The sequence below is a fragment of the Lytechinus variegatus genome, chromosome 6 (assembly GCF_018143015.1).
Source record: "Lytechinus variegatus isolate NC3 chromosome 6, Lvar_3.0, whole genome shotgun sequence".
Lineage (NCBI taxonomy): Eukaryota > Metazoa > Echinodermata > Echinoidea > Temnopleuroida > Toxopneustidae > Lytechinus > Lytechinus variegatus.
Window position 1 is genome coordinate 37,873,574 of NC_054745.1, and position 72,089 is coordinate 37,945,662.

The 72,089-nt window shown below is 36.2% G+C and overlaps 3 protein-coding genes and 1 non-coding gene across 7 annotated transcripts; 2 read left to right on the forward strand and 2 right to left on the reverse strand.

Moving 5' to 3' along the window:
- Positions 1 to 297: 297 nt before the first annotated feature.
- On the forward strand, positions 298 to 14,185 carry LOC121417433 (retinol dehydrogenase 12-like). Of its 3 annotated transcripts, none has more exons than XM_041611147.1 (9): positions 298 to 614; positions 1,219 to 1,342; positions 2,105 to 2,190; positions 2,965 to 3,036; positions 3,664 to 3,805; positions 5,428 to 5,651; positions 8,034 to 8,184; positions 12,111 to 12,237; positions 12,742 to 14,185. In XM_041611147.1, exons 2-9 carry the CDS (start codon positions 1,270 to 1,272, stop codon positions 12,836 to 12,838), a joined length of 972 nt encoding a protein of 323 aa, XP_041467081.1. In that variant the 5' UTR covers positions 298 to 614; positions 1,219 to 1,269; the 3' UTR covers positions 12,839 to 14,185. The 3 variants fall into 3 exon arrangements, with proteins under 3 accessions (XP_041467081.1, XP_041467079.1, XP_041467080.1); XM_041611145.1 differs by having other exon boundaries at positions 1,251 to 1,342; XM_041611146.1 differs by having other exon boundaries at positions 1,264 to 1,342.
- Positions 14,186 to 15,661: 1,476 nt separating this feature from the next.
- On the reverse strand, positions 15,662 to 36,131 carry LOC121417434 (cleavage and polyadenylation specificity factor subunit 3-like). Its single transcript, XM_041611148.1, has 17 exons — positions 35,977 to 36,131; positions 33,485 to 33,548; positions 31,587 to 31,684; positions 30,740 to 30,868; positions 29,871 to 30,048; positions 28,861 to 28,950; positions 26,949 to 27,099; positions 25,691 to 25,818; positions 22,894 to 23,100; positions 22,341 to 22,487; positions 21,673 to 21,825; positions 20,754 to 20,862; positions 20,000 to 20,199; positions 19,440 to 19,527; positions 18,722 to 18,885; positions 17,072 to 17,209; positions 15,662 to 16,832 (listed from the first exon to the last, which is right to left on the reverse strand). Exons 1-16 carry the CDS (start codon positions 36,045 to 36,047, stop codon positions 17,114 to 17,116), a joined length of 2,073 nt encoding a protein of 690 aa, XP_041467082.1. The 5' UTR covers positions 36,048 to 36,131; the 3' UTR covers positions 15,662 to 16,832; positions 17,072 to 17,113.
- On the reverse strand, positions 29,140 to 29,213 carry TRNAM-CAU. Its single transcript has one exon. It is a non-coding gene; the product is annotated as a tRNA-Met (tRNA).
- Positions 36,132 to 38,580: 2,449 nt separating the features above from the next.
- On the forward strand, positions 38,581 to 56,776 carry LOC121417435. 2 transcript variants are annotated; one of them, XM_041611149.1, is made up of 4 exons: positions 38,581 to 38,910; positions 50,943 to 51,086; positions 53,251 to 54,255; positions 56,218 to 56,776. In XM_041611149.1, the coding sequence occupies exons 1-4, from the start codon at positions 38,706 to 38,708 to the stop codon at positions 56,334 to 56,336; spliced, it is 1,473 nt and encodes a 490-aa protein (XP_041467083.1). In that variant the 5' UTR covers positions 38,581 to 38,705; the 3' UTR covers positions 56,337 to 56,776. The 2 variants fall into 2 exon arrangements, with proteins under 2 accessions (XP_041467083.1, XP_041467084.1); XM_041611150.1 differs by lacking the exon at positions 38,581 to 38,910 and having other exon boundaries at positions 50,999 to 51,086; positions 53,333 to 54,255.
- The last annotated feature ends 15,313 nt before the right edge of the window (positions 56,777 to 72,089 follow it).

The window sequence follows — 72,089 nt, forward strand, 5'->3', positions numbered from 1 at the left end:
CCGTCCGATGAAATATCCCCTCGCCGGGGCATAAATTCCGATTTCCGAGGATATATGTAAACGATAACGAAGGAGCAGCCATAAGTAGATAAAACCTTAAATTTAAATAAGGATAAACCAGTAAAGCGAATATAATGGACATTCAATAGATGAATAAGCAGTTTACCGAAGGTGAATTGTACCGATGGGGGGGGGGAAGGTTTATATTTTGCCTCAAATTAATAGCCCTGCAAAGATCGATTCGTTTCGCTCGCACGCACATACTCAATCAGTCAATAATACCAAATATGTACCACCGCGGTGCGCTGGCATATATTACAGGGAAGTGGGAGTTGGATCAGATTTCAGTGCGATTTGCTCTGTCTTTTGTGGGTTGAGTGGTTATTTCTGCTCTGGCGAATTATGCATGTTTATGTATATATATAGAGAGAGAGAGATTTCATCCATTTATGTGCTATGCCTTCAACGTAGTATCTACCCCCGTATCTACCATATATCGGCACAAGTAGGTCAGACATCACTTAAAAACGTGTAGATGGGACTAGAAGCTGCAAGGTGATAATAGAGATCGTCTGTACTCTTAACATATATATCTCGCTGCGTGTTATTCGACGGTACGTATATCCATTTACTAAGTTGTCATGCGTGTAAGAACATAATGTTCGTCTATAACGTGCCTGGATGTATAATAATTTGCTCCTTTCAAATTTGCTATATCTATTATTTAGATCTGTTTATTTTGCTTAACATTAAGGCATTCTTTAAATACGATCGCAATATGTATATATATATATATATTAATGAGGCATAGTGATAATGCATTGTAATTAGTTCCATATTTTGAAGTCCAAATTTTCGACGTTAAATACACGTCTTATTCAGGGATACAAAAGCTCACAGTATCTGAACAATGCATTACCACTTTGCCTAATTAATATCATCTATATCTAACACGCAGAATATAATATATATATATATATATATATACCGGATAAAACATTTGGTGTTGTTTATACCGCTGTCGACTCGACATGATATACACATGAATTATATTTTTTGGCATACAGGCCTACGACTTTATCAAACTGACTTTTGAAAATGTTTAACGTTTTCAGTGTCTGCATTTGTTTTTGCTTTAATGCCTATTTGGTCTGACAATGCTGCTATCATTTTGTCTCCATATTTAGTGTAAAATTATATGTTTTCATTTTCAACTAGGTCTATATATCTCCGAATTTCTGTTTTCCCAGTTTGGGTATTCAGGTCACGATGGGGTCACAATCTAGTCTTCCTGAGGTCGACCTGTCTGATAAAACGATCGTCGTAACAGGAGCTAATACAGGTAATATAATATTTATAATAATACACACACACCCACCCATACACACCCACGCACACACACCCACACACACACACATATATATATTTGCGATCAAGAGTATTATTATTAATGATTCATTTGTTTAATCATTGTTCTTGTTTTTTTATTTATTTCATTTTTCATTTTCATTATGATCATTATTGATATTATTATTATTATATATAACATCATATATATATATATATATATTTATATATATATATATATATATATATATATATATATATATATATATATATATATGGTATTTTGTACTATTCGTTTGTGGATTATATATATAATATGCTTCTTGGGTGGGGGCCATTTGAAAAACAAATATTTGGCTTGAACATTTAATGCCCTTTTATGTACTTATGTTAATTTGTGAAAATTCAAATATCTGAATATTTCCTTATAGTCAAATCTGACAAAGAAATAAATGAAGAATAATATAATTTAAACAACAATCAATAAATAAATATTGAGTGGAAGACATCACTGACACTGGTTACTGACTCGCTCATTTGCGAATAATTGTTTTGTGTACAACTGTTCTATGAAAAAATAAGTGAATATTTGAGTTGTCATAACTTCCCTATATTTTCTTCCCACTACGATATAATTCACAGTGTTTTGCTTGTTTGATTGTTTTCATTTATTGGACGTGTCCTTCAATTTTGTAGCAGATACATGCATTTATATCATATCAGCAGGTTATTTATCCCTTTAATTGTGTTTTATCAGGAATCGGATATGAAACAGCAAAGTCGCTTGCACAGGTGGGTGCTAAGGTCATTCTAGCATGCCGATCTGAACCTAAGGCACAGGAGGTGAGGAGGAATAAATGGTTTCCTGAGAAGTACTATATTTCATATTTCGAATGAAACTGAGAATTGATTTGAAATTTTAAACATGCTAAGAATAAAACTTGGCAACGCTTTCAGCAGCTGTGTCATATATCTCTTTTCTACATAAGTGCATGTATGAGGAAAGATTGTAAATGTTTTCCTTCAACGCCCTTACCTACCCCAACAAAGAAAAAAAATCAATTAATTAATTAATTAAGTAAATAAGATATTTGAATATGTATAGCCCTTTGCATCGCAATTACAAAATTATATTCTGCAAAACCTAAATTTGAAATCAGTCTGCACAGGTTTTGTTTTTATCAACTCATTTCTTGTGTGTGTTTTATTGGTGAATAAAGTCAATCTCAAATTAATCACAATATTTACAGTTGATCCATTCTTTTAAACAATCATAATTATAAAAGTACCAACAATATAATCAATTAATTTAAACATGGTAAGATGACAGAATGCTAAGAAAAGCCCTTAAAAAATAAATTTTGTCAATATTGACGTTGTAACATTATTCCTGCCGTGTATCAATCTTAAAATTGGGGAATAGCTGAAAATACATAGTCTCAGTTCTTATACCTTCCATGTTAAAACAATCTGAGTAATAAATCATCTTTATCATGTTTCATAAATTTCATAATTTTTTGAACGATTACCAGATATTTTGGTCTTTTTGATCTTATATAAAAAGAATTATACTATTCATATTTAAAGGCATAATTTTTCGAAAATGTCTATTTTCAGGCTATCGAACGAATGAAAAAAGAACATACTGAGGAGAAAGCAGATCCTAACAAGCAGAAAATAAAAATAAAGGTAAGATATCTGTAAATTTGAAAAAGGTCTCTTTGTATCTTTACTTATTTTTGGTGAAAATAATGAAACATATATCAACACATATACTTTACTTTAAGTAATATGGGTTATAGTTGTTGGGTAAAATGTGCTTTATGTCATCTAAGAATGAACGTGCTCTTTGTTACCCTCAAAACATCCGTGTGCACTTTTAACCAAAAATAGGACAAAATATTGCCTAAGATTTGAATATGGCCTACTATCATGTAAGTTTTCCTTGAAGTCGGAGTATATGATTTATTTATTTATTCATTTTATCATTTATTTATTTATTTATTTTATTATTTATTTATTCTTTCCATTGGCATATGCATCAAATGATCTCATACAGCGACAAATGTCACCCGTGATATCATTCTACCAATCTAAAATTGACAATACATTAGGTAACTGATAATACGCAACATATAATACAATTTTCTGAAACAATTTATAATTACACATTTTCTTTTTTTCCCTGTAGATATTATTTTTAATGGTCTAAGCAGTATGGAAAACAATAGATCAAATCATTTTTTTTTATTCGACTTTCTGTCCTTCTTTAACTCAATTATTTTTTTTTACAATTTGAATTTCTCAAAATTCTAGGTCGATGATCTCAGCGTAGAGTTCATGGCTCTTGACCTTGGGTCACTGCAAAACACAATGGCATTCATAGAAGCCTACAAGAATACAGGGCGCCCTCTCCATGTTCTTATTTGCAACGCAGGTATTATGTGGGGACCAGAAGGTAAGTAAACGAATATATGTTTATATATATATATATATATATATATATATATATATATATATATATATATACATCAGGAATGCAAAACAAATTCACGAGTGATGCACTTTTTACAATGCCAACAATTAAGTTCTTTTATTCACTCTCCAAATTTTCGGTAGACCTCTACCTTCTTCAGGGAAGATTCGTGAAAATTTGGAGAGTGAATAAAAGAACTTAATTGTTGGCATTGCAAAACTGCATTACTCGTGAATTTGTTTCGCATTCCTGATATATATACATGTATATATACTCGTTATCCTTGTGCACACTCAAATGAAATGTTTGCAATGCATTTGCCAAGCTTGCAACATTATCTCGCGTAATCACGTCGTGGCGCGCTTGGAGAATTTTCGTAAAATGAGTCCTCTACTATTAATTTAGGATTTTTAGGGTCTACAATTTGTCATTTTGCACGGCCTGCACAAAGATCGCAATGTATGTATGCAATAAATCCTGCAAGTCCACACTCTAAAAAAGGATTGGTCAAAATGACTAATCTGTTTGTTAATATGTGTCCGACTGATAAAATTGGTCAAAAGCAATCAAATTATTGGTTCAAATCGACCAAAATTTTGGTTGATATTGACCAATTTTATCGGTCGGACACATATTAACCAACAGATTGGTCATTTTGACCAATACTTTTTAAGAGTGCAAGAGTCTTCATTCATTTTAATTACACTATTGGTATAATATTAAGCAGTAACCTTCCATTTTGGTTCGGCAAATGTCTGCATTTTTAAAAATCAGTGTTCTATTGACCTTTTGTGGTTTTCAGATTCGATTCACAGAAGTGCCTCTGCTCGGCGCTCGGCCGTATAAATACCGTACAATTTTGGATGTTAATCTGTTCTCAATGACAATTTACATTTATTTTGTTAACGTTCTGTGATGATTCTTATTTTGTTTGTAGCAGTTCACCGAATTGTTGTGTCACATAATCCACACGTAATTCGTAGCTAGATTTGAAGGTTTTTTCATGAACTTATACAAAATGCTTACGTGATAGCGCGCCATATAACGTGATCACGTGGGTAAACGTTGCGAGGCAATTCGCCAAGATCCAGGGGGCAAAAAGGTAGGAAAGGGAAAAGAAAATGTAATATAACATACAACATTTTGAAAATTTCGTCAAAATTTATCACAAAAATCGTGTTCAAAAAGTCAAAATTGTTGCTCGCTCCGCTTGTTCGCAGCATTTTAGATGATTCACACAATGAGCTGTGTCTAGCACCCTTCTTATTATTCTTTTGGAAGGAGACTCATGGCGCTGTCACGAATTATGAAATAAGTTAATCAATTAGACCAACATATACTGTAAAAACTGTGGTGTTCAAACTGACACCAATAGGTGTTAATAGAGGACCACACCCTGAGGTATTACAATTACACCCTAAAGATTGAACGTAACACCAAATAGTGTGAATGTAACAACCAAAGGTGTTGTAATAACACCTATAGGTGTAAAACTAACACCACCAATTTAACACCAGTGTAAAATAAGTGGTGTGGTCCTCTACGTACACCGGTTAACACCACAATTTTTGCTGTGTACCCTTCTTGTATGCCCCTTCATTCAGAGCTGACGTCAGACGGGTACGAGCCTCATTTTCAGATCAACTACCTGTCTCACTTTCTTCTCATCTTACACCTGTTACCCATCTTGAAGAGCTCTGGCCCATGTGCTCGAGTCGTCTCGGTGTCGTCTCTGATGTATCGCTTTGCTAGCTGGAACGCCGCCGATCTCCAATGTCTGAAGAATAGTGACAGGGGCAAACGATACGCTAACTCCAAGTTATACCAGGTACATGTACATTGTAAGAAGTATAGAATTTATGACGCGCCGATAGACCAGTTCGTAGTGACTTCATATAGTCAAATGACCTTTCATTTCTTTCATTATGATAGGCAGATTTCAAAGCAAGATATTACTTAAAGTGATTGGTTAACATTGGTTTGACTTTTAGAAAATCTGAGTTAGAAGGTCACACTTGTCACCTGTGCCTGTGATATGTTACAAAAATGAAGCCCTGAAAAAATTGCGTTCGAAAATAATTATTTAGTGCTTCAAAAATTGAAATATAAAGTGACCGGAAACACCATCTTAATTTTATCCCATACACTTATGTGTATTATTTAGGCGTCTATAAGACGCCTATTTACAAAATCGGGGTTTGCCCTGTAGTTTTAGCTTTTCATTCTCAATAATGGTTGTTTTCAGGGTTTATTAGTTCTAATACATGCACTTGTACACATGTTTCATCTTGGTTTGAGAATTTTTTAAATCGGCTGCTCACAAAGTTAAACAATACCTGTAAGCATGCCTTACATATAGCAGGATAAATAAATTGAATGCAGGTAACTAGAATAGCAAACAAATGAACGCTCAATAATGGTATTTTGTTGCGTGTCTAATTTCAATGCATATTATAGCATGCTGTACAATGTACCTGGCAAACTGAAGTACCAGTCGTTCGTGGACGCATTGTTTTTTTTTGTTATGTAAATGAAAACCACAATTCAAAAGAATATATGAATAATCAAGACATCAAAGTTGGTGCTTATCTCATTAAATGTTAAACTACCATGTCACTGTAGTACCAATGACCTTCCGCTGATCATGCGCAGAATCTATTGATCATGCGCAGAGTGGAACTGCGAACTGGCTTATTATAGTTGCCTGTTCAATGGCGCACTTATACCCCGGCTTTAGCTCCAGCTGCTAAAGGCGCTTGATGAATTCAAAGAATTAATCCTGCCGGGTACTCATTCACTTCACCTGGGTTGAGCGCAGCACAATGTTGGTAAATTTCTTGCTGAAGGAAAACACGCCATAGTTGGGGTTCGAACTGACGTCCCTCTGATTGAAAGATGAAAGTCATAACCACTACAACATGCAAGATCTCACCACTTTCTAATGATAAATTTTATAAAATATCCATCAATAATTAAAGCGGAAATCAACCCAAATAAAAACTTGTTTTTATAAGGAAAAGAAAAATCGCACAAGTTGATAGGTGAAGTTTTGAACAATATTGGACAAACAACAAGAAAGTTATGAATTTTTTAAAAGTGGTAAATATTGGTGATCACTTTACCAATGGAGACTTCAAATTGGCCGCATATGTGATGTCATAGTGATGTAAGGCAAGGACTACTCTTCCATGGACTTCAATACATATTATGGGTAAAATGTCCTTTTTCCCCAATTTTTTTTTTCAAATTATATTTTTCTTTCATGAGGATATAAAACAATATACTACCTGGGTTGTATTTAGATTACTGCCCCGGGGGAATGGGTACTTAGGAGAAAATCACAAATCCCTGATAATAAAGTACATGGCCTATGGGAAAGTTGTCCTTGCCCCTTGTCATAATTTACTAACCCAGTTGCCAATTTGAAATCTACATAGTATTATTGATTTCAGTTTTAAAGCAGTTAAAACTTTTTTACTGCTTGGCCGATTTCTTTCAAACTTTCACCATTCTGTTTAATTTATTTTTCTCCTTCCCAACACAACTGTTTAAGGCCAAGGCTGGATTCCCCTTTAATTTCATAAATATAACAATCGTAGTGCTATAAATTATCCTTTATTCCCAAAATAATTAAAGAGAAAATCAATATATTTTAAAGGTCCCATACTTTCGAATAATATCTCAATACACCTAAACCGTTTTTAAAAGCGAGTGAAGTCCCATTTGTTGAAACGTTTGATGCTTTTTTTTTCTCTCTCTCTTTTATCTTTGTTAAAATATATTTTCTTCTTCTTTTTCATTACCCGTTTGTTATTCATTTGTTGATACGTTTAGTTTGTAAAAGGAAAGTACTATCTATTTGCTTTAAGTTTGTACATAAGGGTCAAACGTGTTTTACAAGGGTTCTGGCTATTTTTGTCTTTCCCATTCCCTAAAAATGTTCTTATCTTCTTATGTTTATCTGTGTAAGCCCTATGATACATTTACAATATCATGTACATGTTGTTTTATTGTGAATGGAAAAAAAATGTGTCTGTCACATCGGGGCCGGATCCTTCCCCCGGATCCGCCTAATATTTCATACCAAATTAATCATTCATGAAATCACTTCAAACTTAAATTTGTTCAAAACCCATTTGCTTACATCTTTGCGGATGTGCTTTCAAATTATCATAAAAAGGCCTGTATTTTTTAATATGATATAATACAGGTGATGCACATGTTCTCATTGGCTCAAAGGTTAGAAGGCTCAGGGGTCGATGTATTTTCGCTGCATCCCGGTGTCGTCAAAACAGAACTCACAACCCGTGAGGGACAGAGTGTTCCGGGGCTAACGAAATTTTTCGTTCGCAACGGAGGAAGTAAGTCGATTACATTTTTGGGAAAGCGTGTATGCGTGTTTGCATGGATCGGATGCGTGTGCCCTTTAAAGCAACAATGGCAATAATGAAAATTAATATACGAGGCGAAATGAGGAAGCAGGCTCGACGTCAAAATATTTTGAGAAGAGGAAAGATGATCTGACTTTGACGTCTTTAAAAAAAATTAAAATCATGACTAAGGGGTGTAGATATACCAGGCAGACCTCTCTTTTATACTTATCTTCGAATCCTTTCTTCGTTTTTCTCCACTTTTTTCTTTTGCCAATACTAGAAAAATCATAGGGGTCATTTGTACCCCCTTCCCATGTAGAGTCGCCCTGATAAGGTCATCTGTTGTCTGCAGAATGTTTCCAATCTTACGGGGAGTTTTTGGTAATTTTTTTAGACTTCATTGCACAGTGATATTTTGTTCCCATGGTTGAATGAAATATGAACCTTAACTGGTCATATAGGTTGATGACTACCTTTTTAAGCCTTAGCTTAATTCGCAGTGGTATGAAATGTTAGCGTTTGTAATTTAAAAATCAAATATAGAACGTTGGTCATGTTGGCTGACTAGTTTCCAACTAATACGAGCGTCCACGGTTATATGAACAGTTGTAAATGGTGATAGACTTGTTTCCAAAAAATACGAAAGTCAGGGATTATTTGAAATACGAACATGTAGGCTTACTTGTCATTAGAAGCTATGAAAAACCTTCCTTTAAGTCCTTAATGAATGAAGTGTCCACGGTGATAATGTATATGAACATTGATCAAGTTGCTTGACTTGTTTCCCGTTTCAGTCTACGAATGTCTTCAGTTGTTACCTAGAACACCTTTATAATAGAAGATTACGTGGGGGGATATGATCTATGACACACTGTATAAAGCAATAAAATCAATATAAAATGTTATGTTTTTATTTCAGGAGACCATAGTCTAGTTTATTTTGCAACTTTTTTTTTTATTTTTTTTTATTTAAGTTTTTATTGAAATAAATCATAACAATCACAATATATACAAATGATTAGCATGATAAATAAGCATAAGATCATGAAACATTACAATAAGAAAAAGGCAGATATAAGATTATAATTATCTAAAAGTTTTCAAGAGGGAAGCGCCGAGATAGAAAAAAAGACCGCCCTGAAGAAAAGGAGAACAGAAGCCAAAAAAGGGGAATCGGACTAGAATGAGGACAGGCAGCTGAAGGATCCCCGCCCCAATTCTCTCTCTCTCTCTCTCTCTCTCTCTGCCCCCTTTCACTCTTCCTTCACTCGTACACACACACACACATTAGAACATTATCCCCGTACAAACACAAATATCTTTGCCCTCCATCCTGCATACGACACACACACAAACACACCCTTGTTCACATAAAGAAAAAGGGGAGGAAACCCTCAGCCACGTGGCTCCATCCAATCCAAGATCCTGCCAAATATGGACCATCAACGTCATAAATTTGGAAACACTTTGCAAGTTCGAGAAAAAGGTCAGGAGGTCAAACATTCTCCAGAATACGCCAATAAAATTTGTGCCAAAATTAAATTGTTTCAAAGTTTGAAATAGAAAATTATGAAAAACACTATCAAATGCTTTCTCGATATCAAGTAACAAAATAGTTCCAGGGATATCATTAAAATCAGTATATTCAATAATGTCCAAAATAAAACGAATATTACGCCCAATATTTCTTCCCTTCATAAAACCAGATTGGGCATTGTGTATAAGGGAGTGTAAAGAACGCTTCAAACGAGTTGCTATACATTTGGCTAAAATTTTGTAATCTGTGGTTAATAATGTGATAGGTCGATAATTCTTTATGAACAAAGGATCTTTATCTTTTTTAGGGAGAAGGGTTATAACTCCATTTCGTTGAGAAGACGACATAACACCATTCTTTAATGAGAATTGGAAGGAATCAATTAACATATCGCATATATCATTCCAAAATACAATGTAGAATTCAACTGGCAGGCCATCTAACCCTGGGGTTTTGTTCATTTTCATTGCTTTAACTGCATTATACAATTCACTTTTGGTAAGAGGTGTTTCCATCAACTTCTTATCTTCCTCAGAGAGTTTTGGAACTGAAATATTAGCAAAAATTGCCTCATTAAAATCATCATCATCTACACCTGAATTATTATCTGGTAATGAATATAAGTTGGCATAAAAATCATGTATACATTCTAAGATCTTTGTGGAATTAGTAATCAAGTTTTCCTCATTATCATTAAGCCTATTTATATTTTTCCTCTGCCAGGATCTGTTTTCCAAATTACAAAAATATTTGCTACTTTTCTCACCTTCTTCTAACCATCTAACTTTAGATCTGATAATCAAACCTTTAGTTTCAAACTCATATACCTTATCCAATTTATCTTCAAGTTCCTCCAATTGTGAAAACAAGGGGTCACCAGCTACATATACATTATTTAATAATTGTATCTTAATTTTATCAATATCAGCCAATAATTTATTTTTTTCCGAATTTCTTTGTTTTTTCATACGTGTTGAGTATTCTATACAGACTCCTGTAATGAAACATTTAAAGGTATCCCAGATAATGTTGTTGTTACATTGAGTGTCTTGATGAATAATTTTAAATTCCTTAATTTTATCCTTAACTAAATTAATAAATTCAGTATCAAAGTGTAAATAATGGGTATTGAGTTTCCAATAACCTTTACCTTTCACTGGTTGATTATCATTAAAATCAACAGAAACAATTGAGTGATCTGACTGGATCCCTGGTAAAATCTGCGATTTCTTGCAATTATCCAAAAAGTTATTTGACACTAAAATGAAATCTAATCTGGATAATACTCTAGGGGACTTTTGATGTCTAGTGTATTTTTTCAAGCCTGGATGGAAAGATCTCCACACATCACATAAGCCATATTCCTCTATTAATACAGAAAGCATTTCACTAGTTTTAATATTTGAATGGTGATCTCTAGAACCCTGATAATCAATGTCATCAATAACTGTGTTAAAATCACCGCCTACTATTATGAATTCATTATCGAATTTTTCAAGTTCTGCAAACACTTTTAATAAAAAGTCTGGGTCATCATTATTTGATCCATAAACATTTACTAATGTGATAGGGAGTTCATTTATTATGGCATTTATAATCAAAAACCTCCCCTGAGGATCCTTAAAAATAGATTTAATATTTGTATTTAATGAGTTTCTTATAAGAATGGCCACACCTCTACTATTCGATGCAAAACTAGCAAAAAAAGCTATTTCACCCCACTGGGTTTTCCACAAGTATTCATCATTAAAATCACAATGGGTTTCCTGGAGAAATACAATATCAGCTTTAAGAGAACGCAAGAAATGAAAAACTTTTTTCCTTTTAACATAATCTTGTAGCCCCCTACAATTAAAAGAACTGAGCTTAATAAACATTATTTTTTAAGATACACCCTATTCCAAAACCATAGCCACCATAAGGAATACAAAATAGCACAAAAAAGAAAAGGTACATGAATGTTATGCAATCTGCCATTACCAAGGACGTTAAAAAATAAAAATAAAAAATAAATATATACATATCATTAAACATGAAAAAAATAAAGCAAGGCAAGCACAAGATCAAACAAAGGGCTTCAAATAAAAAACACAGCCCTGTGTATGAGTGCTAAATAACCTATACCAACTGAGATCAAAACAGTAGTACACGTACATATAACACTCCCTGCCCCCAGCCACTAGTATCCGACACTCACCGGTGCCAATGGAAGGTGTCGTGTACTACTGCGACAAGGAGAGGTGATACACCGTTTATTTTGCAACTTGAAATTTTTAGTTTTATGTCGATAATGTTATTATCATTATTATCATCATCATCATCATTATTGTTATTATCACCAACACCACAATTGTTATTGTTGGTTTTTTTTATTTAGAAATGATACGGACGCCGTTCGAAGGTGCTCTGACGTCACTCCACGCAGCCGCGGACCCGGCGTATGACAACAAGACCGCGCTTTATTTCGAGAGCTCAAAACCACACAGTGTCAACTCGACAGCAAGGTATGTTACATAGTTATATTAGTTACTTTGCTATTTAGTTAGTTTTATGTAAACATGATTTATCAGGCCGGTAATAGGTTGCACCGCAGGAATTGGCACCCCCTGCTTGCATCATGGCCATTGGATGAGAATGGGATATATCTAGCTAAAATCATTTGCGTAGTATGTTCTTTACTGAGCTAAAGCAGGGATTATCATAAAACATTAAACATTGAATTTCTGCTCCATTACGGTATATAGAAATCAATAGCATCGTTTCTAGTATTGGTGTTCCTCAAGGTTATGATTTGGGACTCGAATTGTACTTACCACTATACGCGTCAGGTCCGTTGATTTCTCCAGTACATAATGTACTCCCATACAAAATATCGAGGTTTGACCTTAGAATTCAGGTCTTAGAGTATACAGTAATAATAGCATCAATAAAAATAATAGGGCCTTTACATAATCTAACGTTCTTGATAAGATTAAAAAACGTTTTTTTTTATTTCATTTTTCCCACAGAAACAAGGACAAACAAGAGATTCTCTGGAAGTATTCCCTAGAATGCCTCAGCGACCATATCACAGACGAAGCAATGAAAGTATTCACATCAACGTGATGCGCTTTCATTCTATTTTGTCTAATAAAGAAATAAATTTCGAAAGACAGTTTAATACCCACCAAAAAGGGACTATTGCCTCGTCTTGCACAGAGTTGTGATTGATTCTATTAACCATGATGTATATTCATACATTCAACGTTTTTCTCGAAAATTCACGGTGCTTTTCTTTGATTACAAAGGACATTCATTGGTTACAAAGGCATTGTGCAAATTTCCTGTATAAAAAAAATGATGGATTTCCATAATTATAGTTAAGGTTGTTTCGGATTAATCTTAATTCTTTGTACAACGGGATGCAACTGTTTCGAAACCAACAATAAGTCCACAAAATGAATGATACTTTTTTATAAAGTTATAATCAGCACATCGTGAGCTTTAAGATGATATGCTTTGTTTAAATTGAAGACAAACTTTAAGAAGAATAAGAACTACTCTTTGCGTCGGGCCAATTTTTATTTTAATTTTTTTTAACACCAAATAATAATTTTGGCTGTTTATGGAGAGCTTTCCGTTGCGACTTACTGTGGGTGTTGGTAAATTGCCAATCCATGTATTGTCAACTCAATTCATCTCATGGTCTACCTTCATTTAGTCTAATGCCATTCCGTCCACCAACATTTCTTCTAACAACCATTCGGTCCAATCATCACTTCGTCTAATAACCAGTTGGTCTAATACCCATGTTCTTTTCATGCATTTCGCCCAATTATCATCCAATAAAAACCAAGTGATGTATGGACTAAATAGCTATTGGACCAACTGGTTATTAGACGAAATGGCAATTGGACCATGTGGATAGTGGACGAACTGATGATAGACCAAATGATGATAGAAGACGAGTTTGTTATTAGACGGATTGGCGTTAGGATTGGAAATAAACCTGGGTTTTGTGTGGCGGGTCACAAATGTTGTTTCGCGATAAGTGTTGGCCTTGAAAGAGAAATGTCAGAGATGTCACAAAGATGACAACCAGATCCCGCCTTATAGCACGAGTTGCATTGAGTAATGCATTATCAACAATATCAAAATGAATATGACTTATATTTGATATTTGTAAAGAGGCACCTGCCTACAAGATTTCAATCTTTTAGGTTGCCTCTTACCATAATTATGTTGATTTATAACATGAATGTAGAAATTGTAATTATTTGGTGTATTTACATTATCATGTATGCATTCTTATTTTGCATTGTATCTAAATATTTTTATATGGAGAATAAATAAAATTTAATTGAAATGTATGTAAATCAAATGTAATCGTAATATATACATATTCCAATGCTGCTGAGTGTGATGTATTATCCGCTGGTACTCGCCGGAAGGTGTAATAAACTATGTTGCGGTATGTCTTGTCAGTTATTTGATAGATTATATGGGAACTCTGGGCTGAAAGAATATTTATAAACAAATGGAGTACAAGTCACGAAACAAAATGCTAAAAAGCTCATCAAAATATGATAAAACTAACAAAGTTATTGAATTTTAAAGTTTTGGGAGAACAGTCATATGCATGTCCTCACGAATATTCATGACATTAGCGATATGAGTGGGCTGATGACAGAAAAGTTAGCAATCGCTCCCAACTTTGTTACTTTAACAAACCCTACTAAAAAAGAACACTGTTACAAAGTGCATTCAAAGTGTGTTCACAGTGGGTAAGGGTGTAGTCACAGAGTGTAACTGGGTGTTCACACTGTCACAAAGTACATTCGGTGTGTTCTCAGTGGGTAAGGGTGTGGTCACAGAGTGTACCTGGGTGTTCAAAGTGTTACAAAATACATTCAGTGTATTCACAGTGGGTTTGGTCGCAGAGTGTAACTGGGTGTTCACAGTAAGGGTGTGGTCACAGAGTGTACCTGGGTGTTCAAAGTGTTACAAAATACATTCAGTGTATTCACAGTGGGTTTGGTCGCAGAGTGTAACTGGGTGTTCACAGTAAGGGTGTGGTCACAGAGTGTAACTGGGTGTTCACAGTGTGTTATTGGGTGTTAACTATGTGTAACTGGGTGTTAACAGTGTTCATAGTGCATTCACAGTATGTTCAGTGGATAAAGGTGTGTTCAGTGTACCTGGGTGTTTACAGTGTGTAAGGGTTTGGTCACAGAGTGTAACTGGGTGTTTATAGTGTTACAAAGTATATTCAGTGTGTTCACAGTGGGTTAGGATGTGGTCACAGAGTGTGACTGGGTGTTCACAGTGTTAGCAAGCATATTCACAGTGTGTGACTGAGTGTTCACAGTGTGTAACTGGGTGTTCACTGTGTGTAAATGGGTGTTAAGTGTGTTCATAGTGCGCTCACAGTATGCTCAGTGTGTTCACAGTGGGTAAAGGAGTGTTCAGTGTAACTGGGTGCTAACAGTGTTCATAATGCATTCACAGTATGTTCAGTGGATAAAGTGTGCTCAGTGTGTAACTGGGTGTTTACAGTGTGTGACTGGGTGTCCAGTGTGTAACTGGGTGTTACAGTGTGTGACTGAGTGTTCACAAAGCGTTTATAGTGCGTTCACATCAAGCTCAGTGCGTTCACATTGTTACACTATGTTCATTTTGTTCACAGTGTGTTCACATTTTGTTGACACATTTGTCTCCTTTGTGCATGTATCAGGAATGGTTGCAAGAATTAAAGGTTTCTTCATTATACTTCTCCTTGGGACGGCTGTTGGGGGTATTGTTAGTTTTAACATTGATTCATTCAATAATTATGATGCATTATAATACAGGTTAATATGCAGATAATGGACATTGTTTTAAGAACAATGCAGGTAAATGAGGGTATGAATGAAAAAAAAATACTGAGACGATGAAGCAATAAAAACTTGCTTTTCATACTCATTTAATAATAAGAACAAAAATATATTTACATCTGTTTAGAGTACTTGTACAATACAGAGGTTTTTACAACAGTCATTATCTGAAAATTTATGAATTTGCAGAATTTCATGAACAATGTGACCATTTTGAAGTATTTCTTACGTGTGACACATCACAAGTCAACTTTCCTTAAAGTTACTTCTCTCCTACGACGGTGTGGGGGTTCCAGGTTGCAAAACTTTACCCTTCAAATTCTAATTTTGTAAAATAATGCCTTTATGACTTCCCATTAGAACAAAAACCTTGTAAAAGAACAGGAAATTCTCTTTCAGGACATAGTGGTAATTTTTATTAAATATGCTTCAGTTCAGGGAGGCATTTCATAAAGATTTGGTTGCTTGTTTGCACTGATTTGCTCTCAGTCAATCAGATACAAGGATTTTCAGTAGCTCATAACAAGACAATGGACATTACTGACAGTAGGTGAGTTTTCATGCCTTTTTCAGACCTCCCAAACTCATTTCCAAAGGAATGTGTGGTAACATCTAAAAAAATAATATAATTTTGAAACAACAGCTCAAAATGGTCAAATATTCATACTCTTTCCTCCAAACTCAGAAAGGGTAAGAGCAGCAGAAGTGGTCTTTGAAGCAGTTCAACCTCGATGACCTTCCAGGTGCTGATAGCATCAAAGTTAAATGTTTCATATAACCTCCTCATTTCATATCGGCCAATAGCATGAAGCTTGAAATCAGTTCTTTGACCTTATGGTGTACCATCCGGTGACACAACCTTTTCTCCTGCGACAATTGCTCAGAGTTTTATTTTGTTCAGATGAAGGGTTAGGGTTGCAATAGGATTTTATGACAGGTTTAGGATCAGGTTTAGAATAAGGTCTAGTTTTCAATCCAGGCTTGAAGTTGGTCATTCCAATAACGTATGGAATTTGCAGCAGAGCAATCGTCACTGGAGCAAATATGGAACCGCAACATCAAGCTTTTTGATATTGATGCTTATTACAGCCTTCCTTGTCAGAAATCTTGACGATTTGTGCTGATAAGAATTGATATCAGCATGGTCGATAGGTCCCTGAATTCTCTTCTGAGCAATCATCACCATGATTCTTGGTCCACAGTGTTCTAAATTATCACTTCCCTCCATGGGAGGTAATATGAAGATTATGAGCTGCTGCTAGTAATACCCACCACTGATGGGAGTCGAGGCTGGTACCTCCAAGTCATGAAGGAGTAGGAGAACTTCTCCCATAGACTGCACATATGATTCATCCCAAGACCAGCCAAATGTAGCCTTCAAGCCGACCGAGTACATCCCTGATGTCCAGTGATCAGTCGTCCATTTAATGCTCCGAGTGTTTGACCACTAGTTATTAACACTCTGCAGTAAAAAAAACCCATCAATTTTGGTCCCTAGATCTATAACAGCTTTTGTAGTTGCCATCTTCTAGCTGACGATAGCAACAGGGTCAATCGCTTCATGCAATCTTTTCATAGCAGTTGTGACCATGGACTTCAGTTGCTTATCCTCAGACTTCACCTCCTGGAAGAAAGAATAAGGGATATAGAACAGTGAACTGCCATCTGGGGCCGATCTTTACAAAGGGTGGCAATCGATCCAATCAACCTCAAATATATGTAAAGCCATCATCAGAGCTGCAAACCTAAAGAAGAACATTTCAGTATTTTTAAAGCTGAAAATTAGTATTTTGGCAAGGAAATCAGTATTTTCAAAGAAATACCATAGGATAACACATAAAACTGAAACTTGAGAAATCAGTATTTTGCATGAAACCAATAGTATTCTTCTCATTTTTTCAGTACTAAATACTGAAATTACGTACTACTTGGCAGCTCTGCATCATTGTCATAATTTTCCCTACGGAAAGTTTGTACAATGTCCTTTTCTACACAAAGAGGAAGCACGTCGAATTGTCAAGATAATGATGAATGTATGAATATACATCATATCTAGAAAATATTTGAAAAAATTTGCATTTTAGATGTTGATGGTGCTGGCTTTCCATAGTTGTGGTTGATCGGATCAATCGTAACACTTCGTCAAAGAGTTGCGATCGCTGGGGCCCCATCTTACAAAGATTTGCGATTTATCCGATCAAACGCAACTATTGAAAGCCAACAAATAAAATGCTTTTTTTATATTTCCTAGCTTTGATGGATACGCATGCATTCATTATTTTCTGTAGAAAAAATTATGGCACTGATGGATTTCTATAGAGTTACGATTGATTGGATCAATCACAACTCTTTGTTAGACGGGGCCCAGGTCTATGACCACTTTGCACACTTTCTGTTTGGTCTCATTCCATAAGCTCTTATCCTTATTAGTCTAAAACCAGTTGATCTACTATCCACTTAATCTAATTACCATATAGCCCAAATACTATTTTGGCTAATTTCCTTCTCCTTGACCAAACACCACTTGGTCTATAACTGGTTTAGGAACCAGACAGTACAAGGTCAGTAATAAACTACTGAATTATGAGATTCCCACGACCTTCATAAATGGTCCACAAATTTCCATAAAAGATGATTTGGAGCCCAGTGATGTCTAGGAAACAGTGAATGCTCAATTTCTTTCATAACATTGTGCATGTAAAGGTAATGGAAAGTAGCTTACAACAAGCAAATATTTCATGACAAAGTCTATAAAATCAAGATTAAATGCCACACAATATAATGACAGATCTACATCTGGTACATTGAGATATACTTGTCTTTGTGAAATCATGAAATCTTAGCAGAAAACCAATAATTCTGATGATCACTAACACAAAAAGGCATATGTGGGACAGTGTATTATTATTGGAAAAATACCCAACATTTTTTGGAATCCCATGCTTATTTTGCTCATTTCTCTGCAATTACACTTTTTTTTTCCAAGAGCCATTCGGCACATATTTTTCATTTATACATACAAACACTTTGGTGGTTATTTCATTGGACTCTGTTTGAACTCATTTTAAAACTGTAACAAGAACTGGTATTTATCATTAATTGACAAATGTATAAATTTCAAGGATGATATTCTCACCAGTGATTCGATGTTGACTTGTGCTTCTTTGCCGTCCATACAGACCAGCAGATCATCACTGTCAGGGAAGTTTGTAACAGTACTCTGGCCGAACATATCCCTCAGTAGGACCATGAGACGTTCGCTGAATACCTGGCTATCGTTTTTGGCTGGTAACTGCTTGACTGCAAGAAGAACGTTACAAGTTTAAAGGAGTGTGGATTTGCAAATTAATACTTGACAGAATGGGACAAGATTCCAGTTGGTACTAGTTACAAAGGATGAAGAATGGCTTCTGAAATTTGAAAGCTTGTATGGATGAATCAATATTGCTTTGGCACATAACTTTTCTATAGGCTAACCTCTTAGTCTTAACCCGACAAAGTTCATTAAAAAAAAAAAAAAAAATTGCATACTGATTATGTATAAATTAGCATAATCATATATAACAATTTGCATGAAATAAATCACTATACAATTTTGTAGATTGTGTCCTAGACAATCTCGTGCCAATTTTCTGCGTGATCGTGCAATCAACAGCCAAAATCTCAAGGGGGGGGTAGCCTCCCAGGCTTCATTCGGTGAAAGATGAAATGAGTGATTCCTTCAACTCGGCTATGCCTTACTGAACGAATCATTTCATCTTTCATATTATGTATTCCATCCATCGCACTCATAAATATTCATTATTTGTATAACTATTAAACCATTGAATGAATAAATATAAGGAGATACTTACATTTTTGAGCGTCTGGATCGGAAGCAACCCTCACTACGACCGTCATGACAGCATCAGCGTACATGTCATTCTCAGCATTGGCTACCCACTGGAACACAAACAATCCATACAGCATTAATGATCTCATTCCGCAATTAGGTAACCCCCATTCAACATTCAGATATAATTTCATTATTCCTTAAAATGGAAATCTACTCAACAAGTAACCCATAGCATTTTTTGTGCGATTGTATGTATTATCTGTGTTGTAATCATTCCTTTTCTCTTTAATGATGACAGATCAGCCATTTGGTCCAATCACTATTTTGTATATGGCCATTTCGTCTCATAACCAGTTGGTCTAATATCCATTTCATTATTATCAATTTTGCACAATTAACAATAGTCCAATTAGACCAAATAGTATATGGACTAAATGGTTATTAGACGAAATGGTGGTTGGACGGAATGACAAGAAGACCATGTGGATAGTGGACAAACTGATGGTAGACCAAATGATAGCAGATGAGTTGGCAACTGGACGAATTGGAAATAAACAGGAAAAGGGAGGAATGACTCACCTCTAATGTTATAATCCTGGCAGCTGGGTCATGGACAATGTTGATTTCACCGAAGATACGGAGAGCGGGCTTGTCGTTGAGCTCCGTATATTCCAGGTCGGTCGACAACTGGGTGAGGTAGTGCGTGAGAAGAGAGAGCGGGGCATGGTAGGCGATGCTCTGGCGTTGGGTAACATTGCTAACAGCTAGATCCGTGTATTCTGAAAATAAGAATTACAGAAAGAAGGGCTTAGTAAGAGAGACAAAGTGGATATTAAATCGACTCGGCATTGTACAAAATTAGACTGTTTGCAGTGCAGACCAAATGGGTTTAGCCCCTATAGCAGACAAAGTAATAATAATAACAGGCATAATATATAGCGCCATCTATTTAGAAATATTCTATTCCGAGGCTCGTCGTTATTATTATTACCCCGGCTTTAGCTCCAGCTGCTTTTCAGTGCTCATGCATTCAAGGAATTAATCCTGCCGGGTACCCATTCACCTCACCTGGGTTGAGTGCAGCACAATGTGGAAACATTTCTTGCTGAAGGAAACTACACCATGGCTGGGATTTGAACCCAGGACCCTCTGTTTCAAAGTCAGAAGACTAACCCACTGGGCCACAACGCTCCATAACGAAACTGAACTACTTACCTGATAAGTCGGACGGTGCCATAATGGCAATTAGAGTTTATATAGACCAAATGGGTTTATACCATACAGAAAGACTATCTGGGAAGCAGACCAAATAAGTATGAACTGGACTAATTACCTGATAAGTCTGATGGGGCCATGATGTGATAGTTAAAGTTTCTCTTGACAAGGATCCCCGATATCTTGCTATTGTGCCTTGGGCGCTGAGCTGCGAGGCTACCCATCACCTGAAAGAGGATCATATTCAAAGAAATATGTACTGATGAAATATATTTCTTCACTTTTATTTTTATGCATATCTGAAGTTCTTAGCAAACCTTGCTTAAAAAGAAGAATCCATCTTGTCAGCCTAAATATATTGTAATTTTCATCTAAGGCACTTTTACACACCTAATCGCTATTTGCAATTGTCCTTGTAAATATCATCATCATCATCAAAATCAAAACCATCATCATCACCATCATCGTCACCATCATTATCAAGATCATGATCCTCATCTTCATCACTTTCATCATCATCATTGTCGTCATCATCACCTTCATCTTCATTATCATCATCATCATCATCATCACCATCATCATCATCATCATCATCTTCATCATCATCATCATCATCATCATCTTCATCATCATCATCATCATCATCTTCATCATCACCATCATCCTAACGACCATCATCATCATCATCATCATCATCTTCATCATCATCATCTTCATCTTCATCATCATCATCATCTTCATCATCACCATCATCCTAACAACCATCATCATCATCATCATCATCTTCATCATCATCATCTTCATCTTCATCATCATCATCATCATCATCATCATCTTCATCTTCATCATCATCATCTTCATCATCATCATCATCATCATCATCATCATCATCATCATCATCATCATCATCATCTTCATCATCATCATCATCATCTTCATCATCACCATCATCCTAACGACCATCATCAGTATCATTACCATCATCCTCATCAACATTCCCATCATCACCACCATCAACCACTCTTTATCATCGATACCTTTGCCATTTTCTCTCCCCTGAAGTAGAGCTCAACAGCTTGGGTAGTGCGAGGGTTATGAACCTGGATGTTATACTCGTCGTCGTCCTCGTATTCCCTCAGAATCGCAGCTTTCAATCTACTCATTTCATTCGCTTCACCATGGACCAAAACCTACAAATGTTGAGAGAGAAGGGAAAGTCACAAGATTGTAGACCACAGTGAAGAAAATAATTACATAATATTGACTGGCCTTGAGGGGAACATCAAATATGTCGCCCGCAACAGAATCATTTTGGGCCGAGTCTTTTAGACGAGGGCAATTTGGTTCATTTAAGGGCAATATATTTGATGTTTCCTGATAGAAGAGCCAGTCAATATTACTATTACCTACATCTGACTAATCTGTAATTCAAGCTATTATTTAGAACAATCCCTATGCCTGTTTGCTGATCACTACTTCTGATATCAGAATATTCACAAACTTTGTGGACCAATCCTTGCTAAGCTTCTTCCTCCTTCCTTCCTCCTCCCCCTCCCTCCTCCTTCTTTATCTTCTTCCACCTCATCCCCCTCTTCTCTCTTCCTCCTCCTTTAATCCTCCTCCTTCTTCTCCAACATCTTCTCCTTATCTCCACCCCTCATTTATACACATACTATCACCACAATTATTGCCAATTATTACTTACAATCTGAGGAGGTTTAAGAGCTCTGATGAACTCTGATGTCTGTTCATAATCAGCGTGAGCAGAGAATGAGATGTAGTCAACGGACATCTTCAGTGGAACCTTCTGACCGCTAAGAGTCTGGATCTCCTCGGGCGATGACATCACATGCTATATATAGAACAAGAGAAAATTACATCCACTTTGCAATATGAATCATATGCTACATGAATAAATGGTAAAACAAGAGAATATTGCACTTAATTTTAAAAAGGATATGATGCGATAATCATTAACATCATCACAATCATCACCTACACCACCATCGTCATCGCCACCATCATCGTCATCATCATCATCATCGTCATCATCTTCATCATCATCATCATCGTCATCATCATCATCATCGTCATCTTCATCGTCATCTTCATCATCATCTTCGTCATCTTCATCGTCATCATCGTCATCATCATCATCATCGTCATCATCATCATCATCGTCATCATCATCTTCATCATCATCTTCATCATCATCATCATCGTCATCATCATCGTCACCATCATCTAGTTCATAGTACCTTTGCCATAGTGCCTTCCACACTGTAACCAGCGATAATGAGACCGTTACGCCGGTCCGTGCACCAGTTCTCGAACAGCTCCCTCGACAGGCCAGACTGCATCATACCAGGGCTCGCCATGACAACAGACGGCCCGACGTCATCAAAGTGGTCCATCCCACGTAGGTTTGAAATGTGCTTGAATACAAATGGATTGCTAACATTGATCTGAAATGGAAAAGACAATAAAAAATAGACACAAGAAACAGCTTAAGCCCTGCGTACACCACACAATCTGATATGATTAAATTTTCACAAAAAAAATTGTATGAACGATTGATATGAACATTCCGACCTATGAAATTAAAACATCAATTATCCAAATAGTGGTTAAAATACTTAAACTGAAATTCTGGTCTATTTTCAGCCTCCCTGAAGGAACAAAATATAATTGAATTCCAAATTGTAATGACATGATCGGCTGTGACATGAAGCTGATTTCAACTGAAGTCTTACCACAAGGCTTGCAGCAAAGGAGCATTCCTAGCATTACATTGAATTCCTCTTAAAATGATTGTACTTCTTTAAACTTCCATATTAAATGGAATATGTGAATTGCTAAAAAATTGCATCATGGTTGAATAATGCAGTCTTGTGATGGGCTTTACGGTTCACCACATAGCTAGTCCTGAGAAAGACTGCTGGATAGTGGAACAAACAGAAGTTAATGAGAGATGAAACAAAAATGAAAATAAAAAAAAATTATAAAGGCCGGATAGAGGGAGATGAGAAATGTGAGGATTTTTTTTGTATGTGAGATAAGGAAAAGTCCTTAATAGGAGAGTAAATCAAATGAAATTTATCTACTCGGAGCAAGGGCGTAGGAAGGTTGAGACAAACGATAGGTAGATTAGACTTGGGTTCACACGTGAACCATAACTCTTCTCTCTGTTATCTGTACCGCCATGCATGTGAAGGATAAAGTTTAAGCATCCCGGTGGGTGTTTCAGAAATGATGCACAACTTTACCCCAGACTGGAACATGTTCTTAGGACCTAAATCAATTACAGTCGAGGCCAAAAGTTTACATACACCCATGGAATTCAGTGAGAGTATTAAGCTCTTTAACATGATAGGGATGCTGTTGGGATTAAAGTACATTTCAGGTGGAATTTTCTTTGAAGAAAAAAAGTAATGTTCATGCCAAATGAATTTTATTGTTTGTTATAATACATGTATTTTCAAACATTGTTTCATAGAAAGTTATAAATGCCAAATCTTTTATTCATATTACATTTTCTATCATGATATGTCACCACTGAACAAAAAAGTGTAATACGAAAAGTTTTGTCAAGTCTTTTTTTTATTTGTATAAAATATGAAGATTTTTGGGGAAAAATTGACACCTAAATATATTACAGCTCCTGGTGACAAAGCAATTGATGAAGGGGCATGACATACCCATTTGTTTGATATGGAATTTGTCATAATAGCACAATTATTTTATAAGATACAGTACAATGTTTGGCAAGTGTCAACTTTTCTTTGAATTTCCTGGGTGGATGTCAACTTCTGGCCTCAACTGTGTATATGGACATCATTGACCACAAGAAAGGATCACCAGTTGTGGGTAAAGTCATTAGTAACTTTATAATCTTGTTTTAACAAAATATATAACACATCTTTTTTGTTAATATTTACAATATCTATACTATGCGACTATTATTATTTTGTTATAATCATGTATTACCTTTGTCAATATTGTATATATGTATTCTGTAATTCTGATACTGATGTGAATGCAGAAATAAATAAAATAAAATAAAATCAAAATATTCATTAGTGGGCTGATAATGTCACATCCCCACTTTCTTTTTTCATACCTTATTGCATGAAATCATAAATGTTTAATTTGTTCATACAGGTGTAAATGATGTTTCTCCATTATGATGAAATAAGTTGCAGCAATAAATAAGTAATGCACCTAATCAGTTGTCAATTCAAATGTTTTATTTCATAAAGCTGTAAGTTTGATTTGATTTGATTTTGTTATAATCATGTATTACATGCACCTTTGTAAATATTGCATGTATTCTGTAATTCTGATACTGATGCAAATGCAGAAATAAATAAAATAAAATAAAACTTACAAACAGCTTTACGAAAAACCCACCGAGACTTTTTTGGGCGGGACAAACATGACGAAGAACTACCATTTGAGAACACTATACCCCAGTTCCCCTTCTCATCAATTCTCTTCTCCAGCCGTAACTGCCTCAAGAAAGCAATTTAAGTATCAAAACACCTGTTTCTTGACATTGGTCCAAAGATGAAACAACAGCCCACCATATACAGTCACAGCAGAGGGCCACACACAATGGGATGCATGTGCAGCGCTGAGTGCGGTCCCTGTAAGCAGGCCGTCATTTTTATTCGCTTACTTTCCTTATTCCGAGGTCGATTTTCTTCGTTCGAAATTGAAAATGGACTAACATTGGGTTACTGAATACAATATGCCTTTGAAAACGTGATTAAATATGGAATACAATAATTTCATTCCGAAGGTCCTACTACAGGCAGAGAAGTCTTACGTAATAGCGCAGCTGTTGTTTATCTTTTCGTCCTTTGCTCAATGCTCATATACTGGCCTGTGGTGGTGAAATTGAGACAGCGGGGATTACCCCTGGATTACTTGGCCAAGCGCGGTTGATAAGGGCTTGGAAATAAGTTTTAGGAGATCCAAATGGGGTACAACACCGCAGTTCGCAATCTGAACTGCGGTATTGTTTCAAAGGGAAGTTTGACGTAATGACCTTACCTGTCTTCGTATCTTCTCATTCATAGCATCTATATATGTTTGGTAGACGGCCATGCACTTCTTAGCCAGAGATGAGGCATAGTAGATTGGTATATCATGCAGCTCAGGGTGATTTGACCAATACTCATCTACACAACAAAACACAGAGAACAGGTCACCACTCAAACAGGAATAAAATAACAGACTGGTATATCATGAAGTTCACAGTGGTTGGGTCAATACTCATCTACACAACAAAACACAGAGAACAGGTCACCACTCAAACAGGAATAAAATAACAGACTGGTATATCATGAAGTTCACAGTGGTTGGACCAATACTCATCTACACAACAAAACACAGAGAACAGATCACCACTCAAACAGGAATAAAATAACAGACTGGTATCATGAAGTTCACAGTGGTTGCATCAATACTCATCTACAATATAGTTTTGAGATAGAATGGGTTATTGCTTTATGTAGTATGATAAAATGGTTTATTGCTTTATGTAGTATGACTGATGAGCGGCTTTGCAGAGATAATTTGGCTCAAAAAGAAAACACTTATACAGAAAATTTTGCTAGGACAGTGCGCAAAACACAATGTAGCAAAATAGCAAAATCAATACAAAATAAAAGCTCTGGGCCTCCTTACAAAAACGGATTACCCTCAAAATAGTTCCTGATAACCATCTTTGGACGATATAGGTGAAAAATCATTTACAACTTTTTTCATTTTCAAATGATCTGACGGATTTTTTGTTTTTATCCAAAGGGGTATACTTTAAGTCCTAAATGAAATAACAGTAACTCCAAGACTGTGTCCTATAGAAAAACTGTTCTTCTATAGATTTAATCTATAGATTAATGCGTAAGTATGACGATACACCAACCCGGTGGACTGTACTTTCACGGATGAGGATGAATGGTCAGATTTGTGTTCAAATACAATTCTGCCAAAAAATAGTCCTGAAAAAAGAAACGCAATTTGATTAACCAATCAAGAGCAAGGCTTTATTTCTTGAAATTTCTTAAAACATGAATCTCCAAAAAGCAAGTCATTAAAAAAGAAACTTGATTATCAACCAAATTTAATTGTTCTATTTCCCAGAGTTATGTTCAAATGCAACTCTTTAAAAGCAACAGTGATTTCAAAAGACCCAAAACCTGATCAACCAATCAAAAGAGTTTTTTTCATTTCTCAAGAGTTGTGTTTAGGCCTTGATCAACCAATCAGAAGAGTCGTTTAATTTCTCACAGCAGTGTTCAGACCTTACCAAGAATCAGAAGAAGCTCCTGTGCTCGCCCCAGGGCAAAGACGGGTATTAAACAGCGCCCTCCTCTGTTGACTATGTCGTGAACCGTGCTTGTGAATCGGGCCTCTCGGTCTTCCCGTTTCTCATGTATGTGAGTGCCGTAGGTGGATTCCTGAAAAGAAGGAAAGTAAAAATCCTCATTGACGAAAAAATCATGGCGTACTTGTGTTATGGGGATGATAGTGAAGAAAATGATGATGATGATGAAGATGATGAAGATGGTGATGTTGATGATGATGGTGAGAATGGTGATGATGATGATGGTAATGATGGTGATGATGGTGGTGATGATGGTGATGATAATGGTGATGATGACGATGACCTTGGTGATGATGGTGATGACGATAATGGTGATGAAGATGGTGAAAATGATGACGATGGTCTTGATGATAAAGATGGTGATGATAATGACGGTGATGATGAAGATGTTGATGATGATGACGATGATGAGAAAGACACTGATGACGATAAATGATGACGATGATGATGACGATGATGATGTTGATGATGACGATAATGATGATGATGAAAAATGATCATGATCATGATCATGATGGTGGTGATGATGATCATGATGCTAATATAATACTTACATAACGGTAATGAGTTGATGATGAGGATGACAATGGTGATAGTTATGAGGGTGATAATGATGATCATTTGTTGATCACAATCACAACTGCAATGTCAAGAATAATGAGGATTATAGAGATACTTTTAATGATGATGGTGAAGATGATGGAGAAGATGATGGTGATGATGGTGGTGGTGATGATGATGGTCCTGATGATGATGGTGGTCGTGATGATGATGATGATGGTGATGACGATGATCTTGATGATAATGATGATCATAATGGTGATGATGATGGTGACGATGATGACGATGATCTTGATGATAATGATGGTGATGATGACGGTGATGATGATGATAGAGATGAAGATATTAATGATGACGATGATGAGAAAGATACTGATGACGATAATGATGAAGATGATAATGTTGATGATGACGATAATAATGATGATGATGAAAAATGATCATGATGATGATGGTGGTGATGATGATCATGATGATAATATTAATACTTACATAACGGTAATGATTTGATGAGGATGACAATGGTGATAGTTATGAGGGTGATAATGATGATCATTTGTTGATCACAATCACAACCGCAATGTCAAGAATGAGGATTATAGAGATGCTTTTAATGATGATGGTGAAGATGATGGAGAAGGTGATGGTGATGATGATGATGGTGATGATGATGATGGTGGTGGTGATGATGATGGTTTTGATGATGATGATGGTGACGATGATCTTGACGATAATGATGGTGATGACGGTGATGATGATAGAGATGAAGATATTAATGATGACGATGATGAGAAAGACACTGATGACGATAATGATGAAGATGATAATGTTGATGATGATGATGACGATAATAATGATGATGAAAAATGATCATGATGATGATGGTGGTGATGATGATCATGATGCTATTAATACTTATATAACGGTAATGATTTGATGATGAGGATGACAATGGTGATAGTTATGAGGGTGATAATGATGATCATTTGTTGATCACAATCACAACTGCAATGTCAAGAATAATGAGGATTATAGAGATGCTTTTAATGATGATGGTGAAGATGATGGAGAAGATGATGGTGATGGTGATAATGATGGTGATGATGACGATGATGGTGATGATGGTGATGATGATGATGATGATGATGATGGTGGTGATGATGATGGTTTTGATGATGGTGATGATTATGGTGATGATGATGGGGATTATAGTGCTGATACTGACAATAATTCTGAAAAGGATGATAACAATGAAAGGAATAATAGCACTCACTGTAATGAGAATATCTGGTTTGATATTGGGCAACTCGGCCTGCATCAGATGCCGGTCCTCTTGGCGTGAGAAATCACCTGTATACAGTATCTGGGAGAAGAATACAATTAATAATAATAATGAATAATAATGTTTTATTAACCCAGGGTAGCCACTTCCATTAGTAAACTACTCTACCAGCGGGCCCTGCATATAAACATGTTATTATTACCCCTCTCCAAACTAAGCTGCTGAGCAACTAGCAAGAAGGCAGAAAGTCCCATTTTCATAAGTCTTTGATGTGCATTGGTCGGGAATTGAACCCATGACCTCCCGTTCATGAGGCGGGCGCTCTACCACTGAGCCACCATCACCATAAATCAAATCACATAAATCACATTACCATAAAATTCATGCAAAGTACATTTAAAGAGAAACAAAGGAAAAAAGAAATGTACGCCTACCCGGACCAATTAAATGCCTCAATATCTTTCATAATTAAGGGAAAGGATTTTCATCATTTCAAAATCAAGGAATTCTCTAAATTTGATGAAAATATTTTTTTAAATGTCAAAATCACTCTTTTTACATGACAAATTGAAAATTATACCTGTAAAGATACTGGCTATCATTCAAGAAGAAAATGCAGCAATTAAAGAACAATTTTAATGCTGCTGTTATGGAAAATAATAGCAGTTGATCAAATAACAGTGCAAATGTTAACATTGCCAATTTAAACAAAAAAGCCTGATCAAATAAAACTAAAAAAAAAATCAATGATACCGATGATTTTTCAAAGAATAAAATTAGACCAAACTAACACTGCAAATAAATAAATGTTGCCAATTTGAAAAAAAAGCTGATCATATCACACTACAAAAGAATTTAATGTTGCCAACTTGAAAGAAAGCTGATCAAATAAAATGACGAACAAATATGTTGCCAACTTGAAAAAAAAACCAGGTGGTCAAATAACACTAGAACAAATATCAATGCTTTCCTATTTGAAAAAAAATAATAGCTGATGATACCTTGACACCAGCAATCTCTATCAGGAACATACAGGCCCCCAGGACATGACCGGCATGGAAACATGAGAAACGTATCCCATTTAGATCGACTTCCTGGTGGAAATTAACTGTTTCGATCCGGTCCATGCTCGTCTGGAGGTCTGCGTCGGTGTACAGCATACGCTCTGCTGACAGGTTACTGTATAAATAGACATGGTACAATCAAAGGTAAATACCGGTTGTGGTAATTATCTCAAAATGAGTTCGAACATAATCCAATGAAATTACCACCAAAGTGTTGGAATGTTTAAATACAAAATATATGCCGAATAGCTCTGGAAGAAAATGCATAATTACTGAGAAATTAGCAAAATAAACGTGGGATTCCATCAAATGTCAGGTATTTTTCCGAAGCAATATCAATACACTGTTCCACAAGTTTTTTTTGTGTTATTGATTATCAGAATATCCGGTTTTCAGCTAAGATTTGATTATTGCACAAAGATAAGTGAAAAGTCTATTTCAATGTACCAGAATTAGATGTTAATATGGTGGTATTTAGCCTTGATTTTAAAAACTTTCTCAGGAAATAAAAAACGCCAGTGTCGAAAAGACAGAGCAAACACCATTGCTGTGCCTGCCCCACTGCCGCCTTTTGGTTGCCTACACTGCAGCATACTTCTTTAGGTGAAGATTGGTTTATTCAGACATCTTTAAACCCACAGAAACTTTTGAAGTTGTGGTCATCTTCACAAGCGAAGGATGAACATCATCATCATCATTAAACACGTCAGAAAAAGGAGTAGTAGTAGAAGTGTTACAACATGGTAGACATCTCAAAAGAGCGCCATGAATTGTTCCCCAAACATCAATACAATTTTAGTACTTGCCTGACTTTGACATAATCCGAGAGATTCCATCTGTAAATAGCTTTGCTTGCATGGGTCATAAAAACTCGTCCACGAAACTGAGTGTTCTTTAGAAAATACGGCAGACCTCCACAGTGATCTAAGTGAAAGCTGGATAAAAATAAATATGAAATTGATTAACTAAGATATTTCAATATAGATTATAATACAGAAAATTGCTAGAGTTCCTATTGAACTCTTGAGATACGGGTATGCGCATGCAAGGAGAACTGTGCAGACTTGGAGGACCTCACCTTACATATACATGTTCAACCGTAATTCTTCTCACATATAATGTATACATGTGGTTCATTACTTACTGGCTAATAAGAAGGTCTATCTCTTCAGGGTCGATAAGATCAAAGTACATGTAAGGTAGAGTTAAAAGGTAATTATACCTAAATTTCTCAATTTTTATAGCCTTTTTTCAGCCAAATGTAGGTCTTATCGTCCTGGAGTTCTTGGATATTAGATGGTACAAGGTCAACAAAAGCAAGCAGCTTCATAGAGCTATATTGCATTTATTCCTCTACTATGGATTTTACGGATATTTGTGAAATATATCTTATTAAATAAAAAGATGTTAATTATCCATAAGGGCTATACAGTATACAATGTACCGTTACTGTACATACTACACTGGGTATATCCATGCATTGACCACCATGACATATGACAAGGCCTGTATATAAACTATATATATTGCATTATTGAATTGTTTATTGGGGGGGCTTTTTATAAACATATATATGTTCACATTATTGTGAATAAATGTGAATACCTACCTCTAGTAAGAATAAGAGGATAATTTAAGGAAAAAAATACTTACTGGCTAACAAGAAGTAGGTCTATCTCTTCAGGGTCAATGAGATCAAAGTAAGGTAGAGAGTCCATGCCATCACGACCGGGGTGGATTCCACAGTCAAGCTACAAAACAAACATGATGATTCAATTGCACTTTAACTCTGTGAAAACAGGGTATGCATGCCTAGAAATGTTCTCGCCTATATAAGTCAAATCTAGCTGTTAAAACTGAAACACTGTTGCTACATTAAATAACACAAACGTTTTGCTCTTAAATATCGTTTGTAACCAGCCACCTCAAAATCAACAATAAGAGACCCAAATGAATTTTTCAGATTTTTACTGAGTTTAAACAAGCACATACTAAGCTTTAAAATTATATATGATTTTTTCAAAATTTATCAACAATACCTCACTCAAATACTTGATTTGAACGCAGAGAAAGTATAGTGAGAGCTCAGACAATAAGGAGCTAACAACATTTGAAGTTTGTGTTCACTCCAGCACCAGATGTGCACAATGTGAAATTTCAATGAAACTCCCAAGCAATCCGCAAAAATTTGTGACAAAGTAACACTTAATTGAATCTTGCTTCCTATTCAACTTTACGACTACAAATGTTCAGTATGAAGATGAAGAAAAACTCCTACAGACAAGCTAAGTTTCGAATTTTGACTTTTTCGAAAAACCAATTTAATATATAGATAAGTATTAAAATGAGAACCTTCCCTTGCAACTTACATGTAGGTCACATTGTACTTTAACATTGTGAAAATAGGGCATGCATGCATGCATATAAATATTTCTGCCTTTATTCATAAAGCAAAATCACCCAAACACGTAATATGTTTACCATGATTTCACATCGAACTTTGGAAAGTTCATCAGGGACAGACCGCAATCGGTTTATAATTGATGATGTGCATAATTTGTGTGTCTGAGTGTGCTTAAAGGGATTTTAAAAAGCCTACTCTTCTTTTTTATCATTACCTGTATATAAAATCAATCAGTGGAAATTTCTCTGGCTTTAAAGCTTAAAGGGGAAGTTCACCCTGACAAAAACTTTATTGTAAAAATAGCAGAAAAAAATAATAAAAAATATTGCCGAAGGTTTGAGAAAAAATCATCAAATAATTAAAAAGTTATTAGAATTTCAATTATTTGATTTGTGACGTCATGTGCGAGCAGCATTCCTACATAGCAAATGGTAAAAAATCAATGAAATGTCATTTTCTCAGAAAATTTATAATGGTTTTCGCTGTACCTTTCATCAATAGACAAATCATTTCACACCCGATCATGAATAGAAAAGAAAATTAAGTCATCAGGAACCATGCAAAATTTGAAATTCATGCATTTTATATTACATAACACATGGGGCAGCTGCTCGTTAATGACGTCACAAATGCAAAACTTTGAACTCTAATAACTTTCTTACTCTATAACGGATTTTCCTCAAACCTTCATTAATATTTTTTTACTATTTTTTCTGCTATTTTTGCAACAAAGTTTTCTTCAGGGTGAATTTCTCCTTTAATATTTATGAAATATAATATCACTTTATGGTTGATAACATTCTTTCAAACCTCTTACAATATATAGGATTTTTTTTTTCTTTTCCTTTCTAGAACCAACTTTAAATACACTAGGGGAGACCGGGGTTAGTTGGAACATGGGGTAAGTTGAAACATTGTAATTTTCTTTAAAGCCTGTAAAATAATTTTATGCAATACTGCCCTAAATTTATTGCTATTAATAATACAAGTGTTGAATTATTAATGCAATAAATTGAGGGCAGTATTGCATAAAATTATTTCACAGGAATTAAAGAAAAATTACAATGTTTCAACTTACCCCATGTTCCAACTAACCCCGGTCTCCCTACATCTTGGAAAAATTTCCCCATAATTTCTATGAACTTACCATAATTTTCTTTCCCTTGAATTCGAGCATTATGCATGACCTCCCGACCTCTTGTCCAGCACCCCTGTTCGAAGGAAAACAATTATTTCTCATTCACATCATGTTTCTATTCAAGTTATAAAGAAAATATAGTTGGTGAATTTAGACTACCGTGAATCATATTCATCATTTATAATATTCAACAAGTCAGATGTGCTGTCCTGTATTAACTTAATCAGCAGTGGATTCATGATTTATAATGGAAGTCTTTAATTAGGTAAGTAGCAAAAGCGCCCTCTAGGAGCATTCTGAATAAGGCATTGAGTGTGCTGGCTAGAATTGCAGGGCAACTGTTGGGGCATTGCTTTCTATAGTTTTTGCATGTGCAAGGAAAGGTTATTCCCCATGGCATCATTGTGTTTACGTAGTTGAATGTTTATGGCAGCTGTCTGGACTTGAAAAAAAATCTTACTCAGTGATCTTGTGACTCTGTGTGCTGCTGGAACTTTGGCCTTGCTTTCAACCTCTTGCTATTCACATTTACAAGTATCATCCCACTCAAGGTATTCATTCCGATAGAGCAACATTTAAACTATATTGTGAAATTTGAATGAAATCTACTGACGCTAAGTGTGTTTTTTATGTCCCTGTTTCGGCGGCGTCTGGTATTTTTGGGAGTGTTGTTGGGCATTTCCATATGCAAATGCATGCGCATTGCTGTTTTCTATTAGTGCACCTTGGTCCCAATTAAGATCACAACTTTTGGCTTAAAAAACAAAGAAATAGACCCTACATAAGAATTGAATAGGCGATTTATACAACCTTAAAACTGCAATAACTTTCTTATTTCTGGGGCAATTGAGATTTAAATGAGGTTTTAATTAAAGGTCTTGATGAGCTCTAAATGAGGCCAAGAAGAAAACACCTTATTTCTGAGATTATTTTTTGCAACATACCTACTTTAATAGATGTCTTATTAGAATTTAGATGGCTGATTTCAGAAACAGTTTAATTTTATAAGACCTGATCTGCAGCACTTGTTCACTGCTACCACCTTGCCTGTGGGGAATCTACAGGTAGGACTATGGTATGCCAATGTTGTCCAGAGCACACACTTTAAAAAGTCATTAAAATATCACTTTTGTGACCAAAATTACTAATTTCCGTACAGTTGCAATTTATTTTTCAATAGTAACTTGGGAATAATTTTTGTATTCACCAGAGCGCTCAAAAACTTGAATTTTGGGCATATTTTTGTGTACGCCCTCTATTGGTGGAAAGTAATATGGCAAGAAAATTTTCATTTTTTGATCTCTATTTTTAATTAAGAAAAAAATGATTTAAAGTATCAAATTTAAATAAGAGCCAATTTGTATGAATAATAGGTGTAATGGAAACTGTCAGTGTAAAAACATCAAGCATTTGCCCCCCAAAAAAAGAGAAAATTAGCCAAACATTGCCACTCTTATTTTGCCACACATGGAGAAATAACTGAGAACAAGGTTATATTATAACCTTGTTCATTGAATGAGTGATCTGCAGTAAAGCCTTACAATGGGAGAGAATTTTCCATATTTAGGCTAGACTTGCTTTTCAAGAGACCAAAAGAAACATCAACTTGAATAAATTGAAACTTTATTATAAATAATAATCATAATAATCATTTGTAATCATGTAATCATATCAAATTTCATTATTTGTTAAATTTTAATTTTTTATCTATAATTATAAAATTATGAAACGCTACTTGACTGCAGACACAACTGTATTTTTCCAGTAGATGCGGTATTATAGGAATAACGCATTCCGCGGAGTTGTTTAGCGAATATGCAGTGCACGAGAGGTTTCTTCTGAGCATGCGCACTCCACACGAGCCGGAGGCGAGTGTGGAGTGTGCATGCGAAGAAGAAACCTCGAGTGCACTGCATATCGCTGAAAAACGACGGGTAAAATGCGCCCTTTTATAAGATGGCTAAGTAATTTCGATCGCAATTTTAAGCACCTTATATGAGAAAGAAATAATGAAATAGATCTAAATCAAATATCAAAAATTTTGAAATTGCACTTACCGTGGGTTAGACAATTTGGGTGCGCGAAAGTCGCACGGGCGTGCAGGGATAGACACTTTTCGCGAATGATCACGTGGTACGCTTTGACCAATCAGCAAGCTGCAAATTATTTAGCCATCTTATAAAAAGGTGTAAGATATAAATTGTCCTTCAAAACGGCATTTTTCACTTCAGCCTGGATCTGGAATGCCCCTTTAAATTAAGCCTTTGGTACGCTGGTTGCTTTTAACAGGCATCTACATGTATGCTTTCTTTGCAATCAGGTAAAAGCTTGCCTTTTGAAACACCACCCCCAGCACCACGAACCACAACACAATACTGAATGAATTGCGTTTTAATAGCAAGCAGGTTTTAGCTAACGCCAAAGTGAATAGGTGGGACATATAAAATAGAGGGGAAAAATATAGCCAAAGAGGAAAATCAATAAATAAAATAAATACTTACAATGGTCGGACAATCAAACGGTCACTTTCCTCCTCTGGGATCTGCGCATCTGGCTTTCTTTTGGCAGCCATTGCTTCAAATTATAAGCGATTTCCATAAAATTTCAACGACCCCGGCAGCTACTCCACACGCGCGATCATTAAGAAAATATCGCCCTCTGTAATCAGCGAGCTGCGCAGTGTTTCCACAGCTCCAAAATAAATTTCCCGAAATTGGATTCCAAATTTCCTGAAATTCATAAATATTTCCTGGAATTTTCAAGTTTGATTTTTAACGAAAATCGGGCAATGATACAACGAGTGTAAATTTGTTCCAGGTGGCAAAAATCAGGGAACTTAGCTTTTTTTGTCCGCCCTCTTTAAAAATAGGAACAACATTAAGAAATGCGAGCGCGGAGCGCGAGCGAAAATTTTTGAGCAACGTACAGTATGGAGGTTAAAATCATGTAAATATAACATGAATATTCATAGTTGCTATAGAGATCTATTTAATTGTTGTTTCATTGTAATTTTCGGATTTCCCGGAATTTCCTGGAATTTTTTCATTTCCCGGAAATTACCTGGAAAACGTATTTGGATTTCCCGGCCGGAATTCGGGTTATTTCCTTTTTAAGTGGAAACACTAGAGCTGCGAGCAGGCCAGCAGCAATAATAAGAAAGGGAAAAAAGGGGAAAAAGAGAGAGAAAAGGGAAAAAATAGAAAATAAAAAAAAAAGAAAAGAAAAATTATAAAAAGCTATTGAAAATAAACAAAAGCTGTGGCAAAAATAGTCAGTCTTGATTGGTTGCCAACCAATCAAAGAAGAAGAAGAAGAAGCAGCAGCAGCAGCAGGGAGAGGTTGTCGAAAATGTTGTTGTATATCTTTCACAGGAAATTATGTAACTAAACCCAATTCCATTAACACTTCCCCCACTTCTACATTGTCCTATGCTCTTTATAAACTGAAATTATGAACACGTAAAAGGATTTTTTTTTTCAAGATAGGGCACGTTACGCACTAAGGGTGTCAAAAACACAAAAAATAATGAAAAAGGGTGTATATTTCGCTAGGAAAGCTACGTGCTTAGGGTCAAATTTGTAGGGATGATAAAACAAAATTCAAATAATTTATAAAGGATGTCCCTTTTGCCCCAACACTAAGAGGCCGACTTGCGCGAGTTGTGGAAGGTGGGGTCGTGCTAAACTAAATGATGAGTAAAGGTAAAACCAACGACCGAAGGACCCGTGACCTTAGTATGGCTGTACATGTTTAGGGGTTCATTTCAGGGAATACTTGCCAAGAGTATCGTTTTGTTTCCAATACTTGTTAAGGGTAGGGTTTTGCACACCAATACTTGTTAAGGGGTACATTTTCGGTATATGGAATATACGTGTTTAGGGTGCTTTTCGAGACCTCACGGTTGGGTATGGTATCGACTCCTCAATGGAAGTGCCCCCCCCCTCCCGGGATATTTTGAGAACTCAATGGAATACAAAGACAATAGGAAATCGGTAAGTCAAATAATGCGACCGCACAGCATGAGCTGATAATATATTAAACCATAAAATTGACACTTTACAGAGCACTTTCAAGAAAAGTAAAAAATATCAATTTGTAAATAAAAAAGAAAACATGAAATATAACATGGCTAATTTCATGAGTTTTGCCCTAACTTTGAAAAGTTGTGAGTTGTCTTAATTGTTTGTTTCAAGGCAACCTCCCCCAATGCCTTTCCTTTATCCTGAAACGTGATACGTGAATTAATAGATCGCAACTCTAAAAATCATGCGCAACTTGAACCAATCAACAGCGCGCATTTGGGACTTGCGTTTGATTTTTTGACTTGCGTTTAAACGCAACTCTTTCTGCAACAGGCCCAAGATCTCTTCCCTTTCTCATATTTCTGCTATATTAGCGTAATTTTCTCTCCTTCGGTAAAATTTGCCTTATACTTTTCTCTCAGCCTCCATCTGATCTTGAGTTTTGCTTTAACACATAAAACGCGCAGACTTAATTCGCGACAAAGTGACGATGCAATTTTCTCATTGAGACTTTGGCTCAGTCATGTCGTCTGACTTGAAACAAATGTCTTAAAGTTTACAGAATATCGTTAGGGAAGATTTCTTAGACAAGCAAAATGCTAAAGACAAACTGCTCAAACGGAAACAAAAGGCTGATCTCGTTTATGGAATACTGGCCCTGGTTTGCAATAAGTATAGGCCTCAGGTGTATGTAGCTATATAATTAAACTAGAGTAGTAGTCCATAAGTACACCCATATTAAAAAGATTATGACTACTTCATATACCAAAACCCTATATAGCCTAAAGCGTTCAAATTTAAACCGCTGTCTTTTAGTAAGCAAGGTAAATCCAAAAGGTCGTTTTCTCTTTTAAACACAAAGCAAATAATACCCAGCTATCCGGGCCAGCCATGCTTCCTGAAGTTGAAAAAAAAAGATCGACCCTTCTTTTTCGGGTGGCTAGGGATAGTCAATAGAGGTCACTTTAAAAAGCGCAGCGTGGGACTTCAGTGGCTTGAATGGATGATAATCCCTTTCATCCATGTATAATTGAAGCAAAACGGCCCTGTGTACTGAAAATTTTCTACAACATTTTGATGTGCCGCATAGTATTATCCGGTTTTATCTTAACAATAGGCCTACGAGCGTGTCTATAGGCTGCGCCAGTATGTTAAATGCAAGCTATTCAGTTATTTCCATATAGATACATTGCAAACTGTATGTGTTAATGTGTAAGATGGCGGGTTGCTGTGCCGTGCTGGGGTCTCAGAATTTCTCAGTGGCACTTCTAATTTTCTTAACGACTTTCGTTGGGATTGGTAGCCGGAAAGCCCTTCTGATTTACTTCCAAGGAATTAATGGACAAACGGCGGTTTCTTCAAATGATTTGCAACTTGCGACAATCCTCTTCAATGTATTTGCATATTTACCAGGTAAAGTATAGGCATATTTGTGTGTTATCAATGATCATGAAGATTAATGTTAAAGGTCAAGTCCACTTCAGAAAAATGTTGATTTGAATCAATAGAGGAAGATGAAAGAAGCATAACGCTGAAGATTTCACCAAAATCGGATGTAAAATACGAAAGTTATGACATTTTAAAGTTTCGCTTATTTTTCACGAAACAGTTGTATGCACAACTCAGTGACATGCAAATGAGAGAGTTGATGATGTCCACTCACTATATTGGTTTTGTATTTTGTTGTTTGAATTATAAAATGTCTCAAATACCAATTTGACATTATAGGATCAACTTAACTGAACCATAAAATGTAATAAACAATCGTAGATGGTATTATCAATATTAATTAAAGACCCTTCACAAAACAATGCGATTTTTTAAAATAGTTTTTATTTTATTGTAATAAGAAAAAAAATGTATGTATATTGTATATAGTGGGTGATGTGATTAAAGACCAGGGGGTGTTTCACAAAGATTTAAGTATGACTTAGGTCGCACTTAAATGTCGACGCGTACATGATATGCAACGCGCGATCTTATTGATCAATACGCAGTAGTGCGCGTCCTCTTGGCATGATCTGACCAATGCTGTCATGCCTTTTATACTGCGCGCAACTAAGTGCGACTCTAAGTCATACTTAAATCTTTGTGAAACACCCCCCAGGATGTGAATATTTAAATGTTTTTGCGAAATCAAGCGAAATTCAAGAATGCCATAACTTTCTTCTTTTACATCCGATTTTTTTTCAATGTTATGCTTGTTTCATATTTCTCTTTTAATTCAAATGAACCTTTTTATTGATGTGCACTAATGGGCGTTTTCATGGTTGCCACGTTTTTTTTTTCTTCTGAACCCCCGGCGCCCTCTATTTAAAAATCAATCTCAGGGCCCTAGAAGTTTCGCTTTTTTGTGATAAAAAAAGATGCATACTTTTGCCACTCACGAAACAGTGGCGGATCCATAAAGGAGCACGTCCGACACAGCCCGTACTCGAGATGGAAGCGGGGGGGGGGGGGGGACAGGGAGTACAGGCCCCCCTCAATTTTAGGAGGGGACGGTCCCCCTAAAAGAAAGAGCAGGAAAGGAAGGAAGAAAAGAAGGAGGAAGACAGAAATAAAGAAAGAAAGAGAAAGAACAGAGAGTAAAAAAAAGCAGTTTATTGATGAAATATATTGAAACAACTTATTCATATAGCACACTTCTCTTTAATAAAGATAGGAGGTTCAATTAAGTTAAAGGACAAGTCAACCCCAACAAAAAGATGATTTAAATAAAAATAGAACAATCCAACAAGCATAACTTTGAAAATTTCATCAAAATTGGATGTAGAATAAGAAAGTTATGAAATTTTTAAATTTCGCTTAATTTCACAAAAAATATTCACATCCTGCATAGCTGGTATGCAAATGAGGTCATCCACTTACTATTTCTTTTGTATTTCATTATATGAAATATAAAATATTCTAATTTTTCTCATTGTCAAGTGATACAACGATTAATTCCTCCTTGAACAAGTAGAATAAGCATTGTTTAATATTATATGGTTCAGGCAAGTTGGTCCTTATTGTCAAATCTATAAAAATGAAATATTGTATAATTCAAACAATAAAAAATTATATAAAAAAGTGAGTGATGGACATCATCGACTGACTTAGTTGTGCATATCACTGTTTTGTGAAAAATAAGCGAAACTCTAAAATGTCATAACTTTCTTATTTTACATCCGATTTTGATGAAATTTTCAGCACTATGCTAGTTTGATTTTTTCTATATATTCAAGTCAGCATTTTCCTGGGGTGGACTTGACCTTTAAGCGTCTTGGGTTGAACTGGAGGAAGAACTTGAATAATCATTACAGAGTGAACTCCAAATCTGAACTATAAAATGGAAGAAAAAACTATTAGAACACGGTGTATTCAGTAAGCAGTCAGTCAATTCTGATATAGAAAAGTTAGCATTACATGTATTGGGTCAGATATGAATGTAAAAGTACATTGCACAGGTACCTAAATTTACATTAGACTGCGGTATTGTACTTAAAATTACAGGTTGCCCAATCATATACGGCGGGATATCGAAAAGAAGTGAGAGTGATAGAAGGGGGAGTAGAGGTGGTGATAAAATGAGTGACTGAGACATTGGCGGCGGAAGCCCAAACAATTAGAGGGGGCCTACCTGAAATTTTATGATGGACACACGTAAACAAATTTGACAAGCAAAAAAAAAAAGAAAAAAAGGTCATCAACCTAAGTTTTAGGGGGGGGGGACGCAGGAAACAAATTTGAAAAGCAAAAAAAAAGGTTATCAACTAAAAATTTAGGGGGATCGTCCCCCCACCTCAAATTTTTTTTGGGGGGACCTGCCCTCCCCCCCCCCCGCTTTCGCCACCTATGGACTGAGACAGAAACAGTAGTTTGAAAAATGAGTCAGACAGACTGAGGAAAATGAGAGACAGGCAATGGGGAAAATTGAGAGACAGAGGGGAAAATTAAAGAGACCCAACGGGGAAAATGAATAAGAGAGAGAGAGAGTGGGAAAATGAGAGAGACAGACAGTTGGGGAAAATGAAAGAGAGAGAGAGAGAAAAAAAGGTTTGAGATGTTAATTGTGACAAAAAAATAAGATTTGTATGGCTTCCATGGGCTTTTTTTGGTGGATCAAATAGTTATGCATTATGCGGATGAGGAGCCGTGGTGTAGCGGTTCTCACTCTCGCCTTGTACTCAGAGGGTCTTGTGTTCGAATCGCACCATGGTCTAACGTCCTTTGGCAAGGCGTCAATCCACACTTTGCCACTCTCCAGGTGCTAGTTGGGTACCGGTAGGAAACAACCGTTATTGTGGTTGGTGCACCTAACAGCTAGGCTGCTTGAAATGCTATGAATCCAGTGACCGGGTAATTGTGAAGCGCTTTGAATAGTCGTAGATTGATAAAGCGCTTTACAAATGCCAATTGTTTTTATTATTATTATTGAAATACTGATTGATAAAAATCTTGGAGAATAGACTATGTTACTATGTATATCTTTTGGTAAATTTGACCGTGTCTTTTAAAAGTTATGTGGGCATCTTCACTGATTAGATTACAATGTTTAATTTCATTCAAATAAATAACAATATTGATACGTGTATGTTAGATTATGCCTCTTTTAATAGAAATGTAAAACACAATGTATAAAATATAATCATGTTAATTAAAGGCAAGATATGCTACAACAGTATACAGATGAAAAGGTCATACTATTTGGAATGGCATGTTATATTGCATAGAAATGTCCCTGGGTGTCTAGATAGCCGGTATTGGCTCTTGAACCGATAAACTTTTTTAATTTGTTATATTCATATCTACATTTTTAATGAACATGCATGTCCGACACAGTTTTGTAAAATACTTGTCAAACAAAATATAAGCATGTCAAATGAAGGCAAAATATTACAGATAGGATCAGATTATGAGAAGGCATGTTAGTAATGTCAAAATAAAGGACTGGATGATAAACCATTTTTAACTCAGTATGTTCATATATATCTGCTTTGACATAAAACTATCTACATGAAATATAAAGAGCGTATCAAAAACAAGTTTACGCTTTGAAAAGGCCCTGGGAACCAAAAAGATACAACATGTGGGTAATTTTTTTTTCACATGTATTCCTGGGTTTGGGTCTCATTTATCCAATGAAAGTAAAAGTTTTGATAGAATGTTACACTTGAGTGAGCACTGTCCATTTTTTTAAAGCTCGCAAAAATATGTTTGCGCAGAAATGCTTGTTTTCACGCCTTGTCAAGGGGAAAGGGCGAAATCAAACTTACCCTGCGAAACCTTTCTCATACATTTCCCTTGCACTGTTAGTCAATTGAAATAAAACGGATACATTTAAGCATTTTGTAAAAAAAAATTGTCACCCAAATGGAAATTTCAACACTTAATAAAAACAACATTTACCCTTTTTGTGTCAGCTGGATCTGAGGACATATTGAATCTGAACAAAAATTTTTATCAGACATCTCCAGCATTTTGTTACTAAGTTTTTATCATTTAAAGTGGGTTTACATTTCATTTAATACTTGTTTCTCCACACTTTCCCCAAGCTTGACAATGATTAACAAAATGAAAGTCAAGCCTAAGCCATTTCATGTAAATCACAGCTCAGTGTATTAAAAGCAACTATCGTCACGATGGCCTCGGTGTATGGGGGAGTGGGGTGGGGCGCAATGCACTCTTCGAAGTGTTTTGGGCAAGGAAACAAGTTTTAAAAAGGTAAAAGATATCTTCAAGTCAAATTACTAGCTAAATATCACTATTTCTTTATGATTAAGTCTACTTTTATTCACATAACTATATCATAGTTCTTCCCAAATCATTTTTCACTAACTTTTCAAAAGTAAGTGGTGCTCACTCAAGCGGGTTTTTTTTCGACAGTTATATCGTCATTTGCCAAAATGGATCTGTACCAATATAAAAATCTGGAAAAATATTTAGGATATTACAATTTACAATCAACATTTTTTGCCAATTTCATTTTTGCCAATTATGGCACTGGGCCCAATATATTCAAATGCTCATAACTTCTCATTATTTGTCCGATTTTCCTAAAACTTTTGTTGATCTGTTTCTTTGATTTGTCCATTTTCACACCAGCTATCTTGTTCCAAAGGTTTCATTCTCCCTTAATAATTAATGGCAGTAATAATAATGATTCGTGAAGTTTAATACAACGCTTATATAGAAAAAATGCGCTTTACATAAATCAGGTTACTATATCATAATAGCATAACATAAAAACGTAAAATACTTGCTATAAATGTTCAATAACAACAATTATTTCGTGGTGAAGAAGTGACATTTAAGTGCTTTCTTGAAGGTTTCAACTGTTGTCTTGGTTCTAATGTGCAGTTGTAAAGCGTTACAGAGTGTAGGTGCTGTGAAGACATGGGCGGAAATCTCTCCCAAAAGGTAGGGGGACAAGGGGCTGGAAAAAGAAAGATCATCCCAAAAGTAAGGTAATCTCGTTCTAAAATTTAATTGTGAATGACATATTTCTTACCGTCATACAAGACCAAAAAATAGTAGGGGGACATTTGATAATGTGTCCCCCTAATATTTTGAGGAGGGGGGGGGGGGGGTCACGTCCCCCCTGTCCCCCCAGGGATTTCCGCCCATGAGTGAAGGTAAATGTCCTAGGACCGTACTGCTCAGTACATGATAATCATGTTAATTGGATCCGGAGGAGTAGGTGAATCTGTGAACGAAGGGTGCTCGGAGGGTGATACCGTTGAAGTAATTCTGAAATGTATAAAAGGATTGTACATTCGTTACAGGTGGTCTATCATGCATGACGCAATAACATGTCAAATTGTTCACACATGACTAACAGACCCAAGCGAAGTGACGATTTTGCTTGTTATTGTTAGTATTTACCCCAAATCATTATGTTCAGTATGTTTGCATTTGTCGAGAACCATCTGAAGCAATAATCTACCCATTTTTTTTAAATTCGGCATCTACTGGAGACAAAACAGTTCAATATACTGTAGATTGAATAACGAATTCTCCACCGGAGCTGCCTTTTTTATTCGAAGTGGTGCAACTAAACAAATATGTGGCATTGAGTAGGGAATGTGTGTATACAATAGACCAGTTTGTAGAACATGGGCAATTTGGGTCAAATGATCTTTCATTTCTTTCATTAAGATAGGCAGATTTCAAAGCAAGATATTGTATTTTTGAACACAATGCATTGGTATGCGCTCATCAGAGGGGTTTGGTATTTGTTGGTCATGTGACCAACCTTCATCAGGGCAGTCTCTCCTTATACACCTGGGCCCGTTTTCTGAAGTCGGTTTTAATTTAAACTCGGGTTTGAAGTTGTGGTTTAAGTATGGACAGCCAATTGTTACATAAACAACTAACAGTAGAGATATCCTAATTCAGCTCATTTGGCTCTCAAATCATTCATAATTGTCTCGGAAGTATAAATGAGTGATCGTCTTCACCATCAATGAATCAGAAAAGAGCACAGTAAACATAAGAAACATGAAACTTAATAAAAATTTTGAGACTTTTGGCTTCCAATAATTTTAGGACAGAGTTAGACCATGGTCTAAGTTAAACCCGACTTCAGAATACGGGCCCCGATGTCCAATGTTTATAACCTTTACCAATAAAAAGTAGTGTTTATTCATAGAACCTCATTTATATTTTTTTTTAAATCCTTTTATATTCATGTCTTCTGTTTGTATACAAATTATCTTATCTGAATATTTATTATTCATGCAAATGAAACAATAGGTTGAGGTAGGTACACTACCTCCAGGCAGATCACCGCATGCAATCAAGGAGTCAAGGCGTGTCTTGGGTAAATTTGTAAGGATATACCACGCCCATATTATGCTCTCCCAAAGCCAGTTCGTAGTTCGTTTCTGCGCATGATCAGAGGAAGGTCATTTGCACTAAAATGACATGGTGGCTTAAAATCAATGAGATAAGCACCAACTTTGATATCTTGATTATTCATATATATTTCTGAATTGTGTTTTTCCTTTATATCCATAAACAACAACAATGCTTACACGAACGACTGGTATGTCACAGTTTGTCAAGTACATTGTGCAACATGCTATGATATGCATTCAAATTAGAAATGCAACTACTACATTCATAAAGTGTTCATTTGTGTGCTATTCTAGTCACCTGGTCTATTCAACATGTTCAATTCATCCTGCTATGTAAGGCATGCTTACGGAATATCTTGCTTTGAAATCCGCCTATCATAATGACAGAAATGAAAGGTCATTTGACCAAAATTAACCATGAAGTAACTACGAACTGGTCTATTAATATAAGCATACCTTACACAGCAGAATGAAGAAATTTAATAGACAAGGTCACTAGAATAGCACACCAATGAACACTCTATTAAGGTGTTTGTTCCATTTCTACTTTGAGTGCATTAACATGTTATTATGAAAATGTATTTTGCCAACAGAAAATTCCAGTCGCTAGTGGGCGTATATTGTTTCTTTGTTTGTTGTTGATCTAATATACGAGTAATCAAGACATCAAAGTTGGTGCTTATCTCATTAAAATACCAAACCACATTTTTTCACTTCGGTAACAATGACTAATTTCTTTTGCTCATGCGCAGAACGGAATAACGAAATGGTATATATTTGTGATAAGCTAGTGGCATGCCTGCACGTGCTGGAAATCTAGTCTGCAGGCACAGACCCTCATTGGAACTTTGATCAACAAGTGTGCCTCCACGCAAAGACTAGCACATAGAAAACTTGCTGTTCCAATACCTGAGCGAGAGATCCTTCAGTACACAAGGCATGAGTAGGCTGCACATTCAGACCCTTATTTTGAGTGAAGGGTTTGCCCAGCAGACTACTGGAAATCTGGCGCTGATCATCGATCATTTCTTTTTTTAAAGGGTGATCAAGTGTAACGAAAAAAATAGTAATCTAAAGAACAAGAAAACCCCCGGGTATGACGGTATACCTGACTTTCGAAATTAAAGGAATTGTTACAGCCATCGATGATCCATTGGTACATGCTTTTAATAAATCTATTTTTATTGGATATGCTGGACGGGTACCCAATGGAATTAAAATCTCCAAAGTTATCCCAATGTTTAAAGAAGGTGAAAATCAACTCGTTTCCAGCTATCGTCCAATATCCTTACTTACCATGCTTACCTCGCTATCTAAAACCCTAGCAAAATCCTGCCCACACTAGAAGAGCTGTATTTTTTCAAACAACACAACATGGAGCTGAACGATGATCAACAGAATGATATATTGCAAAAGTAAAAAATAAGAGAGTAGTGGGAGTCAAAAGAAAAATTTAGATGCATTTTGATACCAACAGTGCAGGGATTTTTTGTTGGTACCCCCCCCCCCTCTTTGAGAGGCATAATTAAAATTTGTAGTATAAAAATGGGGGTAAAACAGATGTATGCCCCCTCCCCTTTTGAAAGCGAAGACCTTTTTATTTGTTTTATTTTTTTGAATAATTTTGTTTATTTTTTTCTGGGGGGGTGGGGTAGGGGGGGGGGGGCTTGTCAAATTGTTTTCTCGGAATAATATGCCCCCCTTGAAAAATCGTGGATCTGCCTCTGGGGGGAGGCGAACTATAATGCTATCATATCTTCATCTCTATTCAATAACTGTAACGTGGCCAACAACCGCGTAGCCAGGATTTAATTTTGGAGGGGGCGGTAAATGCACGCGAAGCGTGCCAACACTTACAGAGCGCGCGAAGCGCGCTCCCTAGGGGGTGGGTGCAGGGAGGGGGAGTTCCCCCTCCCGCGCGAAGCTTTTAGTGTTTCATAAATTAAAATGAAAAGGAGCCGTTTCTCTTGTCTCTAGTACCTCCAATTCGGTTGACTATATTGTGAAAGTGTTTTATCAATTTTTCTTGCCATAAAAAGGGTCCCGAGAAAAGGGTATTCTCAAAGATATATTGAAACTTTCTTTGGAAAGATCAGATTTGATTACAAACAATATTTAGCATCAGTGCATATTTTTAACTCGCAAAACAGAGGAGAAGATTGGTAGAGGAAGATATTCCTCCCCGCGCAGAGCAATGAAACTCTGAAATTTCAAAGGGCGGACGTTTCATCAAATGTAGATATCTCTAATACCCAATCGTCTCTAATTCAATTGATGTTCTAAGATTATTGAACTTCATTACAAAGAAAATAGTGCGCATAAAGTTGAAACTTCTGTGATTTATTGAAACTATCTATCTATATAAATTCTGATTTTTTTTTTCCTTCATTTTTAATATGTAAATAGTATAATTGAACCATTTTATTATCTGAATTCAGGACCCCACTGGAAATAAGCTTTCGAGCTTTCGTGGGTCATCCTGTGCAAGCCTGTTGTTTTAATGCTACTGTATATATGTTATGGTGACTTGCCAAATAAAATCAATCAATCAATCAATCAATCAATATAATAAAGGATGATTAATTTTTTTGACTTATCCTGAAGCGCTTCATTTTGAATATAAAGAAACTTAAGTGTCATTCAAAATTTCAAACTGAGGGCGCAGGACAGGAGATGGATGTATACAGGGAAATGACATGAAGTTTAATACAATTTGATAAAAAAAATATTGTACTTTTTTATTTAATACGACACGAATTCCATACCTTCCTCTTTTAAAATTAGGAACCTGTTTGCCCCCAAATTATGATTGTTTATAGTAATGAGCTGAAAAGCGGGAGAAGCTGACTTTATGGAGGTGACGGCAGAAACTGAAATAAAGATTTTACCCGCTCGGGGCCGACCAGACCAGAAGTTGCGCGATCAAATGAAAAAAAAAGATAACTTCATATATTTACTTCGGCCTAACCTTACTCAAATTCATGCCCTAATGTATACAATTTTAACTTTAACTGGCAAGAAGCACATAGCTGAGGTGGAAAAACAGGGTTAGAGAAAAGGTGGGGGAACAATGGAGAACTTCAATATTGTCATTTGACCGCGCGCAGCGCGGAAGCAAAATTCAGATATGAATTTAGAGCAAGAAGAGTGAAGGAGTTTCTCTTTTGAGAAAAAAATAAAGAATAAAAAGAAAAAAACACAAAGCTACCTTTCTTCCCTTTCCTCCCTTCCCTTTTCCTTTTCTCCTCTCTTTTTTCCCTTCTTTTTTTTTCTTTTTGGGGACGTTTTTTTTTTTTTTTTTTGGGGGGGGCGACCGCCCCCACCGCCCCGCTCGCTACGCGCCTGGTGGCCAAGGACCATGAGGACAGTCATTTCTCACGCTATTCGATCCCCCTTTTCTCCTCTGCCCCTCCCCATTTCACTACTTGAAAATCATAATTCTCCAGTCATGTCCCCGGGTCATGTCCCAGCCCAGCTGGCACCTTCCGGTTGTAAGGATTACAAAATATAGCAAATTGACATAGGGAAAAAATAATAACTTGGAAATCGAACCTAAACTTTGTCTTCAATGACCTTAATATTCAAAGTAATACAAGTTTGAATTATGCCCCTATAGTATCGCCTATGGCAAATTTGATCAATATTACTGCTCACGTTTGGTTTGATGAAAGTGTCATTCAACGGGTTCACACCTTGAATGACATTTCGAATGTCATTCAAACTGTGAATGGTGCAGTGTTTAATCGTGTGTGTTTCTTCACGTGATTCCTGAATCATCATTGTTCTCCGTGATTTGAATCATGGCTCAAGTTCGTGAAAACGGGTCAAATGTTATATCTCAAATATTTGCCCATTGAAATTGTGACCCATATTTCTTTTCAGGATTTGGTTCAATGAAAGAGAATGTTGATTTCGTAAGTTATGACGGGGTTTTAAGACCGGCTTTACACTGCAAAACACCGGCGTTGATCTATCACCAGGCCGTGTATACGGTCCAAATCAGAATGGTGTTGAATCAACGGGAATCGAAGGTGGTGCCAGGCCGGTGGGCTGGGGGAGGAGGGCGCGAAATTGGTGTTAGCCTAACGCCAAAACCGGTGTTATTTACCGATGTTGATTCAACACCTCTCTTATGTGGACCGACGGATTTAGTGTTAAAATCAACACCGGTGTTTTTGCAGTGTAAAAAGGAGATGCGGGTTGGGGGACTTCGCCTCAAGAAAATTGTTTTTGTAGTGGATAAGCAAATAGGAAAAGAAAGGAAAATAATCAGAAGAATGTGAAGAAAACATGCTCTGGCTGAGACAGCTCTCACTTTGTTTTGTACACCCCGGTTCTACACAAATGTTCAGATATTTCCCCTTTATTTTACATATTGCATATTTATCTCTTCCTAATGTGGTGTGAATTATATTTTACCATGACACAATGGTATGCTCAGAAGGAGGCAAGTTGTGATTTGAAAGATAACGGGGGAAAGTCTGAAAGTTTGTGTAAACAACAATGGAGGGTTGCCGACAAAATCTGTTATTCTGAAGCATGTTTGCCAATTTGAGGACCCCATATAGAAATTACATCAAGAGTTTTTAAACGACCATAACTTGCCTATTTCTGTATTGATTTTGATGAAACTTGTTTTAAATTGCCCCTACTTTTTCCAATAACATTTTTTCTTTAACTTAGGTCTTTGGTTTCCTATAAGTATGTCAACCAATTGTAAAAAAGTGTGCGGGAGGGAGGAGGGGGGGGGGGTTATTAACGGGGAAATTAATGTATTAAAGGATGCTTAAAAGTTAAATATGATATTATACTTTATAATATGTATTTGTAAAGGGTGTATTAATGTTTAGGTATATTATGTATGTGTATGTATATTGTATGCATTATGTATCTCATTGCGCCCAAGATTGGTATTTTTCTTCTCTTTTTTTCTTTGTATTTTTCTTTTTTAATACCTCGTTGTCACTATGTTATGTTTATGTTGTATTATTTTTTTTTCTAATGTTTCTTTGTTTTTGATGATGATCCTTATATGTCAAGATTTTATATCAATAAACTTTTGAATTTGAATTTGTATTATAGGGTTTCGCGAAACAAGTGGGATGGGAGAGAGTGCACCCCTTCCTACAATGAACAAGTAACAATATAATATCAGATTCACTAAGATATCAATGAAGAGGAGAATGATAGCACGTATGTAAAACTTGTAGTGAAAAGTCCCCTAAGTTATACGCAACTGGTCGTATTCTTTATTGTGCTGCACTCGACCCAGGTGAGGTGAATGGGTACCCGGCAGGATTAATTCCTTGAATGCATGAGCGCTGAGAGGCAGCTCGAGCTAAAGCCGGGGTAATAATAACAACGCGCCTCGGAATAGAATATTTCTAGATAGATGGCGCTATATAAATGCCTATTATTATTATTATTATTATTATTTATCAATTTTGATTTCTGATGTTGGTTCTAAACCTTCTCAGGGCCTTGATGTAAACAGTGTTTTTATACTGATCCTGTGTGTTCTCCTGAGTAAATGTATTTTAATAAATAAGTTCAATACAAACAACAAATCGCATTAAAAAATATATATTCTATTCTCTGTTCACACAGCTCCTCTAGTGGCAGTTCTATATCAACAACGCCCTCTACGTCGCGTCATGCTGATATGTGGTTCTTGTCTGATTCCGTTCAGTATTATGATGACGTCATTTGTATCTAAACTAGGCCCTCTTCGAATATTGATGTCAATATGCGGTAGGTATCATTGTATGCATTAATCGATCTATAATTTATAAAAATCGATGTAATATAACGAGTTCGCCCTAAATCTATACCAACGGATCACATGATTAATATTCAAATTGAATAGCTGATGAGCAAATCAAGTGAATCTCGTAAATCAATTCGGTGGATTCACACAATATGGTGTGCAATCTATCGGTTGCAGCGAACAGGCCAATTGTCTAGCTTCGTGGTCGACATCACGCGCAGGCGCAGGCAGCGCACAGTGGTAGTGTACTGATATTTGACTGTGATGCTTCAAAATGGAAACCACGTGACAGAAATTCTCCAAAACGGTATAAATTTCGCACAGAAATATACAGGCAAAGTTCTCCCCCACCCTCTGGACCCTAGTAAACAGCAAATCCTGTCGAGGCTAGCACTGAATAAGTCCATGCATGCATGCACTATAGTACTAGCGCGCGCAACTGGGGCCCGTTTCATAAAGAGTTACAACTTTGCAATTATGGTAACTACCATGGCAACAGGGCTCAACCCCCCCCCCCCCCCCCGACGAGCTTGAATGCCTATTTTATTTATTATATTTATTTATTAACAATATTTCAACAGGATACCCAATCAACATAAACCTGCATATTAAAAAACAATCGCAATATGTCTTGTCATACACAGTTAAATTAACATGAGAAATATACATACATTATGATACAACATAGTAGTTAAAGTCAGATATAAACGAAACTATAATTATCTATTATAACTACGCGCATCATTAGAAAGAAGTGAATATACATACATAGAACATAATAATTGAAATTTACATCGGTGATATTAACTACTAGAAAAAAAAAGCTGCAACTGGATTTTAAAGGTCATCTTTTAAATCTATCTTGAAAATTGAGAGGGAATTTTTGAGATTCAGGTTGAAGACTATTCCATAATGAGACGGCTTGATAATGAAATGAGTGTTTGAATGATTTAATATGACATTTTTGGGAAGTGTTACGTATTTTGTAAGGAACTTATTGTACAGTGTGAATGAATTTCTTTCCTAAAAGTAAGTACATGTAGTTTGGACAGATATGTGGGAGCAATACTTTTCTTACATTTGAACATTAAAATAAATCTAAAAATGCGAACTCTATCTTCAAATCTTTTCCAGTCTGAGAGGGCAAATAAATTTTCCGAAGGGATCAAGAAATGGGCATTTAAAATTATCCTTGAAGCTTATTTTTCTGTAACTTTGTCATTTTCTTTATTTTGCCCACCCCCCCCCCCCCCCCCCAGACGAGCTTGAAGACTTTTTTTAATTATTTTTTTTGGCTTTTCATTTTTTCCTGGTACGAAATGGTTAATTTATGATTGAAGATCCTTTTTTTTTGCTTGTCAAATATTTCGGCGGACGGTTTTGCCCCCCCCCCCTGGAAAATCCTAGGTACGCTATTGTTTCCCCTTTAATTGTTGACCTGGCATCCGCCATTGCCCAATTCCTCTATGTTAGTATAATCATGAACCTATCTCGTAATAGGTCCATGATATAACTTATTCAAAATGAGGGGACTACTCGTTATACATTTAATGCAGCTGTTATTAACTTTTGTCATGAGAGGGATGGTCCGGGCTGAAAATATTTATTTCTGAATAAATAGAGTAAAATTCACAGCGCACAATAACAGATAACAAAGTTATTCAAATTCAAAGTTTATCAATATTTTGTGAAAACAGTTATATGCACATGGGCATGATTATTCACTAGGTGGGCCGATGATGTCACATTCCCGACGTGTCTTTATTATGATATAATAAGTTGCAGCAATAAATAACTGATGCACTTAATCAGTTGTCAATCTAATTGCTTTAGTTCTTGGTAATTAGAACAAATCATAAATAAATCTATTTTCATAAAATACAAAACAACAAGTGGGTTTATGACACCATGCGCCTACCTAATGAATATTCATAAAAGCATGCCTAGAACTCTTTCACCGGAATAATGCAAATATTTAAAATTCAATAAATTCGTTATTTGTGACCGAATTTCGATCAAATTTTCAGCATTTTGTTTTGTCAATTTTACTCTTTTTATTGAGATATTAATATCTCCAGCCTAGACCAACCCTTTAAGCCTGATAATGAATTGACCAAGAGAGTCTATTCCGTACTTCTTGCTTTGTAGGTCTAGGAAACTGCATCCTCTTGACAACTGCCTCAATCACACTCAGTAATCTCGCCAGCCAACACTTTAATCTCATCTACAGCATCTCGACTTGTGGAATAGGGATGGGGATCGTGAGCCTGTCGGCCTTGACTGTATACCTCGGGGAGTGTTACGGCTGGAGGGGCGGTACTCTGGTCCTTGGTGCACTTGTGGGTAACATCATACCCTGTGCTGCTGCCGTGAGATTCTCGGCAACTTCCGGTTGGAGGAGAGTGGACAATTGCAGACCCGGACAAGGAGATGTCGTGGGGGAAGGTGAAGGTATTCCTGGTACTTCTTGTATTCGCGGTGTAGTAATGGGTGAGGAAGAAGAGTCCGATTCAGACAGCAGTGTGAGTGACACCTCGCGGAGAGAATCGCATCCTTTAATTGATGGGGCGCCCTCATGTGGTGTAGAGGGTGGTAGAAAATCTACGACACTGAAAGGAACCACTGAGCAACTGGACAGGGATTGTGAGTTACCAAACGGTATCCTTCGCAGGATAGTGTCAGGTATTCAGGAGTCTGATTTTTACACCGATCCCGCGTTCAATTTCTTCTTTATAGCAATGTTTCTTGTGTCCCTTGGGTACTGCGGCTGGCATTCCTTAATCGTTCCCAACGCTTTAGAAAGGGGATTCAACGTACAAGAAAACCTTATTCTTCTATCGTTCTCTGCAGCGGTCGGTGGCATCAGCGGAAGGGTTGTCGTCGGTCTCCTTTGCGACAATCGATTCAGTCCTGTCACCGTTTACCTCGTATGCACTGTTCTTGATATAGCCTCCCTACTGTGTGACGTCTTTTTATCTACTCTCTATTTGATTATTGTGGCGACATGCATTCGAGCAGGAACAATTGGAGGAAGGGCAATATTGGGAACTCTAGCAGCTCGCGAGAGGGCGTCTCTCGGCAAGAAGGATGTTGTTTTCGCCACTGGACCGTTTTGCATGGGTATAGGAACGTTGCTTGGAGACCTCTATTCAGGTAAAGTCGACCCACTTTTTTACAGTTTATGTAAGACTTCTAGCACCATATATTTTTCGACTTGGAGCACTTTCGTTCGCCACGCTCGATTTGGAGGCTTACTATTAGACAAGTTACCGATCTTTGACCCGAATTCACATAGGTGCTTGGTTTTGAAAACAATCTCCTGAATCAAAGACGTAGGGTTGAACCTGGTCTGCTTTTGCAAACCCTTTACTCGATTTAAGGGTCTGAATGTGCAGCCTACTTATGCCTTGTGTACTGAAGGCCCTCTCGATTAGGTTTGTATGTGCTAGTATTCGCGTGGAGACACACTTGTCGATCAAAGTTTCAATCAGGATTTGTGCATGCCTGCAGACCAGGTTGAACCGATAGTTTTGCAGATTTCATATATAAATTACGCTCAATTTACAGCGTATCTAAGAGATAAAAGGAACAATAGTGATAAATAATCGGAAAAATATTTCCACTATGCTTCCGCAAAGCCTGATATTTGGTTTATTATACGCCGTAATAAATAAGCGTACATTTATGAAGTGAACCTGCATAAACAAAGAGTCCAACCGATGGCTTCCAAAAACACTTTTGTGAATTCGGGCCAATAGCGCCATTTGTCAAGAGGGTGAGGCATTTTATCTTTACATGTCGATGTAGCCTTATTAGTTTGATGTCATGAAATATGTTATCCTGTCATGTCGTCTAATAAAAATGTAATATGTTATTTCGACTTACATTGATGTGATGGCCAAGGTATTAGACAACTATTGTAGCCGTCGGTGAATCGTGTGGTCTAGTTGTTAGAGGTATTTGGACTCTTAAAGGTATTGTTTAACTTTGTGAGCAGCCGATTTAAGAACTTATCAAACCAAGATGAAACATGTGTACAAGTGCATGTATTAGAACTAATAAACCCTGTAAACAACCATTATTGAGAATAAAAAGCTAAAACTACAAGGCAAACCGTGATTTTGTAAATAGGCGTCTTATAGACACCTAAATAGAACACATAAGTGTATGGGATGAAATTAAGATGGTGTTTCCGGTCACTTTATATTTCAATTTTTGAAGCATTAAATAATCATTTTCGAACGCAATTTTTTCTGGGCTTCATTTTTGGAACATATCACAGACACAGGTGACAAGTGTGACCTTCTAACTCAGATTTTTTAAAAGTCAAACCAATGTTAACCAATCACTTTAATCGCGAGGTTGTAAGTTCGAATCCCTGCTCTGCCATTGTCTCCACTTAGATAAAAGACCCGAGATGGAGAAAAAAGTTATATTCTCTATAAAATGATATGCTTACACCTAAAATGTTTCCTATTGCTTCTGGTTATACCAGTTTGGCGTTTTATCAACAGAAAACTGTCCTGACGAATTCCTACCATGCCTACGGAAGTCAGTTACTGCCATAACACAAACTGCTTATTTTCATTTGATTCCATGCCAATTCGTCCAATTGACAACTCGTCTACTATCATTTGGTCTACCATCAGTTCGTCCAATATCCACATGATCATGTCATTTCGTCCACTCATCATTTCGTCTAATGAATAGTTGGTCCAATAGCCATTTAATCCATATACCATTTGGTCTAATTAGACTAAGTGTCCATTGGGCAAAGTTAATGAAAATACATCGAGCTTTAGACCAACTGGTTATGAGAGCGAATGGTCATAGACGAATTGGTGATTAAACGAAGTCATGATTGGATCAAATTGTTATTAGACCGACTGGTTGTTAACGAATGTTGATGGACGGATTGGCATTAGACTAAATGAAGGTAGACCATGTGTTGAGTGGACGAGTTGGCAGTAGACGAATTAACAATTTACCACACCAACAGTGGACAATCAGAGTAGCAGTTTTGAAGATTAATGATAGTTATTGAAAGAACCGTGTTGTAGTCGTGCATTTCCTCTTTTAACTTTCACACCATTTTTTTTTTAAATCTCTCCTTAGATAAAATACCTGATATAACATCCTCCTATGACGTCACGTGGTGGTTAGTGGCTGGTATCTTCCTGGAGATAGTCATCTTCATTACTGTATTGGTACCCTTGATTGTACAGAAGAGATGACTTCGTTCTCGTCCTCAGAATGGATAGTTTTTCTCACATTGGAGTGAGAAGAAATCCGAAACTGTTACCAAGAAAATGTGTTGTCAAATGAGTATCACTTCGTATGTAGTTCGCTGTGTGAACGCAATTGTAAATACACTGCATACACGGCGTTATTTCCAGTAGGAAATGTTTGCTCCTAAACTATTATTCATAGCAGTGTTTTATCAATTTTCAATAAATATTAAATTGTTGTGTGCTATTAATACTACCGTGTGAGTCAAAAAAGGTAGAAGAAAAATCAATAACTTGACACCTCACAAAGTCTCAATTCAATATGAAAACATATGAACACGCAACCATTATAATGTACAGTGCGTCACAGAAAGAAAACCGAGATTTAGCGATGATTTATCATAACTTCATCATTAACAAAATAAACAAATGATTTACCAATTTATCTCCTCTTTTATCTGATATTACTTACCCCTTTATTCACGCATGAGTGAGCAAAAACAATTTGAAGAAAGGATACCAAAAAAACTCATTTGGCGGGGGGGGGGGGGGTATCTGAATTTCAAAAAGAAAATCACATGCCTAGAAAGTTCAATATCTGCTCTTTTATTTAATACCTTAATCACAGAAAATTGTCAGGAAGTAGGAAAGTTATGTTCTCTCGAAATAATGCTTGTATTTCCATAATTCCATTAAATAAACGTGTTTTCGCCAGTTTCCTACAGAAGCTACCGCACGGTTAACAAAAGACTTAATGCATGACTGATCGTCAACAAAACGGAGTGTCGAGTGAGTTTTCAACGCGAGCCTGTAAAACCTCTTCATTTTATGAAATTATTGAAATTCAAGCCTCATTTCAAATAGCCAGAACTTTGTTATTTATTGACCATTTTCTGTAATTGAGGTATCAAAATAAAGAGCCGATATTGAACTTTTTATAATCTGGTTTTCTTTTTGAAACCCAGATATAGCCCGATAAGTCACTTTTTGGTATCCCCTCTTCAAATTGTTTTTGCTCACTCATGCGTGAATGGAAAATAATCTAAGTAAGAAAGAGGAGATTCTAAGCTTTACAATGGTAGGTCATTTGTCTATTGTATTTGTGATTAAGTTATGATAAATCATCAATAAATCTCGGTTTCGTTTTTAGTGGGACGCACTGTATAGGCCTATGGCTTGAAATATAGAATCTTCTCCCAAGCAGTTTAATACCATATTTACGTGGTGTGACTTCACGCCTGGTATTCCTTGCAGTGATATAAATTTTTATTTGCGCCAAAGTAAAGGCCACCGCACACCTTACGACCCGACCGGTCGTCGACTGACTGGCGAATGGGTGAGGGGTGATGAGTCATAAGCCTCGACACCGCACACCTTGCGATCCGATCTGCGACTCACGCATGCGCTTTTTGCTTTTTGGCTTAGCATCTGAGTAATTGCGCTTACCAGTGGCGTCGATCCTGGGGGGGGGGGCAGGGGGGCGATCGCCCCACCAATGAAAATATTGGGGGGGGGCAAACATATCGTTTCCCCCCCCAATAATTCCGCAAGTGCAAAAAATAAAATAAGATTGTAGTGTTAATGAGCAAGCGAGACTGAGATACACAACTCATTCTTTATTCAAAATCGTGCTCAAAATGTCCGCTTTTATGATTGGAATATAAAAATTTTCAGCTCGCGCTTCGCGCTCGCATCATTTCTGTAGGCAAAAAACCTTACTTTTCATGATTAAATAGGTGAACAGAATGACCCGTTTTCAGTTTTAAACCCCAAGAGAACTCTCGCTTCGATTTGCAATAATCTTTTGTTGGATCTTATTTCATTTATCTTGTTCTTTATTAAAAACTCAATATTTTTCAGATCGAAATATCAAAATTTTCAGGTCGCGCTTTGCATCGATTGTTTGGTTTGTAGATACCCATCTTAATCATTAGTACCAAAAATGCTTAGAATATCAAGCTTTCAGGTCTCAACTCGGTCTCGGCACTCGCATTATCTGTGTAATGAGATATGTATTCTCCTCATGAGTTACTACAAACAGTCCTAAACAGGCACCTTTTTCCTGTTATCAGGTCAGTATATCAAAAAATTTCAGCTCGCGCTTCGCGCTCGCATTGAATTGTTTCTGTGATATGTGTCTCTATCTCATGATGCATATATATATATATATATATATATATATATAATATATATATATATACATATATATATATATATATGTGTGTGTGTGTGTGTGTGTTGTTGGTTTGTTTGTTTTGCCTTTGGAAAGTTGCTTCATGATTTTGCCCCCCCCCCCCATCTGCTGCGTATGCGCGTTGTTTATCATAATACGCTGTCTGCTGTCTGATTGGCTGGATGTTTGATTGAGCTTGCGATCCAGTCATAAGGATTCAACATGTCAAATCCTTCCGATTTTCCTTGCGACTTGTCTCTGACCGGTCTGCGACTCTGAAGCTGACAAGCGCTGTGACGTCAATCCCCCTTGACCCAGTCGCAAGGCAGTCGGAGGCCGGTCGGGTCGTAAGGTGTGCGGTGGCCGTAAGGCATGACCGCAACGAATGCGAACCCAGATGCCAATGATGTCATAATCCTACATGATTTAATAAACATATTTGCAAATCCCTTTTCAATAAGGTTAACTTGAGAACTGATTTATAATGTAAATTACAGAAAAGGTGCACATTAATTCTAATGCAACCCTTGGAAGATTTGTGAGGTGTATTTTTTTACACACACGGTATAATACTTTGATGAACTGCAAGTGTAAGACCGCTTCTCAGATAGGCCTACTGCAGAACTAAACATTGACTCGAAAGATGAAAACTTCCAAGAGATTACTTTGGAGCAAGACAATCACTCATGTGCCAAAGATAATTCAGTTTCTCCATCATGACGAGGACATGAGCCACAAGTCAATCAATCAATCAATATTATTAAAGTAGCATGCAAATTATGTTTATAAGAGTTAGATTTGGATAAAAAAGGGAAAGAGGAAAAAAAACTGAAAATTATTATCATGATAACTAAAATCGCCGATGCATTATGTCATCACTGCTGCAAAATTTCTGACGAAGCTATCGACCTTGTTCACGTTGTTCACATAAATTAATATGTGAGGAGTTTAAATAAATAAATAAATAAATATATATATATCTATATATATATGGGTGTGTGTATGTATTGTATGTATGGGTGTATGTATGTATATACATATACACATATATATAGATGTACACACATGTATACATATTTTGTGTGTGTGTGTGTGTTATCTGATATTCTTATAGAAATTAAAAATAAGTACTATGACTGCGACCAAATAATTTCACTTTGTTGTTTTCATTTGTTGGTTTTGTGCTTTTTGTCATGAGAAAAAGTAAAAAAAGGTGGAGCGCCCATTGCAGCTTCGCCTGCATTACGCTATTCAATATCGCAGCAGTGCTGACTTCGATAAAAAAATTATTAATTAAAAAACATCTTTTATATAATAATATAATACGACGCTCATTGACCCTAAACGACCTTTGACCTTGATCAAGCAACCTAACATTAACTCTATCTATAAACTTTCAAAATTTTGATGGCAAATCAACAATTACCCCCAACATGGCCAAAGTTTATTGACCTTTGACCTTGGTCATGGGATTTGGAGACTCGCACGGCATGTTCAGTAATACTCGATCACTCTTATATTGAAGCTTTATTAAATATTTCTATAAAATTTCAAAAGCTACGAAGGAAATTCAACAAATAACCCCCAAATGGCCAAAGTTCATTGACCCTTAAGCCCAAGTCACATATAGACACGGATCAACACGGCAATACCGGCATGATCCGGGGAGGTCCGGGATAGTTTTGCCCCGGATGACTGTAAACACGGCATCAACACGGCAGCTTCACACAGATCTACACGGACCATGCCGGCAGAGCACGTCGTCAACACTGACCGACACGTCAGCAACACGGACCTACACGTCAGCTACAAGGACCATCACGTCAGCAACACGGACCATCACGTCAGCTACACGGACCAACACGTCAGCTCAAGGACGAACACGGCAGCTATATTGACCAGCACGGCAAATGAAAATCTGTTCATAATAATGAGCTGATATTTATTGATTTATTGATTTATTTATGTAGCTATTTTATGAAACTAGGCATCCTGCTAGAATTTCAGGTCACAAATTCATTTAAGCCCCAGTCACATATAGAGCCCGGACCATCCGGGGTGGTCCGGGGAGAGATCCGTGTTGGCGCCTTGGGCATCCTTTGAGGTCTAGGTTGGTCCGTGTTGGTCCTTGAACGTCCGGGAGGCCAACACGGCAGATTTTGACTGTCAAAAACATCCGGCGTCATCCGTGGACTGCCGGGTTGGCAAAGCCATCCGGGATGGTCCGTGTAGCTGCCGTGTAGGTCCGTGTGGCTGCCTGGAGTATCATTGGTAGTCCGTGTTCTTTTTTCCCATCAAATCATTACAACGCTATTTACTTTATGAACTTTTCAGTAGTTGTTAAAAAGTTGAGACAAACATGCTTAATTTATTTAAATGGATGATTAAATGATTCAGGATATTTTCTTACGCTTTGGAGATAGGGCCCACCTATTTTGTAAACTTAGTGCATGTATGAATATTTTTTTTCTTTTTTTTCTATTATTTACCTTCAACTTTGTCTGTTATCATTATTTCACATTTCATAAAAAAAATATATATTATATAATTGTACATTAAGTTTTATACTACTGCCCTGCATCGCTAGTTATGCGTCATGAACTGGGCCTATCTTAATTGTTATTGTTTTCTATTGACTTTGTAAATTTCTTTCCTTTATTGGGATTTCAAAGTGATATGAAATCAAATCGAAATTGCATTTGTCGTTCAAGATTTAAAGTACTTAACAACTACTGGTAAAACAGTAAACTGTGTTGTATAAAAAACAGCGTTTTACTGGTTAAGGAAGTTTTGAAATCTTTTCTAAACAAAACATGATAATGTTGCGACAAGGATGAGAAAAAAATGAATACATAGATGAAATAAATAGATAATTAAATGAATATCAGCTCATTGTTATGAACAGATTTTCATTTGCCGTGCTGGTCAATATAGCTGCCGTGTTGGTCCTTGAGCTGACGTGTTGGTCCGTGTAGCTGACGTACGTGTTGGTCCTTGTAGCTGACGTGTTGGTCCGTGTTGGTCGACGTGTTGGTCCGTGTTGGTCGACGTGTTGGTCCGTGTAGCTGACGTGTTAGTCCGTGTAGCTGACGTGTAGGTCCGTGTTGCTGACATGTTGGTCCGTGTTGACGACGTGCTCTGCCGGCATGGTCCTTGTAGATCCGTGTGAAGCTGCTGTGTTGATGCCGTGTTTACAGTCATCCGGGGCAAAACTATCCCGGACCTCCCCGGATCATGCCGGCATTGCCGTGTTGATCCGTGAGGATCCGTGTCTATATGTGACTGTGGATTTAGATTTCATTAAAAAGGCCGCCGCCAGTAACGTACCATCGGTTAGGGCACGGGGGGGGGCGCTGGCAAAGAATTTGACTGATGGGCGCGCGAAGCGCGCTCAATTACCATATCCTGACTTAATATAGACATATTACGGACTGCCTTTAATATCATTATTTATATCATTACTGCTACTTATTTAACTATCTAACTACTACTGCTTTGCTACTAACACTATTGATACTAATACTTCCTATACTAATACTATAATTATAATTATTATTATCATTCTGATCATTAATGTTGTTGTTGTTATTAATGTCATCATCATAAGTTCTGTTTTTTCCAGAAGGGTCACCGTGGGTGGATTTTTTTTGCATCACCTCTGATAGCGTTTTTTTTTCTTTGGGGGGGGGGGGGAGTAAAGAAATTAGAACCTGAACTGATGGTATCATGCACATTTTAATTTTATAAAAATATATCACCATGTGTATACTCACTTGGATTCCTATTTCTGAAGTACACATATGATATGACAGACGAGTAAACTAAAGACAATGAAAAATGAAAACAAATAATTCGTATGATTTGATCTTACTGCATAGTTAAAAATGGTTTAACACAGAAAAACTATAACCATGAGCCCTTAATCATGTATATATGTATATATGTATATATATATATATATATATATATATATATATATATATATATATATATATATATATATATATATATATATATACATACATACATATACATATAAATACACATACGTGAAATTACCCAGTTAACTGTACGTGAGCCAAAATAAATCAAATTTTCGCCCATAGGGCTAAATTTAAATTATTTAAGATGGTGAAACAGAACACTGTGATTGTGTGACATCAATGGCGTATCTTGGGTCACGGCATGGGGGGGGGGGGGCACCAGCAAACATTTTGAGTCACTTTAGTGAGCGCGCGCGAAGCGCACTCAGTTACCTATATATGGACAGTGTCATTTACTTAACAGATATATATTTCACTGAAATATTACAATCTTAAAACTTTTGTTATTCCGACCTAAAAAGGGACATTATGATAAACTTTTTTGTAATCATGATACGTATCTGTCTCGTTAAACAATGCGAGCGCGAAGCGCAAGCTGACATTTCTGTATATTGACCCCAAACATGTAGATTTTAAGGACCATACTTAAGAATTTTGTTACAATTACACATGAATCACTTGTAGTCGGTGTAATCATGATCATTATCAAAGGCATGTCAATAATCAATTATTGTGAGCGCGAAGCGCGAGCTGAAAATTTAAGAATTTCAGACCTGAGAAGGGGTATTTAAAATTTTGTTTGTAGTAATTCACTAAGACCGAGCGCGAAGCGCGAGCTGGAATTTTTTATATTGAGATCAGAAAAATTGAATTTTTTTAAAGGACTGATTCTAAGAACTCATGGAGAGCAGACATATCTCACCAATTCAATTCAATTTATTCAAATTCCATTCAATAAAAAACACAAGATACAATATCAGAAAAATACATAATTGATAAGAAAGCAATTAAAAATACATGAAAACAAAATGAAATTTGGGAGACTGCAAAAGACCGAAAGGTCTTGACGAGGCAGACCCCGAGTGCCATCATGGCGATACAAATATTGACATATTAAAAAATGAGGACATGAAGGGAAAAAAGGACAGATGTCCTACCCCTCCCCCCATCGGGAACTGGAAACCAGTGTAACAATTATAAATTATCTAAATACACTTTAAGAAAAAATTCATGAGTCATATTTTTAGCTTACGTTTAAAAGAAGAAAGCGAAGAACATTCTTTTATTTTACGAGGCAGTGAGTGCCAAACATCGGGTCCTCTATGTCTGATGGATTTATAAGCAAGTACTGTTTTGGGATTACTAAGATGAAAATTGTTGGAACTTCTGGTATTGTGTTCATGAACCTGGGTATTACGTATAAACATTGAATTAAAATTGCTTGGAACCAAGTGATTAGCATAATTGAACATAAAGTTTGCAGTTTGTAAGATATTGATATCAGATATTTTTAATATGTTCAGTTTTTTGAAAATTGGATAAGTATGGGCTAAGTAAGCAGAACTTGTGCAAATTCTTATGGCTCTTTTCTGCAATAACAGTAAGGAATTAACGTTTCTTTTGGTTCCACAACCCCAAGCAATATTAGCATAAGATAAATAAGATAATATGAAAGAATTGTACAATAGTATAATAGACTTTGGCATTAACGTATCTTTTAGTTTGAACATAATACCAATAATTCTAGAAATATGAGTTCTTAGATGCTGAAAATGCAAATTCCAGTTTAAATGTTGATCAAGAATAACACCAAGAAATTTAACATTAGTTTTCCTTTCAATTATGGTATTGTCTATTAAGATTTGGCTCTGGTCTTCCATAATGTTTTTGTTTGTGTTGTGAAATATAACATAATTTGTTTTACTGAGGTTGAGAGATAACTTATTACATTGTAGCCAGTTAGTTAATTTACGTAATTCTACATTAATGGTGTTTATCATTTTGTTAAAATCATAATGAGAATATAGCAGTGTCGTATCATCTGCAAATAACACATAGCTAAGCTTTTCAGAAGACTTTACAATGTCGTTCATATATATTATAAAGAGAAGCGGCCAAAGTACGGATCCTTGTGGGACGCCACACTGGAGCTCTAAAATTTGTGATTTATGAACATCGACCTCAGTGTATTGAATTCTATTTTTTAAATAATCTCTAAACCATGCCAGAGGCGTACCCCTTATGCCATAACATTCAAGTTTATGTATTAAAATTGAGTGATCGAGCGTGTCGAACGCTTTTGAAAGGTCCAAAAATAATCCGGTTATATATTGTTTTTTTGCAAGGGAGTTAGTTATTCTATCATATAAGTCCAAAACTGCTAATTCCGTTAAATGATTTCTCCTAAAACCATATTGGGCGGTGCAAAGTAATTTGTTTTTGTCTAAAAAATTATATACCTGGTTATGGATTATTCTTTCTAAGATTTTAGATAAAGAGGGTAAAATAGATATGGGTCGGTAATTTTCACATTGGATCCGATTTCCCTTTTTAAATATTGGAACGACGCGTGCTAATTTGAAAGAATTCGGATAGCACCCAAGAGACAATGATAAGTTGAAAATATGACATAGTGGATCTGCTATAAAGAAAATTATTTGTTTTAAGATAAATGAGTTGATATCGTCATGCCCACAAGTTTTGGTATTTTTAAGGGATTTTACTATGAATATAACTTCGTGTGGTCTTACGGGTTTGAAAAATATCGAGTTTTCAGCTCGTTCAGGTAAAAAATCTTTAAAAGAGTGCTCATTAGTTATAAAAGTTTTGATAAAGTTGGCCCTATGTTTACAAAATATTTATTTAAGATGTTTACAATTTTCTGTGGGTCACGAGTCTTTTCTTTTTCAGAGTACATTTCTTTTGTGAATTCTGTTCTTTTACCCCTGCCTAAGATATTGTTTAAGATGGACCAGGTAGCAGACATATTTCCCGACACTCTTTTAAGTTTATTTGTATAATACATTTTGCGTGATGCTCTAATAATGGCTGTTAGTTTGTTACGATAAGCCTTAAATTTATTATGTTGGACGGTATTGCTAGGATTGCGTATATACAACTTATATAATCGATTCTTTTTTCGAATAGAATTCATTATTGCATTGGTAATCCAAGGATTATGAATATTATTTTTTCTTTTCTTTTTGAGCAAACAAGGTATATTTTTATCATAATATTCCTTAAATTTTTGAAGAAAAAGTTCATATGCTATGTTCACATCATGTGTTACTTGAAATACATCTGACCAGGTTTCTTTTATAAGATAGATTTTAAGGGAGTTTATATTTTCGACTGAATAATTTCTATTAAAGTATTCATTAGATTCATATCGATTCCCTTGTGTTTTTCTTGATATTGTAAAAATATGAAGGTGATCTGATACATCATAGTATAAAATACCACTTTGAAAATCTTCTCCTACAATATTTGTGAAAATGTTATCTAAAAGCGTTGCGGATGTCGGGGATACTCTGGTAGGTTTGTCTATTAATGGATAGAGGGCGTAACTATTCAATAACGATATGAAAGTATTACAAGACTTGTCACTTTTGAAAGTAAGTTTATATTAAAGTCGCCCATTGGATATATATGTTTGCCACCTTTCGAAAAATTACTGATACATGATTCTAATTGATGAGTAAATGAATCAATATTCGTACCGGGTGGACGATATGCTACGCCTACAATTACATTTTTACATTTAACATTGGAAATTTCCACAAAAAGCATCTCAAAGTCTGGTGATTCGGACAGAGGGGTCATTAATTGAAAGGAAATATTTTCTTTTACATATAATACTACACCTCCTCCACGTCCATGTAATCTGTCAGAACGTAACATCTGATAACCTTCCATGTTAAATAAAGTAGGAGAATTAGGGTTTACTCCAATGATGGACAATGAATTGTTTAGGGATTTAAGTAGATTATATACATTGTCAAAGTTGCGACTTAAACTCCGGGCATTTAAGTGTAGTAAGCTGAAATAAGACTTGTCGTTACAATTATGACAGGAGTTAAGCTCGTCGGGTAAATAATAGTGGCATTCATTGGATTTCAGTTCTTCGTCAGATAAAGACATGTTTAAAGACTCAGTCATTTAAGGATTTACGTTGCTCGTTCATGCAATATACTACTATAGTTAAGTCACTGGCATTGATATCTAACGACATGTTCTTCAAGTGGTAATGGCAATTGTTACAATGTGAATTTGAAAGAGTAAATACATGGGAAAAACATCTACAGAAGCCCATTAAAGAAGATCTAGTACGGAATATGTACACACAAGGCAAAAATAGAAACAAATATAATTGTTGAAAAATAAAATAGAACATAAGAGTATAAAACAATTATAGACTTGTATAGCGTATAAACAATTTGGATAATCTGGAGGAAAATTCGTCAATTTTGAGTTTGCCTTCAGCAAATATATAGAAACATGATAAATATGCACAATGAAATGATATGTTGATATGACATTTGATTGGACTGTAATTAAGAAAACATACATTTATCGGGTTTAAGTTGTACTGTGACATACAAGGAGTTATTCAGACATGTCGATGGAGAATATAAAATTACAATCTTTGTATGTATGCGTACATTAATGTTAAGTTGTAAATAAAATATGGTTTTATTTAAACAACAGTTTCGTGAATATTACATATAGAAGGGTATTTGATATAACACAGTTTTTAAGGATCTACTAGGAATATACAAACTGTAGCGTTTGTAGAGTTTATAAGGCAAGAAGGTCACTATCTCTAAAGATAATTTGTTTCTTCATTGAAGTGTTAGGATCTGTTGTTTTCACTGAGGCGATAACACGGCCATCACTTGTCCATGCCGCGTTTACACTTTTGTGTTGGCTTGTCTTCTTGAGGAGTTTTAGGGTTGTCAGTGTCAAATCTTCTTGAATAGAAATTCCACTCCCTTTCAATGTCTTTTTCGCTTTCATAAATTGCGCCTTCTGTTTGTAAGAACACAATTTCACGATGATGGGTTTAGGCTTGGTTGGATCTAATGCGAACATAAGCACGGACAAGAAATGTTTTATATCAAGACCTAAAATGTGGCAATCATTTTAAATAATCATGAAAAAGAAGCATATATTCTATTATACATAAAACAATAATAACTCGAAGTGCTAGGAAGTATATTGAAAACGGGAGATTTTAGTACACGAGGATTATATATCTCGTTAAAGTTTAACAGACAATGCGAGCACCAGGAACAATGAAGACCCTAATCAAATTTTGTTTCATACAGTTATGAAAAAAGGGTTTATTATGTAGTTACGCCACTGTGTGACATATACAGTGTTTATACTTAATCGGCTTTTTCATCGGCTTATCATAGCGTGTTAACGCGATTAACTTGCATCTGCTCGCGGCTCAGAACCGGCAATTTGCGCCACCAAAGTAGGATGTTCAGAACTGCGAGCCGATGCAGAATCGGCTTTTTTACTACGTGTAAACAGAAAACCGATTCTGCCTCGGCAATTGGTGCACATTTCACTTACTTTACGGTTTTGACGTAATTGTAAGCGCACGGATCCAGCGTTGTCTTTATTATGACGTATATTGTTGGTGTGCGTATGATTTCAGGTTTGTCACCTTGAATTATTGAAGGGTAAGGACGTGTTTTCTTTTTGCTCCAAGATTGACGTCATTTAATCATTAATCTTCGAAATCGTTAAAAAACTTGTGTATCAATGTTGAGATCTCGTTCTGAGGCTTCCGTTGGTGACACTGGTTTTTGGAGTTTTTAAAGGATTTAATCGTGAAAACACAGTTAATACCCATTTTTGAGGATTCTGTAAACGGACTGTGACCAAGAGAAGAGACAGTTGCATCCACATATCCTAGCAACGTAAAGCCAGGGTGCGTATCATACCAGCTCCATCTTCATCAGCGCATCAAATTGTGGATACAACGCAGACTGGTTGGCAACCGTTGATGCACCTGTTTGTAACTGTCTAGACGTCTTACACCTGTTGCACCTGTAGCGCACACAACCTGTCGCGCACAACCACCCATCTTAACACTGACCTTATTGTGACGTCATAATGGCATCAGGAAATAGATTTGACGTGCTTGATGACGAAGTGGCTATGAAAGCACCGCCCCCAAATATAGAGTAGGGGCGGTATTCTGAAAGCTCAATTAGCGCTCAATTAGCGCTCAATTAGCATTTTGGTATTCTGAAAAGTCACTTAAGTGCCCCTTTCCTTATTTGGCAGGGTTGCGTTGCGCGCACTTGCAATACTACGCGTTATGACCGCGCGAAGACTTAATTGAGTAGTTACGAGACTTTTGGTATTCTGAAAAGTCTCATAGCGCTCAATTAGCGGACTTTCCAGTGGGGAAAGATAATGGTGATAAGAGGTCCATTAAGTCTCACCATATCTTGCTAAATGTTGCTTTCATTTTGTATAAATATCATCAAATCGGTTTAATACTAGGAGGAAGGAAGAGAATAAAGGAGAGAGCTAAAAAGGGAATAGAATAAAGGGGAAAAGGTGGTGTATAAAAACAAGTAAAATAAGGAATAGGGCCTAGGGACTATATTTGGTAATAAATAAATTAGAAAAGGGGGAAAAGGGAGACAGAAATATTTGTGTACTTATAGGGAAAACATGACTATTATTTTTCTATATTTTCTTTTATTATTAGCATCATAAACTATTTTGTTTTTGCACACTTTTTTTTGACAATAATGAAATTGCCAAATCACGGCAGATGCAGCAATGTGCAGGAGTGAATTAAACCTTGTTTCTGACAATGAAAAAGTAAGCATAGACCCCTTTAGTATTTAAACGAATATAGAATAAAATACAAAAGAAAAAATAGTGAAGTGATGCCATCGTTTTCTCCACCTATAAAAACCTATGTCATAACGTTTGTACATCAAATTTCAATAAAATTTCGGCTTTTTTAAAATTATGTTTGTTTGATTTTTAAAATATGTTTATTCATATTTTGTTGGAGAAGATTTCTCATATAAATGAAAAGTAGGGCCTATGTAGTTTTTAGAATAAGAAGGAATTAAGTTAAAGAAGACCCACCCCCCCCCCCTATCATGGCCCCGAGACAGAGGCAAATAAAATATTGTAAAAAAAAAGAAAAAGAAAGAAAGCTACAAATGGATTCAATGGATAGGGGGTTGTGAAAATCAGAACGCGTTCGAAAAAAAGAGAAAAGCACAAAGGTACAATAAATGAGAGAGAAAGGGAAAAGACAACAGTTAATTTCAACAACATAACGAACCTCTAATCTCCGATGCAAATATGCTTAAGCATTATTTTTCAGCAAAAATTCTTTGTATCAAGATCGTGGTGCAGTGCACCTGCAGCAGCCGGGCGCTGCAAGGCAGCAAAGTGAAGAGACACTGCGCGCTAGGAGAAAAATTTACGTTGTAAGAGCGCATTTGATTGGTTAATTCGGCTCAGTAGGGGAGTGGCCTAAAGGGACTTAATTGAGCGCTAATAGAGTTTTCAGAATACGAATTTGGAGGTACATTAGCGCTCCATTAAATGGGTAACTTAAAAGGATATTTAAGTGGAAACTTACGAGACTTTTCAGAATACCCCCCGAGGCCGTCACCTATGCTGTAGCTGCCGCAACTAGTGGAAAGGAGAGGCCAAAGGGGAAATCTGATCTTTCTGATGGTGATATGCAAAATATAATCACGAAGGTTCTGATGGCCATACAACCGGTTATCATCCAGGCAGTGACTCAGGCTGTCAAGGTGGCTGTGACAACTGCGATAGAGCAGATGAGACCAACGCCGTTGCCATCTCACCCATCTCAACAAGTGAAGCTGGAAAATGATATCGATCGTCTAGAGCAATATGGTCGGCGGGAAAATGTACGAGTTTACGGCGTGCCGGAAACAGATGGAGAGAACACCACCGAGAAGGTAGTAGCTTTGGCGAGGAGGATCAATGTCAACATCACCGCAGACGACATCAGTGTGAGTCATCGTCTGCCCACATCAAAGCGGCGAGGACCCTCTACTCCCATCAAGCAAGAACGACATAGGCCCATCATCGTGAAGTTTGTCAGACGGGAGCGGAAAGTTGAGCTAATGAGGAGTAAGCGACGCTTAAGAGAGAACGACCAACTCAGAGGGATCTACATCGAGGAAGACCTGACTGCCCAAAGAGCCAAGCTTTTCCACGCAATTCGAAGAGCAGAAAGCACCAAGAAAATCTGGACGATCGATGGCCGCATTCATTGCGTTGTTGCAAAGAATGGGAAGGAGGATAAATACATAGTGGAGACAGGTGATGATCTCTTCCGCCTTGGATGGACTGAAGATCAGTTAAAGAAATTCTCACTGTCAAAATAGGAATTAGCAGGTACCATTCTATCTGATGATTTGGATTTGGGTTTGAATAATAACTTCAAGATATTAGGGCTAAATGTATGTGGTCTAAAGAAAAAACTTGATCTTGGTATACTAGAGTGCTATATAAAAGATTTTGATTTTATATGTTTATCTGAAACTAGATCTCAATACATTGACCTGCCACTGATTGACTATACGATGATTTGTAAAGAGAATAATGACAAATCTTCCCCACGTCTTGGTGGACACCATGGCTTATGTATCATTTTCAAACAATGTTTGAGAAATTATGTTGAACAACTAGATGTAAATGCTTTCAAAAGTGATTCTGTCCTTTGGCTCAAAGTGAATAAAGGTGCTTATGGCTTTGCTTTTATAATTGGTGCGGTATATATGCCACATGAAAATTCTAAATACTACGATGATGATTTATTTGAAGATATTATATATGATTTAATGAAATTATATATGGTACCCTGGGGTTGCCTGTTTGTTTGATATGAGATTTCAATGCAAGATCAGGATCACTAATAGATTATATTGAAGATGATGACTCTACCTTTTCTGTTAATGTCATTTTGTCGGCAGATAATGCAGACATGCCCTCAACTTGTTCTTATCCACCAAGATCTAACATAGACAAGTTCGTAAATGCTAACGGTCGCAAACTGATTAATCTATGTCAAGCTACTGACATGCACATTGTAAATGGCCGCTTTGGGCAAGATTTTGGTAAGGGTGCATTAACCTGCGCCGACGCAAGCACAGTTGACTATTGTATTGTCTCTGCAAATTTCATTGATCATATTGAAGACTTTACTGTTGATAACTTTGAAAAATGTCTGTCAGATAAACACAGTCCAATATTTGTTTCCATGAAATATGTTAAGAAAAAAATATTTCCAGAAGAGAAGAGTCATTACACCAATAACGATAATGATTCTCACTTGAAAAAGCAATATGATAAATGGAATTCAGAATTAACTCACACATTTGCAAACTCCTTAGATGAAGATGAAATAAACAAAATATTAGAAATGATAGAGGTTACTAGAAATATGCCCCAAACTAGTATTCAATCTGTCAATGATATAGTAAATCAAATAAAACAAGTATATTTTAAGGCTGCAACTCTATGTGGTATGTCACGGCAGAAAAAAACTGGCACGACTGTTACCACTGCATCTCCGAAAATGAAGCCTTGGTTTGATAAAGAATGTAAGAACTTGAGAAAGAATTTCTTAACATTAAGAAATAGAATTAAAAAATGTAGAAATTAAAATATGAAAATGGAAATGGAATTAGTTTTGAATACCTTACGCAAACAATACAAAACAGTTTTGAAGAAGAA

Excerpts from the sequence above, each read along its gene's own strand:
- LOC121417433 (XM_041611147.1), top strand. The coding sequence starts at position 1,270 with ATGGGGTCACAATCTAGTCTTCCTGAGGTCGACCTGTCTGATAAAACG. Across the intron at positions 1,343-2,104 it reads CGTAACAGGAGCTAATACAG|GAATCGGATATGAAACAGCA; the intron begins GTAATATAATAT and ends GTGTTTTATCAG. Across the intron at positions 5,652-8,033 it reads CTAACTCCAAGTTATACCAG|GTGATGCACATGTTCTCATT; the intron begins GTACATGTACAT and ends GATATAATACAG.
- LOC121417434 (XM_041611148.1), bottom strand. The coding sequence starts at position 36,047 with ATGGCTGCCAAAAGAAAGCCAGATGCGCAGATCCCAGAGGAGGAAAGT. Across the intron at positions 27,100-28,860 it reads AACCAGATATTCTCATTACA|GAATCCACCTACGGCACTCA; the intron begins GTGAGTGCTATT and ends CCTTCTTTTCAG. Across the intron at positions 17,210-18,721 it reads AAGTCAACATCGAATCACTG|GAGGTGAAGTCTGAGGATAA; the intron begins GTGAGAATATCA and ends TCTTTCTTCCAG.
- LOC121417435 (XM_041611149.1), top strand. The coding sequence starts at position 38,706 with ATGTGTAAGATGGCGGGTTGCTGTGCCGTGCTGGGGTCTCAGAATTTC. Across the intron at positions 51,087-53,250 it reads AATATTGATGTCAATATGCG|GTCTAGGAAACTGCATCCTC; the intron begins GTAGGTATCATT and ends CTTGCTTTGTAG. Across the intron at positions 54,256-56,217 it reads GCTTGGAGACCTCTATTCAG|ATAAAATACCTGATATAACA; the intron begins GTAAAGTCGACC and ends ATCTCTCCTTAG.